Raw genomic sequence first — 72,089 nt, forward strand, 5'->3', positions numbered from 1 at the left:
ATAATTACCAACTATAGAATATGTAAATAATTATCGACGACTACCATTGCTTATTTGTAAATTACTCATTAACCTGTAATGAAAAATGATGTATTATTATTTATAAAATCTATTGTAAATTAACCTCTCTTAATAAATTGTTATTGATATTAGAAAATGTTGTTTCATATACATATACATCTGCTATTATGTTATACTTAGAAAACAGAGCCATTTACCTGCGGTTTTGATTTTAGAGGGTAGAATTGGCTTTATCAGCTTATGACAATAAATATTGTTGAAGCCGTCTTACATGAAGTCGTAATTTTAAAAAGGTTAAATATGCATATTAAAGTTATACGCGAAATAAAACTAATTCAATCAGTCATTCTTGGCCATCACAATGAGCCCATCTCATTCATGATTGCTGAACTACATACGATTCTAAATATAGATAACAATCCTTTAATAACAATAATATAGCTATATATATCGAAGACCATATAAGTGCCAGGGATATGTAACGATTTGTCCGTGAAATACATAACATAATTCAACTACATAAATGAAGTTTATGAAGTTTTTGGATGATTGGGTGTTTATTACTATTTAACTCACGATCCGTTCAAATGTTTTGGATTAAATTTTACACACATTTCATCTAAACTCAGATCACCTTTCACAAAACCGCATTACATCAGACCGCCCAGTTTCAATGCATATTCATAATTCTAATTTATATCCGCAATTTTTCTATGAACTGTCCAAAATAAAGCACAAAATTTCAGAACAAAACATCTCCCGAAGCTGTAAGTATGTTATAGCAGCTCCATTTTATACCCTGTAATTCGTTTACGTCAATTCCCAAACTGATATGATACATTACACATCACAAAATATGTGGGCATATTTCAGATGATCAAAAAATACGCAAAATTTATCGCGCCTTTTCAATTAATCGTCATATTTATTAGACGTATGATCTTTCGTACGATATTTGCCAAAGTTATCAGCGGCGATAACCTCTGGACATACATCACAATTATCCATTGCCTTTAAAGATGATGAGCGGAGGCGAGTCCAGCAGTTGATGCTGAGACGTTGCACGAACAAAACATGAAGATCAAACGCGTAAGTTTTCGTGTATTTTGGCAATATTTTGCAATCTAAAATTGATTAAGAGCGCAGACTTAAAAACAAAACTTTAAAATCGGTTTTATTGCGATTGTTTCGTCGCGACGTATTTTTTTCTACTGTATATATTCAAATTAAAATGGGTAATATTTATGTCTATCGTACAAATATCAAAAAATCTGCTGTCGAATTCAAATTTTAAAAATTAGGCATCCCAAAATATACGATTTGGTTTGATTTTTTAGTGTAACGTATACGCAATATCATTACTTTATTTTAAATATAACCATGCATAACATCCATTTTAGTAATCTAAATATTAGCAGGTCTAATGTCAGCATTTAGATTTTTAATCGGCAAGTTTACAATACTTTAGGTCCCGAATTATTTCGTAAACCTTACTACATAGAATTCGCTCGATGTCACAATGTGAGACTAGTATTTAAAAATAACTTCAAGTTTTAGTGCAATTTATAAAAAGCCTTCGTCTAATATATTTTTGTAGTGTTTTTGTTAAATAGTCTCTTAACAGTGACAGGAAAACTTCAATATCATCGATCTTGTCTATCTTCAAAGGGACACATTAAAAAAATTGTATCTTGTATCTATTGTATTGTTATGTGTATCCTCGTATTTTCCCCTGAAAACACCCTTTACGCCTGGCTTTTTACTGACGTATCTACTAGTAGACGAGTCAATTTCCATTTTACTAGTTTTTAAAATCCTGTCAAGTAAAACTGCTGAATTATATGTTTTATATATTCATGTCTATGCCTACCAGCTTGTAAGTTTTCACTGCACTTATTGTATTTCAGTATTTATGTTTTTCTCTAATTGTTTTGGTCACGTTTCGGTATTTGTGATCACTGTCCTCTTAATGTTTCTATAAAACGTGACCTAGCCATCTATCAACATTCCTAGATTATCTGCTACGTCATATCACAATAACTACAATCTTAATCATTAACCTTTACTCCTGAAAGTGTTTGCAAAAGTACTAGGGGCGCACAAATGTGATACTTAGTTGTTTAAATTCATCAATGAAAGATGGTATCTTAGATCCTAATATAGCTCTATAAACTGTTTCTTTTGGGCCCAAATGTACCTATTATGATATTCCCTTGTGGTAGACGATTGTTTGTGGTTCGCTTGAAGTGTCTCATGCTATATCAATATCACACTTGAATTAACTAACTTTTGGCATAGTTTTTACGATGTTATTCTATCATGAAAAAATATTTAAAAATAGGTTTCTATTGAAATATTAAATATTACATAATTATATAATAGTAGCTGTTTATTACAATATGATAATTTTTGACATACTTATCTACCTTAATTGAGATGTTTAATTTTTGTAGTTTTTCTTTAGACTATTTCGTATGATTTATTATTATGAAAGTTAATAAATTTTAAGATTTTTGGGGTTTTAAAAGAAGATATAGCGAGTTCAGAATCCATTCCGAGACAATTTAAGTATGTTTGTTTGTCTAACGATATTTTCCTGGAAGTTCCTGATATTCAATTTTCGACTGTTGCACTAATCTGCCCACAGGCAGAGTCGTGAACAAAAGCTAGGTTGTTATACATAGGTATACTAAACTCTCACCGGATGCGAATTCTAATTTCCAGCATACTATGGTTATGATTGTTTAATATTTTTCGAAATGTAGGGAGCCCTGGACGAGTCGCGAAAGTATAATCTACCTAAGATATAAAATTCACGCAGTATCTGTTTGTTTTAATTTTATGTCGAACTGCAATTTTTGAGACGTAAATAGTGTAGGTAGTACGGGTTGGGGATTCCACATTTGTTTACATACAAGGGTATTAGTTTCCAAAAATCTGAAAAAGTACTGGTTTACAGGGACTCCCCCCGTGTTCATGATGGGACCCGTCCCTCCTGTTGCGGCCGGAGGAGAAGTACGGGGACAAGCCATTAGAGGCGTTCCGCGACTACTCTGTAGACGAGACCGACCCGATCAAACAGCGCGTGAGGAAGACCTACTACGACATGCATTCTAATATGACTGTCGACTTTGTTAAAGGTGAGTAATATTGCGATATATTTTGGGGAGAAGGAGGCGAGGGGGAGTTAAGTTTTAAGATAGTTTTGGTGTAGTTAGTTTGCTTAATACGTAGCAGAGTAAAATTAAAACTGTAAAAAATTTTAAATACTAGCTTATGCTCGCTACTACGCATGAAAGAGGTGTCCGGGATAAAAATCTCGCTCTATATTTTCCCGGGATAGAAAGTAATATTAAATCCGCCTATATACTTCTCAGAACATAAAGTCTATAAATAAATAATTAATAATATATTAATGACTATATACGTAATTTGAGAGGTTCCTGTCACGAAATAAGTTTTTCCGTTTACATATAAATAAATAAACATGAAATAAAACTAGTCGGATTTTATCGCAACTTATTTTTTATTTTTCTTCGTACGTTCAAGGTAAAATGGACAAATGGTTAAAATTCAACCATTTTAAATCGACCGTGAAGGACGCCCTGATCAGACTCAACGACCTGGTGGACGAGTCCGACCCCGACATAGACCTTCCGAACATCGTGCACGCGTTCCAGACTGCCGAGAGGATCCGCGAAGACCATCCTGACGATGACTGGTTCCATCTCATTGGACTCATTCACGATCTTGGAAAGGTAACGTGATTTTTATAGTATAACTAGCTGACCCGACAGACGTTGTCCTGTCTTAACTATGTATGCACGTGCGCATTCTGTCAATCGCTGACAGTAATTTCAAACAATTGACAGTTAAGTATATAAAATTAATATTTTCTTAAATTTTATAATTTACCGCGCAATTTTTTGAATTTTTCTTTAATAAGAATCTTCTACAGACAATAATAAACACAACAACAACAACAAAATAGTGAATCGGTCCAGCCGTTCACGCGTGATGGCGTGACCAAGGGAAATAGGGATTCATTTTTATATATATAAATTTGCTTGTTTATTAAAAAAGTTTCAGTATCTAGACTGTTATGTTATTGAGTGGCAATTGAATTTTAAGATTGTTTATGTTTTAACAAAATTATCAGTATAGCAATTAATGTTGTGTAACGCAAAATAATTTATCATTGTGGTTTTTATATAATTGTTTTTGTAGGTATTTTTATGTCGATTGCGTTACGTATATTTTTATAGTACACTCACATTCACGCCATTCATGCCCCAAGGGGTAGGCAGAGGCCCAACTGGTGTACCCATATTCTACCGGGCCATGTATATTCCTTTCCATGATGTGATAGGGAAAAGCAGGGGAGCCTATTGTTATATTGGGCACAAATTCCAGAATCCGGGCTCATACTGACTAGAAAACCCAATATCACTTTTCCCGACCCGGGGATCGAACCCGAGACCTCAGTACTGTAGTCGAACCTTAATACAACTACGGCACCGTGATTTCTATAGTAGAGATAATAAATTGAAATATTTCTATCTACTTTCCCATTCTTTTCCGAATTAATATTTAACTTAAAAATATTATAATTTTTCCAGTAATGTCATTTACGTGTTTTTCCTCAGGTGATGGCGTTCTACGACGAGCCGCAATGGTGCGTGGTGGGTGACACCTTCCCGGTGGGCTGCAAGTGGGGCAAGTCCATTGTCTATGGCGATGACAGTTTCAAAACCAACCCGGATACTTACAACCCTAAATACAAGTAAGTAGACTTCGAAATGTACTAAGTACGTAATTAATAAAAAAAATTGACTATCTTCAATATTTTGTTAGCGTTTACTGACACAAAGGTAAAGAAATTAAAATAAAATATTTCATTTATCATGACATATCTACTTGCTTCTTATTAGTGAAAGGTTTTCAAAAATCGTTTAATAGTTACGGAAATAATACAAACCAATTTTGAATCTTTGTCATGTCAGTAGAACAGTATTATCACCGATTTTATAGGGTAATGATTTGCCTTAATATTTACTGTGTTTGTTTTAATTTCAGCACTGATTGCGGAATGTACAAGCCGAAATGCGGTCTTGAGAACTTGATGATGTCTTGGGGACACGACGAGTATCTCTACAGAGTATTGATGCATAATAAATCCAAATTTCCACAAAAGGGACTTTATATGATTAGGTGAGAGACAACGGCAATATTTTTTTTGTAGTTCAAGATAGGGTAAGGTAGTTAAGGTGGATAATATTTCATACATCGTTCATAAAATATATCTGTAAATTAATTAATCGAATAATGATAAACTAGATCTATAGGTTTCCGATTATGCTGTTAACTCAAGCGTGGGTAATTTATGTGTGCAATGTTTTCTTATGCTTACGCGAATATTACGACATTGAATTAAAACTATTTTCCGGATTTTATCGCGATTTTTATATTTTTTCTCCCGATAATTCACGGACGGACAGACTTGGTCTTCGGACGACCAACACCTCAGTCCCCCGTGACCATGAAGGCTGCAAAGTCTGACCATGAAGGGTGTAATATAAAAACCGCGATAAAATCCGAAAAATAGTTTTATTTCAATTATTAATATGTAATTCGTATTTGCTGTTTCTTAGAAGATTAACATAAATTAACTGTAGACATTTATGCGACTAAATGTGAAACAAAACGAAGTTTATATATTCTCTATGTTTATTTGCAGATATCATTCATTCTACCCGTGGCACGCCGGCGGCGACTACAAACACCTCCTGGTCGATGGAGACAACGAGATCATGAAACATGTCCTTGAGTTCAAGTGAGTAGAATCTTGGAGACATTTACCAATGAAAATGTATGCCTAACGACATGCGCCCTCACAAAATTGCAATGTCTATTCAGGAAGTTTAGATTACTAAAAACATATTTATATTATTTTTCCAATTGGATACAGTTTCTAGACACGAGTTAAGAGCATTTTTTAATGTTGGACGTGTATTTTGATGTGAACACCGCTTTTATGTCCCGGATCGGTCAAAATTATATTAGGTTTTTCTGCTCAATATCAGCCCTAATAAACGACCTATGTGTGAGTACAATCCTTATTAAAATCGCCCTTATTTTTCAGCAAATATGATCTATACACGAAGAGCGCGGCCATCCCCGACATCGAGACGCTTTGGCCGTACTATGAATCTCTTATAGACAAATATATTCCTGGAGAACTGGAATGGTAGAAGGCGTTCAACTAAATTTATTAATATGTGTAATTTATTAAATTAAAAAGGATTTATATTTAGAATGATATGAAGATATTTGTATATATACTGAGATTACTAAGATAAAAATAAACTAAATATAGGTAGGCCTTTTTACGAAATTCTCGCAGTTCAATATTTTGTCTCGTCGAATAGTATAATGTACCGGATAGCTCATTAGATACCCAGTATTTATATGAAATGTGCAAGCTAATATTTGAATACTGACGAACTAAGTGTATATACTTTTTTATCAAAAAGAGTACTCAGGAGTCAGAAATATAATGTAACAGGAAATATTTCAGTAAATGTTCACTTGTATTTCACAGCTTTTATTCTTTTGGAATAATTTCTATAAACATTTTAAGATCTTACACTTCTTTTACATCACTACTTGTCTTCAAAAGTTAAGTTCTTTGGAAATGGTGTGTTTACTTCGAAATATTGTAATCTCATTTATAAATAATGTAATAATTATGTTTTAATCTAAAAAACAATTTACTTAAGTTTAATAAATAATGTAAGAAAAATTTTGTGTTTTTGGTCAAGACCTTTATTCATTCCGTATATTAATTATACAATTATATTTATATCAACACCTCCTAAGTAGATAAGAGTATAAAAAATAAGTTCTTTCGATGCTCTCTCTAACAGCCGTTTTCAATAATGGATCACAATCTCAATTTTCAATCTGATACCGAGAATGAACCAATCAAAATAACTCATTTGTAAACATGTCAAAAATCTAGGTTCTGATTGATCCATTTTTGAAATAGATTGAAAATAAGGATTGAGATCGTTTATTGAAAATAAAGGTATTAGTAGCTAAGAAATAAAAAACCAAACGCAATTTATAATAAATCAGGAACTTTATTTAAGCTATATTTACAAAAATACAAACATCTCAAAATAGATAATAATTGTAATTAAACTACAATACGATCAACAACCGAGTCAGCAAATTAAAACTACACGCTTCACAAATTATATTTATGTACACACAATATAAGGGAACTTATATAAGTTACATTCTAAAATCGCCACCATAAACTACAAAATATTTTAACCATGAAATAAATAATAAAAACAAAAAGTATATTCAAAACTTCTAGGGAGAAACTCAAAACACTTTGATATTTTTTGCATTACAAGTTGTGTCGTTAATCAGACTCGGATGATTGAGGACCAAAACGAGTAATTAGAATTTCACACTATTGATATATTTTACTTGAAATCGAATCGTGATCAAAATAATTAAATTTTGTAGTCTATGGTCGCGATTTACACAGTCTTTACATTTTTAATAAAAATGCACAATTTGGAAGATAAATTGGTTATTTGTATTAAAGAAGCAATTTATCAGTTAATAATATATTGAAATTAAGATTTTAACACAAGTAAGTAAAAAATGGCATAAGATGATATAAGATTTGTTTTTAGCAATGTTTGAATGTCATTAAGATTTAAATATAAGTGCATTTAAATTACAATTGAAAATCCATCCAATATGTTATTTTAATACGCACGAATACAATTTTTGGTTCAAATAGTTTGTAAAGAAAGATTAATATAATTTATAATTAAATACAATACTTACATAATCATATCAAATAAAAATATTTTCACAGCTAACATACCAAAAAAGTACAAACCATATAAAGTTAAACATACATCATATTATTTTTCAGTAAGTATTTATAAATCACTGCAAAGAAAACTTGGATAGACATAATATACCGGTGATATTTGCTTTTATGTACATACTAACCTAGTAGTAGTTACATGAATTTTAAATTAATAAACACAAAATTATTTATTTATTAATATAATTCTATTGCATTGTTATGATTCGTTAAGTTTAAAAGGATACCGATGTTTTGCTTCCCTACAAACATCATAAAAGAAGTTTCTATCAAACATCAAACAAGAATCAAAGTAAACGAAAAAATTCCGACTCCAAAAAAGTTGAACATAATGAGATATCATTCATTCAGTAACTTCATTCACTCGCTCATCATTACGCAATATGGCGTGGTATTTAAATATTTAGTGTAATGAACAAGCGAATACATTTTACTATGTCAGTTAAGGCGATACCTCAAGGTCCATTTTCATACATTTTGTTTCGGCTTTAATCTGGGTAACTAAACAAGTATTGGCAAGTAAAATTTAAATTCACGTCTAGTTAGTGATTAGTTCTCGCAGTTGAAAGAAAAACGTAAAAATAATTAATAATCATGGATATTTCGGCCTTTAAAATTTAATATGACGAAATTTTAAAGGCAGAAATATCCATGATTATTAATTATTTTTACATTTTTCTTTCAACTGCGAGAACTAATCACTAACTAGACGTGAATTTAAATTCTTTACTTGCCAATACTTGTTTAGTTACCCAGATTAAAGCCGAAACAAAATGTATGAAAATGGACCTTGAGGTATCGCCTTAATAGTTTAGATTTAATAGACAATTATTTTGTTTTATACTCTGACATGACCATAAATATTTTCTTAAGTAATTCGTAATTTAAGCGGACCAATATTATACCTAGTGTGAGTAAACAATGCAAAGTCAGATACTTTCATTGATAAAATATAATTTGCTTATTTTGTTAGTAAGTATCTATGCAATTTCCTCAATATTTTGCTAATAGCAGTTTATGTGCAATTGTAATTCTGAAATTTATGTTATGTACTGAATGTTATATTGAAATGTTAAATATTATCCATTCACTACTAATCAGATTACAGTTATTCAAATTACACTAAATATACAATGTTCTATAAGTCTACGAAAAAGAATATTGGTCATGTCAGATAAATTAATTTTAAGTTAATTGTGTTGTAATTGATTATACGTCCAAATATTTGATGATAATATTAATACCAAAAATATAAAAAGACTACGCAATCTACTACATTGTAAGGTTATAATGGTAAACTTCATTCACAGCCGTTTTCTACAAAAGATCCCAATCGCCTTTTTCGCTTCATCGCGAAAATGAAACTAATCATAGAAGCTTGACATACTTGTAATTTTAAGATGACTTATTTTGATAGATTTATTTTCGAGATCGGATCCAGGGGTGTAGCTACCGCTGTATCAACCAATCAGTGATACGGGCCCCCCGAGCTTTGGGGCCCCTCTTGACCCATAGCATTAAACTAAGCGGCCGTCTAAAAGTTCGCACTGTCCTGAAGAACCCCCAACAAATATAGATATAGGGCTCCTCGATGGCAAGCTACGCTACGGATTGGATCGAGGATTAAAATTGGGATCGTTTATTTAAAACGATCGTTAGAATGAAGCGGACATTGTAAGTTTATTTCAGTCGATATTGTGTTGAGCCTCTGGGTAATAAAGATAATTATTACATAATTAGATACGGCTTTTAAGTTAAAGTGTTGAATTCATAACATATAATTAAAAATATGTTAATTAATTACTGTCTGTAAAACATGGTTTACATATTTAGGTCAACCACATGATATAATAAATATCTTCATAAACATAGTCATTGGACTTTCATTAATAAAGGTTCTATTTTTATGTCGTAAGCCGTTTATAGCACAATATCAACTGTCGATAAACTTTAAATCTCCTCTCTATAATAAATACAAGACACATGCAAATATCAAGGCCGTCTCCATCTTTAAGGCATCTCATCTACCCTTACCTTAATACTATAGTTTCTGTCTTAAATAGTACACAAACAAGTATTACCTTATAATACCAGATTACTAAATATTCGCATCTACGAATACTTATGTCCTTGCACGATAACTTAAAGCATCGGAATGTTTGCCGGCAAATATGACAGCTACATGACATTACGCGTGTCACCTTATTATGTAGTATATAAGGTTATATTGCCGTGACACACGTAAATGTCATGTAGCTATCATGTTTGCCGGCAAACATTCCGATGCCTCATGGATTCAATTCATGTTTTGTTCAATGAGTTGACCAAGCGCCATTTCCAATAAAGGGCCCCATTCGTTTTCAATCATTCGAGAAAATTGACAAATAACAAAGGTTTACTGCTAAGCTTACCAATGACGTTTTGCTTAGTTTATTCTTGGGATTAGATCGAAGATTAGGATTGAGATCGTTTAATAAAAACGGTTTAACGATTAAAACCTATCGACATAATTTATTACACGAAAACGATTGTACTTTAAAACATATAAAAAAGTACGTGTATCGATTATCGATATCCATAATCATTCGAAAACCGTGCGTGGGTCTAAAATATCGACATCATGTATATACACATGTGAACTATTTAAGAGAGAATCACACCAAGATGTTATCACAACTACAAACCTATCGTATCAGTCTTTTATAACAGAAAGACGGTCTTATTAAACGCGTGATAAGGCGATATAAGGCGATTCTAATGTGGATATAAAGCGGCGAACGTTGCGTAAATATCACACTAGTACTTAACTACCTTTAGGAATGTCGATTACAACCTTTGCGTTGTAAACATCGAGACTGACTTATCGAGCTTTAGATTACACATCAATTGCTACTTCTTTATACAAATTTATTTTGTTTTTTCTAGATAGTTCTGGTTGTTTTTATTTCTCCTGTTACGTACAAACATTTATAAAGTCAGTTTACGGACTACCTAGTGTTATTGTTACATATCAGTATTTTCATTGTGTTTATTTAAAATTAAGTGTTGCGTGCGAATTCGCCCGCCCGTGTGCCAAATTTCATACAAACTCGTTTAGCTGTTTGCGCGTTTAGTTTTAGCAAACATCATACAACCATCCAAATGTATTTATAAGAATAGAGATAAGAAGTAACTTGGCATACAGTGATTGAAAATAGTTTATAATTAAAAAGGATAACAAATCAGCTGCCGATAAAGATTTATTTTAGTCAGTCCCTAGTGTCGTAACTTCAAACAGTTAATGTACAAAATACATGTGCATGAGAATTGTACTTTGAATATTAATGTTGAAGTTGTAGAAAGAACTGCATGTGAGTGGTGAAGCGTCCATACAACCCGATTCCTACCGGCTTCCCTTTTAGGTTTATTTATGTTTGTCTTAGTTTTTATTTTCTGTGAAAGTGGCCACGATATATTAACTAAGGCATTTTTATGCATAAGGTTACTTTTTTTAAAAATTTCACACTTCGCCACTAAGTGCATGCCACAGGATTTCATCACTATTGCTTATCTGCCTTGCTTATTCAAGTACTTATAGTAAATAGAAATTCATTATCTTCTTTAGTTTGTTAATAAACTAAAGAAAAAATAAAAGTCAACGAAATTAGATACTTGATAAGCTAGCGTATATAAATAATAAATAATAAATAATAATAATAAAAATTTTCGACACGGTGTGCTAAGTACGAATATTGAACAAGAACAAGTTATTAGAGTAAAGATATTAGCATATATGAAGACTCAAAATGTATTCCTACCGTCGCTATACTATTACGATATTGTTTTTATAATAGCTTGCATTATATGAAAGTAGAACGCTGCTTTATTTGATTATAGCGTTTTTAAATAATCAAAATTAAACATTGCCTTAATTGGGATCGATCGTACGATTCTGATTCGTATAAATAACGCGATTAAAGCTCTTATAACATTTATTAAACCGATCGCCCGAACATTGGCGATAAGTTCTAAATATACGATGATTAAAAAAGGTTCGTGCGTTTAAGTGCGAATTCGTACGATCAATGCGATAGGATTCGTACAAGCGATTGTCATTTAAGACGCCGACTTAGACTACATCAAATTCACAATCATAGTCACAATGCTATGCAATTCATTCAAATATCGATATATTAATAATATCAATACAAATTTTATGAATATCTAAATCCTGAGCAATGTTCCTGGTAATGTACTTATGTTTATCGACTCCATTACATTTTTCAATGACTTTTAATTATTGCAATACCTACATTTTACCATCTCTTCCTTATAATTATATCTTTCAATTCCTTTAGCCATTATTAAATCACATTGGTTTTATAAGACACTATTAAATAAATTACGGATGTGTGCTTACTAAAAACAAAAATACATCAATGATTTGTGTTTGCTGTTAAAGGGCCCTTAGGTTAGGCAAGGGTTTATTAAACCGCACAAAATTACATTATAATAATCATGTATCATGTCATATTTGATTACTAATGTGCCGTCCTTTAATTTTTTCTTCTGTGGACGGATGGCAAATACGAGAAAATAATTGTCAGCTGTCAAATAACAATTACTAATATGTACTATGTAACTCAACCGCCTTGAAGTTACTCGAAGTGGGTCGGATTTATTCTTTACAAAAATTAACGAGAGCGTAAAAGGTGCATAAAATAATGAACTCTAGACTAGTCTGACTGATTTTGAATTGTATAAAGAACTTACAATTTATTTCAATAACTTTAGGTGTCTTCTTTATTTCAGATACTGGGTTATTGATGTTTAAACCTTGCAGTCTCATCTATGTCAACCAGTTTACGTTTCAAAGTGTTTGTATATGCTGGTTACGTAGGCCATCACTTGCTGCCAATCCGGCCTCTCTTGTTGTATCATGTCTTGAATGTTCTGGAAACAATGATTTGTTATATAGGTCTAACATTTAATTCTGTATAAACTGGATTATCATAATCAAAATCTTTAGCAGGAAAAGGAAATTTTCAGACGCATAATTGCTTACTGCAAGTTCTATCTGATGCAAAATCTACTATTCTTGTTTGTATAATTTAAATTTCATACGTTAGCTTACGCGCTTCGCACTAAATACCTGCTGGCATCGATATGAAATCTATTTTAAAACAAAATCATGTAAGCAAGTTTCATTAATTGGAAATATAGATAGTTCCAATTTACAAAAATATACTCAATCATCAACACAGATCAGAGGTATTCACTATTCACTCACCAACGTGGTAGGTATGCCAACAGACTCGGCGGCTGCGAATGCGACAGAGAAGTTGGTGCGTTTGTCGTGCGGTGACAGCGTCGCGTACGGGATGCGACCCTCGCCCAGGTACGAGTGCAGCAACGCGCACAACGCCATGCCGTCGTTCCACGATGAACTGGCAAAGCAAATTAAACTTTATAAATAACAGTTTAGGTTGCATTATGTCTATGATTCTATTGTTACCCATTGCCAGGACAAAAAAATACCAAAGATGGTAGTTCATTTTTGTAACTCAAGAATCTTAAGTATTCAGATTTGGTGATTTTTATAGACTCACCTAAAGTTCGTAATGTCAATATTGTTGTATCCTAAAGTCTTCTGTTGACACCACTTGAGCAAAGCGTTGCGCTTCGACCCGCCGTTCTTCACTTGCAACGCGTTCAAAGGATCTTTCCTTTCACCTAATATCAGCAATGAGATTATGTAAATAAAAAATAATTTATATTGAAAAATTATTATTAAGCTTATACAAGTATGGACATAGACTGGAGTGTGAAAAAGCATCGTTAAATGGGAAACAATTATTTATACAAAACATGCATACACGTAAAAGCTAAGCTAATTTTTATGCTCGACTTGATTATAATTTACAGGAAGATTCATGTATAGCCATATAAGGTGTTTATTGGAGAAAACAATTAGAAAAAGTTTAACTTCTTTTAGTCTATTTTCAACTAGAACGATTAATTGAAATACTGCTATGAAATCAATAATGTTTAATTTACTAACAGCTAACTTAACATTAAACGAAAATGATCTAAATAGTACAATTTTGATTTACTTTAGTATGCGTACGTTCCTATAAAATAACAATATCTTTCTAAAACAGAAAACTTTCTGAATCTATCTAGAAACATCTAGTAATTTCAAGAGCTTTGCTAGACTCGGGTATAATTTATAATAGTTCTTCCAGCATGTATAACCTCGTCAAGCGCGATCGACTCACATATATCGCCGTAAGAGTTGCGTCGCACGAACGACTCGATCGCCTTCTGCTGCAGCGAGGCGAGCGCGCGCTGCTCGTCGGGGATGTTGGCGCCGCCCGCCGCCGCCGCCTCTGCCCCCGCAACCACCGCACGTTACCACTTAGCTTAGCACTCAGCACGAGCCACACGGCACCAAGCACATCGCACATGGGTGACGGTTTTGTGCACGAGTTATTAAAGTATTTATTCGATAAAATAATGGCTTCTGATAAAAATGTTTTTGAATGTTAGTAAGATTAAATTGTGTATAAAATCAAAATGTAGTTTACAGTAACAGTTATTAAACAGAAATATCAATTGCTTCAAATTTTTTACGTTATAATTATATAATAATCTATTATGAAGAAATTAATTTGTACGAAACTTATAAAAAAACTTTAACACATATTATATTGAACAATTTGCAACATTTCAAAGCTATTTTTATTACTCCAATCTCCATAGTTTAAATTTTAAGTCATCCATAGAGCTCGGAAAGAAATGTTTATATTGTATTTAAAATGTGCACAAAACCGTCGACGAATAGAAACATAGAGTGAAATATTTCCATTACCCATTATAATAATGAAAATATTTTTGAACACAACTATAATTAGACCAATCGCAATTTTGAATAGATTTTCGTACGAAATTGAGTCGTACGAATTCGTAAGCTAACGCACGATACTCAGCTACATTAAATTAATTAGTAGTGTGTTTGTGAAGGTCTCGTTCGACATGGATACTTTTTATTGATGTAATTAATAACAGAAATAGTAATTTCAACATTAAAACTTTTGTTCAATTTGCAATTCTTACGTTAAGAATCATACGTCTCAAATTCGTATGTAAAGTGCGATTGGCTTTACCTTTCCAGTATTTGCAACAGGTACCCAAGTCAGAGTGTACATGATGGAAGGTACATAAGAAACAAATATATATTTCGACCATACCTTATTTAAAGTAGGTAAACAAGTTAATTTTCAAACAAGTTAATAGTTTTCGTCCACCTTTGCAAGGCAAACATTGGTAAAGGAATCCATATTAAATATGTTATAGGAAATGGTATTTAGAACCTATTTTTATCAAGACACATCACAAATTGTTAAATTAAATCGAGAAATGTTAATAAATAAGCAACTTAAGAAATATATTTCCATTAATTTGATTTATTAGAAAAATTATATCAAAATTATCAGTTATATATTTCTTTTAAAGTAATTTTCAATTTAGAGTCGTCAATTTACAAATTTGTAGCAACCAACGAAGATTAAGTTATGAAAAAGTTTGATGCATCACCATACTATTACATTTAAAACATCCTTTAATAGAAACAGGTAAGGGATAAATAAGGAAATCTACATTTACACTACGGGATATATATAAAAAAAAACAACTAATTCCCACACGCATGCGTGTAATAACTAATAACGTTTGTGTGTACATACAATAATACGTGTATATAGTAATAAATTAGTGACGTCGCACGCAACACAAAGTTAGAACAAGGCAAGTGATCGGCTCAAGCGTTCGTCTCATGCCGCCATGCTGCAATAGAAACAAGCAAACTTACATGCAATCAAAGCCGGTGCTGCGGGACAGTTTGTATTAATGTCACGTGACTTTGGAGACCATAGATAATATTATAAATGTTTGTGTCTGAAGATTGGGACGAAGGTATAGATTGTGATAAATGTTTTCTATAATACTTTATTTAGCATTATATCATGCAAACAGAAAATATTATTCTATAAAAACTATGGGAAATTCGGGAAAACTACGATAAATTGGTACATTTGGGAACTTCATACATAACTAAAACACTACTTAATTGTACAAATTATGGGTCAATGACTAAATAGCCTATGTCATGCAATACTACACTCTGAAAGACTATTACTATCTTCTCGTGCTAAACTTTGCACCTTAAAGTAACAAGACTTTTGTTCCTCAGAATGCACAGATCTACATACTGTTACACTACTGTTACGACACTCGCAACGCTGGTGCAAATTGCACAATAGTGCTTTTCATGTTAATAGTCTTAGGATAAAATGACCTAAATATCATTTATCATTCCTTATTGCATAGGAGAAAACTTTATTTTTACAATACTTGGCCGATTTGTCTAGCAGGGCCTTACAAACAGTCGAAAAGTATGAAATCGATTGAGTTATATATCGATATGTATTCGATGTACCAACAACCCCCTAATATAATTGTATACATTATTTTCAGCGGTAATCGAGTAAGACTCATCTGTACCTTGTATAGTGTATAGTAACTCACCGGCAGTGATCGGCGAGGGCCTGGCGGCGCGCGCGGCCGGCGGCTTGGCGGCGAACGCGGCGCCGCCGAGACCGTTGGCCGGCGCCGCCGCGCTCTCCGTCATGCCGTTCTTTATAGAGCTGGTGGACGTCGACACGCTCACTGCAGCTTGCACCTGCTATGGACAAGATATTTTTTTATACAAAACAGCCGATTTTCCAGTATCAGCCCGTAGTCTGGAATTTGTGTCCTTTAAAGCGACAGGCTCGCCCCCTATAACATTATGGGACGGAGTTGCGCCTCTGTCTACCCTTCGGGTATTTGCGCCAGCTCATTCTTTTTATAGACAGAAGTAGCAATATGTATAACGTGAATTAATATCTATAAATCCTAATGTAAAACTGTTTATTCATTGAATAATGTACTTGCATGCGGTATATTTTACAAAATGAGAGTGAGATAGATGCTAATGAAATGTATTTTTAGGTATTTTACCATTATTATTAAAAAGAAACAACTGGAATATCTTACCGGCGGCCACTCGTTGACAGGTGTTGTCGCTGGCGACTGCTGCTTAGCAGCTTTAGCTGCGTTCTCTATGCTTTCGATCAAACTCTTCACCGATAAGCGGGAATCTTGCCGACTCACGCCTGTCAAAATAATAATTATAGCATCACTAATAGGGGACCGGCCTATGCTTGATTTTGTACATTATTCTATATGTAATGGTTAATAATACGAAAAAGAAGCACTCCTGCGAAAACTGCATAACAATTGGTTAAAAAATGAGCGAGTAATTCATATTTAAAATATTGTAATGTGCAGAAGTGGGCGTGATGTGGGGATATCGCTTCATCTCTTTTTTTCGCACGCGTCGTAATTCCCGATGACGTCACATGTGGATATTTCGTCTCTTTTTTGTTTCTTGTTAAAAACCCCTTCCACCGAAATTCAAAGACTTATAACTTGTTGATTTTTTACCGGATTTTAATAATTCCTTCTGTGTTATAATTTATATTATGTAAATATTTGATAATAGTAAAGAACAAAAATGAGTCCGGTACCCTATTTGACTTAATCAAATCTCGACTTTATTTATAACTAAATACATATCTCGACTTTATTTATAACTATATACACTTCATCGCAAAGTATAGACTTCGTTCAGATCATAGGCATTTAAAAAGTATGACAAACAAAATAAATATTTACAAAATTAAATAAAAAAGAATTTAGCAACCTAAATTTGTGAAGGAAATTTTGAAACGCGCGTTTAATGTCTATGAGTAGGATTATAATTATTTGTTAGACTTTGGGGCCACGGTATTTTTGTCGGAACCCTTATCTGAATCCGCTATAGTTAATATTTAATTTCATTACTAATTTAGGATAAGAAGATAATGTTCAGGGTATTGTGGACTTGCATTATGGAAATGTCCAAAGCCTCTAAATCTAAAAATACAAAAAGAAAATAAAAAAAGGATTATTATTCACATTGACCGTGACCATATTGACGAGATGACTACCTTTGTTCCTCCTGTGCGAAGCTGCGGTGGCCATGATGTCCTGCAGCGAGGCGCTCGTCAACAGCGGCGGAGGCGGCGGCGTCTCCTCCGACCGCGGCGGTATCGCTACACAAAACACACGCGCCATTTATATTTACTGCAAATTATTATCTATATTTTGAAATTAATTTGGATTTTATTTATATTAATTTAAACTTTTATTTATACTGCTGTTTGAACGTCGTGTATTTTGTGTTTTATTAAAATAGTTTTAATATACTCACGAGTTCCATTACATTTCAAATTATTATAATTAATTGTATTTTAATAGTTATTTCTAAAACGCATATCCAACACCAGATGCTGTAAATCGGAAGCCATGTTCTCAAGCGGCATAGATAACACGACATTCTGAATATTATATTAAATTAAAAATATACCTGCACCTAAAGGTATTTCGTGTGAAATGATAAATATTTGAACGTATTTATAAAAATATAAAATATTTATGATTTGCAATATTCGTACTATATCAAAATTGCAATGATAAATAAATAAATAGATCATAGTAATGAGTCTGATTCGTCGCAAAGAATTTTAATAAGGTATAATAAATCCAAGCTAATATTCCATAAAAACAAATCAATAGTCTGTATAGACGTTGAATAATATCTGAAAATACAAGCAAAATAAATATATGATTAAATATTCTTGTATGATTTCTAAAAATAAATAAATAAACTTAGCCCACATTGACTTTCACGAGGGCTTTTTATATCACTACGATCGTTGGTAAAGCATACTGAAACGTTAAATATAAATATTTTAATGACATTAACCAGTTATGGACATTCTGACAAAGCATATATTAACACGTTGCCAACACCCAACCGTCACCGCACAAAAGACATGACACCGTCCTCACATATACAGTTATTTACATTCATGTTCACACTTGTACGTATATTTCGATTCACAAAAGCCTTCCAACTTACGTAGAGGTCTCGAAGGCGGATGATCGTTCAAAGACCTTATAGGATGCGATAGGCGTTTATGCTCCAATGTCTTCCAGTATGGTTTATCTCTGAAGCCGGTATTGTCGTAATTCGACTGGCTTTGAAGTGAATATTTCCGTAATGGTACATCCGGCTTGCGTAGTTCAATCTGTGGCTTTTTCTCCAAGTTCTGAACCATCTCTCCTATTGAACTGGTTGATTTTTTTGGTGAGTTCGCACTCGGCGTTCGTGACAGAGATATGATTGATTTTGTTATCCCCGACATTTCTTTGACTATCTCGGGTTGTTCATCGGGAGATTTGGAACCTTCTTTTTTGGGTTTCCTTGCTCTTCTGGGCACTTTTAGTATTTCCTCCCTTGTGACTGTAGCCAAAGCTTCGGTGTTTTGATTCTTGTTAGATATCTTTTCGTCGTCAGCTATGTTTTTATCCGCAAATGCAGTTATCGCCGGACCTATCTCTTCGTAGTAATTCTCTTCAGACTGTCTTCGATCATGAGACGCAGGATGGAACGTATTTGTATCATTTAAAATATCATTTGTTACCTTTGTATCTGCTTGCACCGATTTTCTGTACGCTTGTGTTGTGTTTATTACAAAAGGAACATTTTTAATCGGCTGATAATATTTGTTATCGATCAACCAATCTGGTGTTTTTGTTATTTTACCTATAGGCTTCGATGTATCTGCATTGCTGGGAGTTGTGTTGAGAGATGGTGATTTAATATTCGACAAATTATCATTAGAACCGAAACTCTTCAATGCAACGAACGACAGTGGCTTGGCTTTGATATTCTTTTGGTAAAGGCCTTTCTTCGTTTCGTCTTTTTTTGCGTCAGTGACATCTTTAGTTAAAACTTTGATCGGTATCATCATAATACACTGTTTTTTTATCATGCGGCGTTTCAGGTTCTACAGTACTACTTTTTAACAGCACCGGTTGAATTAATATTGGGCTAATTATGATCGGCTTTGTGTTATCTATTTGGCCGTTAACAAAATTGAGAGGTGTCACGAATGTTTTTAGTTTGCGACGAGGTGTCATTGCAGGCGCATTTGTATGGCTCTGTACAGCTACCACTTTGGGCAAGTTCTCGTCGCGACATGGATCGTTGGTGTTTATTTTTAAGTGATAGGTTACATTATGATCTATCTTATTGTCATTTAGTTTTGGAGTTTCAATTGGTTTTGGTTTTTTTATTGGCTTAAGAAATGGATTATTTATGGGTATCACAGGAATGTCTCCTACTGATTTTGACTTTGCAATTACGTTTTTGCCCACTTTATCTTTTTCAAGCTGATTATCAGTTTCGGCGACTTGTTTAGTTGGTTCTTCTATACTTTCTGCTCGAAACGTTTTCAAATGAAGGCCAGATAGTACTTCTTTCGCTATTTTATCTTCCACAATAGCGTCGTATTTAGAGAAGTCGACTATGGAATTGGATTTACTACTCACGCTACTATCACTGGACGAGCGACTTGAATCTGATCTTTTCATTCTATTTTCACCAATAATTCTCTCTATCGCTGCTTTGAATGTCAATTTTAATTCTTCATTTACCCTTTTCAAATCTTTTTCTACCTTGTCATTCGTGGTTTCGTGAACCACTTCCCTTGGAGGAATTTCTAGAGGTTCTAAAAGATCTTTAGGTGGGGTTTTAATATCATCTGGGTATGGGAATGGCAGAATAGACTCTGCTTTTACTACAGGTATGTCTTTTGCAGTATTTAGTTCAGATTCATTGTCGGTCACTTTGCTAACAACATTATTATTTTTCTCTAAAGAAAACACAAACACATCATCCGATCCTTCCGTATATACCGACAATTGGCTGTCAGCCTTAGCGCCATTCAAAAACTCTATACTAGTAGCCTCTTGAAGAGCGTCTTTGTATTTTTGGTTTGAATTTAAATTATCCATACTGAGCGCTTTAGGTTTTCCATTGAAAACACCTGTAAGACTCTTCTTAAACACTAATCCAACATCTTTGGTTTCAAAAGTTTTATTAGATTCCGATTTTGAAACAATTTTAACATTACTCAGATCGATATTATCGTCACTATTCGTCTCATCACCTTTATCCACTGCGTCCTGCCTGATGACCTTTTCATTAAAAAGGTCAATAGCGTCTTGCCTCTTTAGCTCTTTGCCATCAAAGGAGGGTAGGACGTCTTCAGCCAGTACTTTATTTGCATCTTCTTCACTGCTCGTTGAACTTTGTTTTTGGATATCGTCATTCGTTTCGTCTGTCGTTACGTTTTTTATATCGATTTTAAATTGTTCGCCCAAATCTTCACGATTGAGGACAGGTTCGGGTACGCTATTCGATCTAAAGAATGCTTGGTCTACCAAACTTTTCTCTCTGGTGGGGGGATCGGTCACACTATGAACCCTAGAGAGATATCTAGTCCTTATGTCTTTAAAGATTTCCTTGGATGGTCGCTCGCTATCGCTCTGTGAATCTAAGAAATCCGAGTCTTTGGACAACTCTCTATCCTCCTCTGAATCATTAAGAACGCTATCCATTGATTCTGAGCGCTCTACACCTGTTTTGGCACATTAAATTATGATTAGAAATTATAAAGTATGCACAATACATTTGATGACGATTTTTTTACGTAGATTATCTTAACTGGATTGGTCTTAGAGCAAACATAGTGAAAGCTGTGGCATAAAATTAAGCAAACGACCAATCCAATGTAAGCTATTCTACGCATTAAACAGTTAGTTCTATGGACCTTAAGTGTACATTAACGCAAGCATTACACAGAATTAGTGCATGGGAATGCATGTTAATTCTGCTGCGGCAGGTACTAGAAAATCTAAGAATAATTAAAAGAACCCATTTTATGGTTCATGCATTATTTTTTATCGTAAATAGGTTTACCCAGTTTTGATGCAGAAGGCTTTTTAAGAGAATAAAGAATAGTAATAGCGATATACCAGGTTCCGAAAGTATTTTATCATTCACATGCAGTTTCATGGCATACCGATATCGTCATAGTTACTCTCATTCACTCACTCAATAATAACAAACAAAAAATACAAATATTTTTTTGTTCTACATCTAATTAGTGAAAAAAAATACTAACAAACACGATCAAAACACTATCTAATAACACATATTAAGAATTAATGTTATTCAAAAACAAATATAAGTTACAAATGAACTACAACACAGAAACTACAATGCTTATACGAATTGAGGTTATTGCAACACTGAAGACATAAAACTACAAATTTTGTAATGCACATTAATAAAAACCTACGATTTATGAACTCAGAAAACAGGGGAGGACAAGATGTAATAAGAAATAATTATATTTTTATTTTTCAAATCTATCTTAATGTTGCTACATCAAAAGAACCTCATAATCGATAAAGAAAGATCAAACAGAACTACCCACTAACCGTCAATTTCAATAAAAGGTCCTAACCGCTAATTTCAAACTCGAATATCAAATCTTTGTTTTACATGCTTAGAAATGCCTCAATCTGATAGCTTTATTTTCATATTATAATCGATTATAAAAATCGAACTTGATTGAGACGATCCCCGTAATCGATAAAAAAAATATTTTTACGCGAATGCTAACAATGAAATAAAACTGTTTCAGGATTATATTGTTTTTTTATAACTACCCTCATTTCATAAATACTTGCATATGCCATCTCATGCACGCTACACTACTCTCTTGCTTACACAACTGTATATACAATATATATATCGACAGCTATGTACCCTGTCTCATTCCGACTCACCCTTCATGGAGTGTATCTGGTCTTCCAGCAGCCTTATGCGGTCGCGCGCGATCTTGTTCTCGGAGACGAGTCGTTCCAGTTCTCGTTGCGCTTCGGTCTTGAAGTCGTTCGCGACGCGCACAGTCATCAATAGATCGCTTTGGAACTGTTTCCATTCTGTTTCCTGAAATTAGAAAATACAGATTTTGGTATCTTGTAGGTGCTAATTGGTATGAATTTGATAACGGTGGCTAATTTATAAGTCGTTCCTTTAAAATAAAACTGTTTTTTAGATCTATCAGCCATTCCAATTAAGGCGCGGGAAAACGTGGCCAACCTGTGGTCAAGAAACTATTATGAAACGGACAAATGCTTCACCAACTGGCAGATTCATAGTAGTGTAATGTTTTTCTGCCCAATATCAGAGTCTGGAAAAAATCTAAAGATTGGCAATAGCTCTACCTTTACGTGGACCTAACATGTCTGGCAAAGTATTGATATAACCATATCTAGTTTCTCTTGAAAAGAGAAGGGAAATTAAAGGGCGTGAAGCTATGTATGTACTATGTATAGATCATATCATCCACGAAGACGCGACCCACTACTTTTACCAATAGCTTACACTGTGCGTGAGTAACACGCACACTATGTGCGATAGCGTCGAGGCTGAGGACATGGACCAGTCCCCTTACCTCTCAAAACCGGAAGCCCCCACTCAAAAAGTGGTGGGGAGTGTCTTGGTGGATGTAATGCCTGTATGTACGTACGTCCCGCTCGCGGTCGCGCGTGAGCTGCGCGAGTCGCTGTCGCGCGTCGGTGAGTTGTCGCTCGAAGTCGGCGGCGCGCGCGATGGCCTCGCCCGCGCGAGTCATCAGCGACAACTTCTCGTCCGACGCCACTTGCACCTGCGGTATAATGCATAGATCACATGTAGAAACCATTTTTACCGAGTAAACAATCACTTCGATTACGCCAAATTATGAAACTTGCAGCGAGACAGAAATATCAGCGCTAGTATAAACGTATCTGAAAGTTCTTGCGCAATATATTGCTGCGAGAACTTGCTAGTCCAAACTTAGCTTGAGTGTTGACATTATAAATAATGGCTGTTATAATGTCGTATGGCGTTTTGAAATTCTCGACCTACACTTTGACAAATGTCTGAATTGTTTTATTTTTCCAATAGATACTTAATTGGATTGATTTAATTAAAGTTAGCTCTTTAAAAATTAAATTTAAATCGCTCCATAATATTGCCTTGACAAAAAAAGGTCCTCATGAATAAAAACAAAAGAATTCCTCACCTGTACTTGAAGCTCGCCGACATTGTCCTGCAGTGTTTTGATCTCCCCCTGCATCGCTGTCTTCTCCTGCCGCAGCTGTTCCAACTGGAACTCCAGCTCTGATATGGTCGATTTGGCATTGTTTCTAGATACCTGAAGATAGATTTTTTTTATAATTATAATTCATTATTCATAAAAACGAGTCTTGGATTGTTTCCTAGCCAATTGCATCATAAAATTTTGGTTACAATTTTAAATACATTTTTTTTATGCCTTTAATCTCTGAAGGCGTAGATAAAGGCGTAACTGGTGTACCTACTTTCCGCTGTGCGTATTGTGCGTCCCATGACGTGAAAGGGGACGAGGTAATCGGCGCATTGGACCCAAATTCAGACTTCAGGCTTACACTGAGTAGTATTATTACTGTGCCCGACCCGGGGATCGAACCCGAGACCACAGCACTGCAGTCGCGCCGTAACTTATCTATGGCATCGAGGCAATCTCAAAATAATAATAATAAAGAGTTATTGTGCACGTGTGTTGGTACCAGTGCGTCGTCGTGCAGTTTGCGCGCGTCGTGGTGCGCGCGGTCGAGCTGTCGCTGCGCATGCGCGAGGCAGTCCTGCAGCGCGGCGGCGCGCGCGGACGCCGCGTCCGCCTCGCGCCGCGCCGCCGCCGCCGCCGCCTCCGCCTCCGCCGCGCCCTCCGCCGCGCCCGCGCGCTCCGACAACTACACACAATACTGAACCATTAACCATAATAAATAAATATTCTCATTTCATTTTGTATACTTAGATTAATTCATTTCATTACGCTCCACGCCGTATATTACACTTATATTTTTATAGCGAAGTTAGGTAAGGGGCCATTCAAGTATTATGTAACGCAATTTTTGAAAATTTTTGATTTTTTGATTAATAGCTGAAAGACTAACCCAACTATACCTCTATCTATAATTCTATACTATTATATAAAGCTGAAGAGTTTGTTTGTTTGAACCCGCTAATCTCAGAAACTACTAATCCGATATAGAGAGCTACATTATTCCCAAGTACTACTTTTAATCTCGTAAAAACTTTTTGACGCGAGCATAGCCGCGTGCAAAAGCTATGTAAAAGAATTGATGCGGACATAAAAGGCTCAATATAGTGTTATCCCCCGGTACCTTGGCCCTGGCGGCGTCGAGCAGGTCGGAGAGCGTGGCGAGCTGGTGCTGGCGCGCGGCCGCGTCACGCTCCGCCGCGCCGCGCTCCGCCTCCGCCTGCTCCGCCGCGCTCTCCAGCGACCTACACACATGTTACTCAAGTATTACCAACATAACAATAATATACATACTCGACGGCTCTTGAGTAAAATGTCGTATCTGAAAAAAAAACGTTTTTTCTTGCCTCTTCCTCTTTATCTACTAGATACCGTTTACTAAAAAACCCTTATATACTTATGTCTTCATCTACATATAATAAGTAAACTATTGTATCTAAAAAAAAGTTATGCTTTTCCTTATCTAGGTCCCGTTTAATACAAAACCCCTAAAAAATCTCCATCTATAAACTTTTTAAAGGGTTGGGAAGTAAACAGTAAGTAGATAACGAAACTGTACAATTGTGAACATCGCAATTTTTTCACATACGGTAGTTAAGAGCCATCGATTGTTGGGGCTATTGATTGGTATCGTAATATTACTGGATTTCATAATAAAAGTTATTCGTTTTCCTGTACTGAGTATCAAAGCCATAAATTTTGACTTAGATATATCATAGGCATTAGAACCAAACAAATTAGGAAAGAGTTAACTCTTCAAATAGGTTATTTAATTTACATAAAACCCATATGCCAATAATTTAGAATCTCTTCCGCTTTCAGAAATTAGTTAATAGCAACTGAAGCTATATTGATAGGTAGTAAACATAACCATACAAATTCTGCAAAACTTGCACCTTACCTAATTCTCTCTGTAAGCGCTTCATTTTCTTTGGTTTTCTCTTCTAATGCTGTTTTGGTTTCCGTCAATTCGGTTTCGAGTTGTTCTTGTTTCGCTAGAAGATGCCTTTTTTCTTCTTGCGATAACTGAAACAAATCATATTGTTTTAATGTTCAATCTTAAAACATGTGCTTTATGATTTTAATTCTATCAACACTCGATCCATTACAATCACTAACTTGTATTCTAATCACAGAGATATTATTTGAATTAAAGTTTGTTTTTTTTTCACTGTTTACTGAGCTTATAATGGTTTAATAATTACCTTCAAAACAGCCAGTAGCTGTTGGTCGGTGTCGCCGGGCGCTAGCGTCTCTGGCTCTATCCCTTCACGGAGCAGCAGTTCCTGAAGCGTGTCTACCTGGAATACAACAAAAACAATATTATTATTAATTCAACACTATTTTCACACTATATTTTAAGTCATGAGATCTTTTTTGTGGTCAAGTCATTTACTGGCCGTCATAAGTCATCGATTTAAAAGTACATAAAAATTCAAATATGGAAGCAGGGTAAATTTACAATTGTTATGTCTCATTTACACTAGTGGCGAATAACTTTGCGAATAATTCGTGTAAAAATATGACTATGAATTATGCATTACGAAAACATCTGAATAAGTTCTTTACACACTCATATTCGACTGTTCGCCTGTACTCGGCAAGTATCTAAACTAGGGTTAACAAGAAAAACAAAAACAATTGCCTGAACTTGAAACAACATTAAGGTTATAGCTTAAGGCCCATTTTCATACATTTTGTTTCACCTTTAATCTGGGTAACTAAACAAGTATTGACAAGTAAAGAATTTAAAATCACGTCTAGTTAGTGATTAGTTCTCGCAGTTGAAAGAAAAACGTAAAAATAATTAATATGCATGGATATTTCGGCCTTTAAAATTTAATATGACGAAATTTTAAAATATCCATGCATATTTATTATTTTTACGTTTCTCTTTCAACTGCGAGAACTAACAGACTAATTAAATCTTTACTAATTTGAACCAAAAAAAAAAACCTTGAGGTATCGCCTTAAATCGTTAAGTTTCATTATAACCTATTCACGTTGTCCCTTTCCCCTGTTACCTTTTAGTTATTATAAATACCTTAGTCCTGCTGTCCTCTAGTTTCTCAGTCTGTCTGCAAAGCGACTCTAACAGCACTTGTTTCTCGTCCGCGAGCCGTTCGTTGTCCGCGTGCGCGTCCGCCAGTTGGGTTTGCAGGTCGGCCAGTTCGGCCAACGTCGCTTGAAGTTCTTCGCTGGTACTATAAAGTGTTTATGTTTTTGTTATATTTGGAATAAAGTAGTGCTGAATAAAACTTCTTTCGCGAAAAATGCCGTAAAGTAGTCTTATTTCAATGTCTAACATTCGCGTAACATAAGAAATCACTATAACAAAACACTTATCATGGTATCTTAGTATTTTTTTATGGGAATCCCATGCACCAAAATTTAAAAAGAGCCATAATGTCACTGTTATTGCGGATTTATAAAAATGCATTTGTAGTGAATAGAGGGCAAACAACTCTGAGGTGGGCATGGATCCTGGAACGAATGTACAGGATAATTATAATGAACCAAAAGCAAAACGAGCGGACCTTTGAACATAATCGTGAAAAGCAAGGAGAAGATATAAGGTCATGGGGCCCTATTTCATGTAATCGAACGACAGCTTACTTTATGACTGATATTCATATAGGGAAAAAAGTTAAAAAAATACTCTATCTACTTATACCGAATGTCAACTCTTACTTTTTCAATAAAACTTATTATTTATTTAAAGCTCTCCTTCGAAGAGAATGTTCGTAATTGCGAAAACACTGATTCGCCCTCGTAGACGGAATAGGACTCCCTGACCTTAATCTTTTTATAGTTGAAGAACTTTTGTAAATAATTACTGCATCTACAACAGAGATACCCAGCACAGTTCTTCGTAGATCACGTGGCATTACAGGGCGTATTATACCATCACTACCTGTATCTAGAATTTCCATGAATCTCCTTTAGACATTAAAGTTGTCTAGATGATCGATGAAATCAACATAGCCGTTCTATTGAAAACGCCCCCGCGCCCTCACCGCCAATGGTATTAGCGCAAACGTATCTTTTCTCGGCATAAAAAAAGTTTAATACCTGTTTACTAATTCTTTGATACCTCGTCTCATTCCAGTCATAAGTACCCACCCGTGTCATCTTTAAACTTATCATACCGTATGTTTTCTCGGCATAGAAAAAAGTTTAAAAACTATTTTACTAATTCTTTGATACCTCGTCTCATTCCAGTCATAAGTATCATCTTTAAACTTATCATACCATTTATTGTCTCAAGTCATTAAGCTTCTCTATGAGCATCGTAGGTACTAAACTTCAGTGAGGTAGGTCGTTTGCTGATAACAAGTTAGAGACAGACATTCTGTACAGGTGGGGTTATGAACAAAAATAGATAACAGGTAAGAGCGAAAAGGTTTTGATGCATCATAATTTTAATAAATTTATCACGTGATGAAGGGTTACCTTATTTTATGTTTAGCAAACTGAAGCTTCAGCGTAAGATATTTGTCAATTAACACAGTAATAGAGATAAAACAAAACGACATAAACGTAGCGCATTTCCAAGCATAAATAAATTGGTTGTTTCAAAAAAGATTCCTAGTATTAATTTCAATAAATATCTCAAAGTCGTCGACGCATACGCACCGCTCACTCGCACGCAAGCTGGTGTCATTTCTCAGAATGTACAGCTAGAGATTTGTATTAAGCAGAACCATTATAATGTTAATTTCACTACATAATGACATCTCTGATTATATTCATTTATAAAGATACTACTTCCCATGGTAAGAAGTGCTGCTGACGAAGCCTGCTTCAACATTTTTTATACGACATCTCTGATAATATATTAATTTATAAAAAGATACTACTTCCGATGTTAACAAGTGCTGCTGACGAAGCCTGCTTCAACATTTTTAGACTGACTATGATAACTTAAAACCAATTTTCATTTCAGAATATAGTTACAGTTTTTAGCGCTCGCTGCTCCAACCATTAAAGATGATATATTTAAATTGGTTTATTTTAATAAGTGATCGTTTTTTAGACCGACTAAATAGTAACTTAAAAACAATTTTCAATTAAGAAAGTAGATGCAATTTTTAGCGTTGGCTGCTCCGACTATTCGAGATGCTTTTTGATTGGTTCATTCTTATCATTGATCGGTAGTTAACGATAGATATGGCTTATTCATTCTTACCAATGATCGGTAACGGATGGTCAACGATTGGTATGGTTTATTGAATGCCGTCAGTATCACCTGTAATGGTGCTCCTCCATCTGCAAGATGCGGTCTTGTAGACACGCGACCGACACCTCGCTGAGTGATGACGATGAGTGCTTGTCCCACTCCGGGGTCGTCGCCTCGCCGCTGTCGCCTTCACCCTGTGGATCATAACACAAAACTTCATTAATATTATCAGTACGTGTCAAGTATGATTATGGCAAGACATCTTTAAATATGGAAGTTCAATAAGTGAGCCGTTAAATTCGCAGGTTTAAGAAAGGATTCTCGGCATCAAGGAGCAGACAACTAGAAATCATTGATTGGTGTTTGTCCATATAACAGAACACGTTTTGCGACAGGGTTTGTTATATCTCTAGGAAGATCAAAACAAATATTTGAATGAAATGATCTCCATAAAACCTGCATGGTCTTGAGAATAATTTACGTGTAGTACCCATGAAATATGAACCCATATCGTCCCCTCGAATTCCTGTGTGTTCCTGGGCTAATTAAAAGTCAGGTAGCTACTGGCATAAAGTTAGCACGGTTCTTCCTGCGATTTTCTCTGACAATGTGTATATTAGAGATACAAAGAAGACATAACGATAAATTAAAGTAATGTAAATATTGCGTACATTATGCGCGAGTGCGATGGACGCGGGTGCGGAGGAGTGCATGCGGCGCGGCGCCGGCGCGAGCAGCAGCTGCCGCTTCTCGCTGTCGGAGAGCGGCGAGTGCGCGACGCCGCGCAGCCGCGCGCGCAACGCGCCGTTCTCGTCCGCCAGCCGCTCCAGCGCCGCCTCGCGCTCCACTTCTTGGTTCTGTATACCAAACAAACATAAATTTATTGTAGCACTTTATCGTGCTTATAATGTCATAATACTTCTGCCCCTGACGTTACGTACAATATGACGTTAAATAATACGGTAAGAAAAAATGAAAATTAAAAGCAATTGGACAATATTATACTTACACGCTCAGCAAGTAGAAGGAGCGCGCTCATTCATGCGATTCCAATTTAGTCAATTTAAAATGTTAGTCTATATTGACATCTACAATTACGCATCTATCCATAATAGTCAGGATAAATTGTTCATGTCTTACCTTCAACCTCTCAAGTTCGGTTCGTAACTTGTCCGCCTCGGTAGCCTTCTCCATTAGCTCGTCGACCCTGGCCTGCAGCTGGGCGCGCTCCATCGCGGTCGCTTCCAGTTCCCTTCTCAACGACTCAATCTCCCGGGCTTCGGATGCCAATGACGCCTAAAATGCGATCAAAAATTACAAAACAAGTCGACCTACTACTACTTTAGACATAGAAATATACAATAGCTCAATTTAGCATACTGACCTCAGATGGTACTCTAGGCCTGAGCTCCACCTCTTGAAAGCCCGGCATGTGGTCTGCATTTAGCGTGACGGGCAGACTGACGCACTCCTGGGAGCCACGCTCGTCTACCGACACGCCCAGTTCCTCAGCACTACCATAATCGTGCCTGACCCGTCCATCTTCGTATTCCAAAACATCTGGCAACTCAGGATCCTCTAACACCGCATTGTTGTTGCCGAGGTCCTTCTTCTTGTGCGCTTTGTGAAGTTTCTCCTTCGATCCGAAGATCTTAAGGGTCTTTTCTCTTGCGGGCGCGACTTTGTGGTGTTTGGAATCTAAACTTGAGACTGACGGAGCGCCCTTCAACGTGGCCTCCTGTTTCCCCTGACTGGGCCCTCTACGGAACAACGATTTGAACTTCATCATCTTGACGTTTTATATCATGTTCGTTTTCGTATCACTGATCGAATTTGTTCGAGTTGTTCATTTTTCGACGTTCACTGAGAGGAGACGCGTGATCGGAATTAATAATGAATAAGGCGGTTTGTGTGCGCAGAAAACTATCACATTAAACAATCTGATAGCGTAGCCGTGTTTACAACTTTCCTTGTTATCTTTACGACGTGATATAATATGCTAATTGATCAATGATAAAATTAGTACCTACTGTGTAATTAGGATGAGGCTCCTTAAAGAGCAAATGATTATACGTAAGGTAGATTTTAATTCCGAGTTAGAATTTATACATCTCACATAGAATATACATGCGATAGGGCATGAAGACACTATGATTCGTCGATCCAAGCTATTGTTATGCGATAACAATCACGCAACCACCTTCATACTATAATTAGACGTAAAAATTCTCATGGCAGCCTACAAAACGAAATAAATGAATAAATTATAGAAACGATGGCCACGGAGCATGTTGTACGCACATGTAACTTAGAATGCTGACTCAACTGACGTTAATTGAATGGCATTCCAACACCACACTTAATTACGACCATTGCAACAAACAGATACGTATGTGGAATGCATGAAACACTTCTAAGATATTTAATATTCTACAAATCCAACAACGCATGTTTACAATTAGAAACGCTTACGATAACTGCGACAAACGTGCATTTCAATGAATTTGAAAATAAGCTTTATTACACAACGTAGAGTGAACTGTATCATGGTTTTGTTTGTATTTATCTAAGACTTTTTCACGCAAATCAATTTATAACCATCCCCGTCAAACATTGAGATTTGCAATTTCTGCAAAACAATAAGTTTTCTGCGTAGTTCACACACTTTAATTGCACAAAAAACTCTCAAACTCTCCATTCAAACGTGCAAACTAGAACATTATGAAATGTTTAAAACTCAGCCACAACACGTGACGGTCAATCGCTATAAACTGCATATAAAATACGACACAATTGCCCGGCCACTGTCCGTCAATTTATCTCATAATCCCCCTCATTCAATGGCCGAGTACTTGCAGTAGGTTTCCCCTCGTATGCAAATAAGGGGTCCCGGATAGGGTTGGCATCCGTACCGGTATTCCTTGGACATGTTAACGGCTTAAAATTACTTTCCCTGTCGTCCGGGTTAAGCTAAATACTTGGATACCACATTTCAATTTGCAATATATACCAATGCAGTTAGAAGAGCTCCCAGATTTCTTTCATAGATTATTGAGGTTTAAAATATCTCGATTTGGCTTCAGGAAGTTAGGGCAGCCCTAGATCCATGACACCTCGCTGCCAACCTTTATCCATTTAACTACGAGTCTATCGAATATAATGCAACTCGTCACCTTCGGTGTCCCTATTGTGTTTTATGACGTCATACGCATGGGTTATGAATAACTTCGTTTACTAAGGTTATGTATGGGTGAAGTCGCATTAATTGTAGAATGGAATTGGCTGAATAATAACAAATGATGTATCGGAGGGTGACTATTTAAATTGATATTTATTGTTGAAGATCCACTGTTGTTATTAATAAGACAAAATATGGCCCAGTAGAACATATCTAGAGAGTGGAGACAAAAATGGTCTTTATTGCAAAGAGTTATGTCAATTATATTTCGTACCTAAATTCATGTTAGAAGGTCAGTGGTCAGACATGTTTCACATAACCTTAGTCTATCGCATTCACGAAGGAATGACTAATGCACTCATAGCTCTAGATACATCGGGTGATTTATGCATTTATCAGCAACGATTGCATTTTAGAGGAAATAATTACTTTAATTGTCAAAGAGTTGATAAGTTTTATAGTAAGTATTTCATTAATATTCGAAAAGCTTAAATACAAATCCGTAGATAGATTAAACTAGGCTTGAATGTGGTCAGAGTTGCCTTAACCCATCACTTGACTGTCAGGTAAGCGGCTGCAGGTAACCCATTGAAGAAGACTTTAATGGGCATAAAATAAAGTCCATATTGGGTAAGCAAATTTGACAGCTCGGACAATCCATGGGTTAATCGATATCTGTCCATAGATATGGGGATATTACCATCACACCCTCTTTTATGCGTCTATAACCTAATATTGAGTTTGCAGATTAAACCTATACCCATAAAAGAAGTCAATAAACTTCGCTTTATCCATCCCTTTCATTCCGAAACTTCACTGTATAAGGCTATCCTTGTTTAACAGCCTTTTCAGACACGACTAATCTTTTACAAGTTAATTAAATACTTCGTGGGAAACGTGATGCAATAATTCAGTTATTTTTATATTACGAAACAGCATTTACGAATCGAATTACGGCGAGTTAGTGAAATTGGCTTTTATATATTCATTAATAATTTGGAACTTTTTCGTCCTTTTTGCATGCATTATACAATTATTATATTGCCACGTAAATGTAAACTTCAATTATAATTCCACAATATTACCAGCTAATTTGGCTCGGCTAATTCAATTAAGTATGAAACGCTACGGCTGCGTCCAAATCGCATGATAGTAATGGGACAATTGGTTTAAATTAGAGTGGATTTATGGCGGAAAATGGAATTTATGTGAAGCATATAAACACTATGATAAATGACGTTCGTTATTTATTGATCTGACACGGGGTTTTAAATGATAATCCAATAAAAATAATTGCACTCATAGTCAAAATTTAATTCGTGGATATTACGTACCTACAGGATTTCAATTCCCCTTTTTTTTATGAGAAAACCTCTTTTAGATCCCCGCCTACAACAGAGAGCAGAGTATGCCGCATATTGTTACAGCCTAAAAGCCCTATATTGGTTTCCATTTGCACCTTGGTGGAGCTCTGAAGACCTCAATATGAACACTAAAACATCATTTAGTCACGAGAATCGAACTCGTTTCACAAACTCATCAACCGCTGTACTAAGGAGGCTGCAGTACATTCCAGCTATTAAAGCCTAAGAGTTTCACGTTCTTTAATTACTAACCAACTCGAAACAATGTGCTATTTGCACACTGCCTTCCTAAAACTTGCCCTATCATTAATTCAGCTCGAAGGCGCTGCCTGTTGCCACTGTCTGGCATTTTACATACTAGCTCTAGCCAACCGGTCATTAAATTTAGTACGCTTGTTATATCTCCGTTTATTTTTGATGACAAACCATAGAAAATACGTGTAATTTGGACTTCAGCTAATCTCACTCATTATGTTAACTGTTGTATTATGGTATTGCATTATCCTATATAATCGAAAAAAACATTGTATAACTGTGAGAACAAATTAGCCAAACTAAAACGTGACATTTCAAATATATCAATCGCTTGTACCATCAACTCCATTTATGATCTATCAAAATATAAAAAATATTGACCAAATTAACGCAGTGTAGCGTAGCGTGAACTCAGTTTATTCATGTAACTTAATAATCCCCTATTATATACATTATGGGACGAATAAATGCTTGAGTAATTAAATTTTAGCTTCATTTCATCCCTTCACCCCATTACACAAAGCTAGCCGTCAAATCAGGCGGGAATGTCAGACGTATCTGACGCGTCACATCACGGTATGCTAACGTGAGGTTCATTTGTATGCGCGCGCGTCGCGGACAACGGACATGAGCCATCCTAGTTAGGAAACGCTTTGGAGCCCAACTACGTAACTCGACGGCAAAGGTAACGGCGCGGCGGAAGAAACAAACGTAATTCACAGTATTGGGGTCACGGTGTATGCGGCTTGTAATTTTAATAAGTTGTGAGGAAAAATATTTTAGTTCCGATGTTATAAATATGCATTTCTAAATGGTATTTTTCTGACAATACGCAATAATTCGTAAATAAGTGTAACGTTCCAAAACCTATTTATTAAAAATAATATTAAATATGTTTTTTTGTTATGGAATAATATGGTTACAATTACATATACACATATAAAAGATCTATATTTATCACTACCCCGAAACAAATAAAACATGGAAACAAAAAATCAATAAAATTTCCCGGCATAAAATCAAATCTATATCGCGTAATTCAGAATTCAAAATTCCCTTGGCGCGTTATCCATATCAAGAGAGTTATTCCGCGCCAAGCCGATAAAGCTCGTCTGGCTTAGACGTGGCTATTACTGTAATACTTTTTCGACCTACCCTACTTTATCGCAGAACAGTTAATAACCTATAAATCGTATTGCTTTCACCGAACTTGTCCGCGAGGTCGCTACAAATCAAATGCCTAAATGTGCTGTCGCTTGTTGCAGTTTGCCTGACCACACATTCCACTAAACGACTATGAAGGTTTCTATTTTATTCATAAACGAAAAAGATGGCGATAAAATATCGCATATGTTTACAATATCAATGCTTAAACAATATATGCGATATTTTATCAAATTTTGAAAATTTTGTTTGTTTAATTATTTATTCCTAAGGGATTCTCTACCTCCTTATTAAGTAAAAGAACTTTCAGTAGTAGATCAGTATTTTTAAGATTCCATCCTACGTTTACCCTCTCAAACTTTACTTCCTAATATAGATGATAGACAGTTATTATTCATGCTATAAAATTAACTAATTATTTAGCCATTTATGTCTGGCCTTTAAGTAAATACCTAAGCAATAAGAAGATAAAAAGTCTGCAAATAAATCACGTCTCATTAATAATTTTCCATTCACGGAAACGATTTTTTTTCTTTTCCTAAATCGGAACTTGCTTAACCAAATACATACCAAGTCAAACAAAAATATGAAATTTGGTATTTGATAAGATGTCGTGTTGAGTATAGGATAAATAGCAATTAGCTGTCGCTAAAATTTTCTTACAGTAAAGGCATTCAACGATACTGTTAATAAGTTAAGAATATTAATAAGTAGACAATTTAGTGCCTAATTTACTAAACCAATAAGATGACATAAACAAATAAATTTAAGGTGAAGCATTCTTATAAATGTCAAATATGGTCAATAAGCTTTAATGGTCATTAAAGCACACAAAGTCGCCTCAAGGCTGGCTAAAAATAACCCCGTCTCTCACTCTGCATTTGGACATGAAACATCCCAACATTATAGACCACATTGTAGGAATAAAAGTGTAATTCAAGAATAATTACGATGCTATCTTTAGTTTATTATTTGTATTTAATCGCTATGAATGAGAAATAGAAAAAATAATATCACTCCATCCATGTGATAAATATGATTTATTAGCATACATTTATCTTTGTTGATAATTATATTTCTTCATGTATATTTCTATGACTGTTAACTATGGAAATATAATACTTACATTCTTTAAATTAGTAATTTTTTTATATGTATGAAATTTAACTCATTTAATTTCATCGAAATATTTATTGTCAAAATAGACTAAAAATATTAAGCAACGCTGCAATCTACATAGAAATATTAAAACACATCTATAATAAAACATAGCAGATTAACGAAATCAAAAATATATAACCCATTGCCCAGAAGAAAACCAATGGAGCAGCAGACGTTCCAGGGGACTTATCAACACTTTATCTAGTAGCACATAGCATTCCAACGAGCAGAGCAACTAGGATACCGGTGTGCCAGGGTGAACGACCAGCCATGGCCGCGGCGGACTAGGGAGGTCGCCTGGGGCTGACAATACGCCTCGATAGCGACTGTATGAGACCATGTTGCTGATGACAAACTGCAGTGTTTAGATCATTCAATCACTATCACTAAATTTATATCACTATCAATACAAGCTTCATAGAGCATAAAGATTGAGAAATTTAAAATGAGCGTGATCGATACATTGTTATTCAACAAGTTTATAGTTTGCGTTGAAATAAAATCCTCGCTCTCGGGATAATTGGCAACTATGTAGTTTGAGAAAGTTATTATTATAGTAATAAAGTTAAAATTATTTAATCTTAGTCAGCTTGTAATAGAAATCATTGATTATTTCAAGTAGTCCTTCAAACTATGTTAAACAATCAAGCTTTATTATTTTCAACACAATCTTTCCATAAACCATACACCATCAGTATAATATTATAATCAGGTGTTATTTGGTAAGTCCTTTTATGAGTCAATTCTATACGGGAACAAAAAAATCTTTTGAAATCACCATTGGATATTAAAATTGAAAAAGGATTTTTAAATTACGAATTATAATTAGTCCAACGATGTTTTACCATTACTTTTAATAGAGCAACGCATAGAATGAACTCAGTCCGGTGACCCAGAAAGGTCGGATTCAAGCTAGCAAGCGTGTTTAGAGACGGACGCGCCAATAATGCCCGCTAACGGTCCATACAAATACAAACTGCATTTGAAGCACGTACAAATCAATATTGCCACTACTGTTTGAATATAATCGCATGTCAGTGGACATTTCACAATATTTTGTACAAGTTTAACGATCTAATTGAAATGGACAGCACCATTTTTATATTTCACAAAGCCACACAACAAAATATAACAGACTAGCAATTAGGTATTTAATAAATAGAAAGAACAATCAACAAATTGGCTTGGAAGTAGAATTTTATTAAAATTTGGAAAAACTAACTAATACCCCAAGAGTGTGGTAACACACATGAATTAAGGTTAGAGTTAAATCAGTATACATATTCAAACCTAACATGATTCTCTTCATGATAAATCCTAGAGCACTGTTTATAGATCACCAGCTCATTAAAAATGAAGGAAACCCCCGTTCGGAAGTCGTGCAAGCGTGATATACAGCACAACTCCGTGAGATACTTTCTCTGCGTTAACTTTAAACAAACCAGTTTGCGTTACCGCCAAGTGTATTGGCGAATGGCAAAAGTGATATATCCATTTCGTATTTTAAATTCCGTTCAGGACTCATCCCACGCGTAAGGATTATGTCAAGAACAATTATAAAATGTTATCATTAAAATTTATATTCATTTCGTTTTATCATAACAGTGCTATTATATCGATGTCAAATCCGTAAATCGTTTTAAAATAATTGGTACCACCGCTAATACCACCGCTGCTTCGAGTTACAAGATTCCGGAGAATTCAATTATTCTCAATGTCAAAATCAAAATTATTTTTTTTATATACCTACGTATAATTACCATAATTATCTCCAATTTTGGATGACTTATGAGTAAGTTGAGGTGTGTTATTAGGTAAATTGTGACTATTGATATAGATGACTGCCTCAAGTATTTCAATAAACAGGAAAATAGCTACCACCCAAACGACCAATATCGTTCGTATGACACAAACCTCATTGGAAACGTGATAAGACACGTTACGGATGAATGAAAATATTGCAGTGTGGACGTAAATCAATGTAGAATACTTTACCATTGAGACAGAGGACGATGTAAACAAACTGATAATTATTTTATGAACTAAAAAAAAATTGGAAAGACAAATTAAACCTACAAGGAATAGACGCATAGTTTATGTTCAAGAAGGCATCGCACTGACGCTGTCAATAACTACTACTATAAAACTAACTGCTTCAACAAATACACCAGCTAACGTTCATTTAGTGCAAAACTTTGGTAATTTTTAAAATATGTTACATTCCGTTTCCCCTTGAAAATATACTTTACTTAGCAAAAGATCGCACGGCGCACCGGCTGGCGGTAGGTGCGTCGCCGGCACCGCGGCGCCGACGCGTATTCTACATGAATTATCCTACTATGCAACTCATAACTGAGAATTAATCGCGTATAGTGATGCGCTTTGATATTTGTGTTGTTTCTACGATTCCTGTTTAATTTAGCACGCGGCTGGTGTTTCTGTAGGAGTAAACGATTCTCTCATATATAATTTCGTTGAAGATGATTGTAATTTATTTTGTTACACAGGACTTTACCTTGTCAGGAAACAGAATCCCCTGTCCTGGGAAGAAACTGAGGAAGCGGGTCACAATGACTCCAGACCGGATATCGATAGTGCCATCGACCATTGTAATGCCTTATGGAGAGGAAATGGCGGTAAAGTTTACTATGAATCCCTTTATTATTACAAAGACGATAGCGTTTCAAACAGCGCACCTCATAAGGAAGACCATACAATAAACTAACCGCAAGGTATGTGACGATATTACAGGAATATATTTTAATTATACCACGAAATACTATCGCTCCTAATAATAATCATATAAGGAAATCGGGGTCCTTAATTCAAAATGTATTCTCAATTACTGTAAATTCTATTGCTTTATAAGCTGAAAAAATTACAATCCTTTGAGGTGTAATAAATAATTTAGTTTCTATAGTATGGATGAAATAGCTACATTAAAAAATCGCATTAATTACGAATGATAGTAACATCACTACAGGTGCAATCTGTCCGTTGCGAAAACTGATGGTAACTGTGTGTTATCTTAATGAGTTTCTGTAATGCTTTTGAAATTAACTGAAACGAGGGTAATATAAAAAACATACAATAGTTTATAAATAGCACATTGAAAAAATGCTATAGAGGAAAATAGCGTTTTAGCATAAATGCATTCAGACTTCTCTTGAGTTTTGCCAAGTTTTATTTTTGTAGTAGTATACCGTTTCGTACAAATTGGAGGATGTTTTCTTTGAATCGAATTATTTGCAACATCTAGATGCCTCAAATGTCTACTGCATTAACAGTAAAATACTGGCAAATTATTAAGTTTTTAATGGTGAAAGATCGTCGCTACAGAAATCGAGGATGCATTGTGGACATAACCAAGGAATTACTCAAAATATGCAATGTTCTTTAGAACTAATCTAATCTAAAACATCGGAAGAAACAAAAGTTCTACTGTAACGAAGTGACCACCTACAAAACAAAAGAATAGTCTACGAGTTAGACTCTGTTGCAATATAAAAATATAGACTATCCGATTTATAATGAACATAGTTACAGTTCGTATATAATTTAGCTGTTGACCTTCAGTGCAAGACCCTTCGCGGCTACGGCTCACCGAATACATTAAGGCATCCGCAGTTTATCTTTTAAGAGTAGTAATTTCGTCTTTATCAAACCTCAACTAGACTATATTCCAGTAATACAACTACGCCACTGAGGCAGGAGGAAATAAAATGTACTTATAAATATATCCAACCCCTTCCATGTTCTCCATTCTATTTGATTATTTGGAAAACTAGATAATATAATTTTATTTTCCTTCCTTAAACACGGTATCTACACCTAGACTCAGTGACGCGACAATGGGAATTACCCTGACTAGTAATGAAACTTATTCATTGATTCTATCAAAAATGTACCGTAAAAACATTGATGATTACATCAAAGCTGTGTCCAACTGAACGATTGAATGAATTAGGTCATCAGACAACGACTTAAATGACGTCACTCAAACTTTGTACAGGAAAGTACCCGACAAACGACTATTATACCAAAGTGAGTGTGGAGAAAAACCATTTGATATCGAAGCGTAGTAAACATATGCGCGCCACATGCACAGTCGTGACTAAAGCCAACGGGCAACGCGGCCGAATTGAATACTTTCGACTCATGAGTTATTGATGTGGTGTAATTAGCATCGTGAAAATTGTCGCGTAACCTTGTGACGCAGCGGGGCACAATACGCAACATCCTTGGAACACACTTGGTCAAATAGCCGTTAACCAATCTATGTTGCTAGTTTCGAACGACAATATATCGTTTAGTGTGATAGCACGTCCTAAATTAATGATGATAAATTGCTTAATTAAACTCGTGTATGTGCTGTCACTATGCCACAAAGTCGTGTATTAAGTAGTTACGAAGCAAGAGTAATTGACGCGCAACAAATGACGTTCAACATTTGATTTGATTGTTAACTTATGCCATTTGCGTCTAGGGTAAGGGACCTAAAGCACATTTTGCTTTATCTATTATGCAAATGAAGTTAATTTCACAACATTTTGATAAGAGTCATAGAACATTGTTGTGAGAAAACCAATTTTCTTTCACTATTTGAACACTTCGCATGCAAGTAAAAGCAGTTATTTCAAAACAAAGAATTCAAAGCGACCACTTTGAATATAAACAAGGAACTTTTACTTATTTCACACATAAAATCTTTAGAAAGTTTATGTATGTAATTCAGTTTGTCATTTTGAAATAGTTTGCGTATTGTGCAATAGGAAATTACGTGTTTTGAAAATTTCCTGTCGAAGAGGTCGGGTATAAGTTACGAATAAAAAACGAATTAATGATATTAATTATAAACTACAAAATACAGGTGTGAAAACATCTGAAGATTAATGTAAATTTGTGAGTCTCTAAATTTGGGCATATCTTTTAAGTTTATAACGGACTCCTTATCATCTATGGCATAGTTTAGCATAGTAACATCGAACATGTATAAAATATCAATGAGAAATGTCACAAGACAGCAAAATTCGCAAATTCGATTAGTTGGACGACATACTTATTCCAGTTATTTTAGTTTAAAAACCAAAGTACTGAACATTCTGAAAAAGTCTGGAAATAAATTAAAAAAAGCAAACAAAGACTTCTGATAATAAACGACTGAGTTCTAAACTAACAAACACAAAAAATAAACTTCCAATTGATCTTAATATCATCCTTTTTTTTTAAAACGCTTAAAAAGAAAAGAAAACCTCTTAAAAGTAAACGAAATATCTCCTTGGCCATAAAAATCTGTATAGTCCGATACGATTCAAATAAACCACTTGTATTAAAATTAAACTCTTTATCGTATTTTATCGCGATTTGAAAACTAAAATATTAAAACCGCGACAAAATCCGAAAAATAGTTAAATTTTAATGTCTAACATTCGCGTAAACATAAAAAAATCATTACGTAAACCATTACTAATTTTCATTCCTATTATGAATCTACTCTCGTAACCCAACTGCGTTTAATACTGCTCTTGGGAATACCACATGACATTTGAAACTAATCTCAATGATATTGTACTGGTTTACTGTAAAGACACTTCTGCATAATAGTTATAAGTTACATATTCCAGCACAATGTTAATTAATAAGAAAAAAATCAACATTCTCGTATATTAAAACAATAACAAAAGTTTAAAATATACCTAGTTAAATTAAAAAAGACTAATATTTAATCATATTTATATTAGTGACAATGTTCCTATTACTGGGCAAGTTATGTTTCCTAATTAATTGAATATGAAATTTCGAGAAGATGTCAAAAGTTTAGGAAATGGAAATTTTCTGAAGTAACACTAATAAAAAAAAAACCGTTACCTCCAAAAAAAAAAATTTTGTGTACAATTTGGGTTCAATTAGCAATAAAACATACAGAAGTTTTGTTGTTACTTGCTATTATATATACATATAAATCTATCGATATAGACCTATATATTGTATTTATGAAATGTGCCCTTTCCAATATTGTATATTCAATTTCAAACCCGTGCCAAATAAGTTCAATTAGGAGGGTACTCGTTCTGTACACTATTCCGCCCCTAATTGCCATATTTTATGCATTGCCGTCGTAGTCTAGTGGCCACTTTTAATAAACGATCCCAATCTTAACCTTCAATCCGATCCCGAGAATAAACCAATCAAAATAAATCTTTAAAAGCATGTCAAAAACATTTAATTGTGATTGGTCCATTTTAGCGATCGAAAAAAGGGATTGGAATCGTTTATTAAACTTAGTAGGACACTGGATTCGCAGGGCTCTTGAATTCGACATTTTTGATATTACATCTACCATTATATTCTACAGAATATCAGTGCATATTAACGCACAAACTGCTTATTACGAAAAGTATTTTAATTTCCCGATAATTTCTGTTCATTTCACCAGCATAGGGGCATAACTGGTTATTTTTAAAGTGTAATCGCACATTCTCTTTCACCGAGAACGTCTTTTACAAATATGATAATTTTTATGTAATAAGCAAATCCCGTATTACAAATACTACTATATATATCGTGGCTTCTTAATAGGGTAACAATGAAACCCGACCTGTGAAAGGTCTAGAAGAAAAGTAGAAAAAAGAAATCACCTAAATCAGCTCTATAAGTAAAACTGTGAGTCTTATCGGAACAAAGTATGAAACTCATATAATAAATATAAAATAAAATGATTTTGAGGCAGTGGGGAAGCGTAGAAAGGGCGCATATTTTTTCCTGACATCTGTTATTTAGTTAATTACAGTCCTCATAATATCAGATTGACCCTATTAGAATTATTTGTCATTCCAGACTGCCTTATTTTCGAACTCTACTCGACTCGATAAAAAAAATATCAGTGGATACCTACACAGTTTAGGAATCCAATAACAAGTTTATAGACCTTTTTATTTCCGAACTTTTTTGATGAATCATTGAATCGGTGGATGAATGGTATTTCGATTCACTCTATAGAAAATGAGAAACAGAGTTAGAACAATTGAAACTCAAAATGTCTAAAAAGATAAAATGCCGAATATAGTGTTATGTATTCAGTGTGTTATCCAATAGTCTCATTGCATAACTAAAGTGTAAGTAATAAAAAAATATATAATTTTTATTGGTTTAATTTTTATGTTCACGGTAGTCAATAAAGCCGACAATAAGAGAAGTAATATTGGATTTTAACTGAACAAAGAGGAACTAAAATCCAATAAAGCCGGCACTGTTCTATCCAATAGCCTGCGGTAACGTACCACAGAACATACGTATGTTCCAATTTGTTACTCGTGAACAAGCATCAAAGCAAGTTCCTGTTATATAATAAAAAATAAATTCACTCTTAAAAAAACTCATCCGTTCGGAAATATTGGAACTGACAGAAAAAAAATTACAGGACTAAGAAAACTATGAGAAGATAGTTATCAAGTTCGATCTGTAGCTCTCTAACAAATAAAAAATACCTAAGAAGCCGTTAAGTATTACATAAGCTGAATTTTAGTATTTTAACCATCGAAAAAAGAAACCATAGACCCCCACCGTCCTTTGGCGCTTACGTAATACTCGAATCGCCCCTAACATCGTTCTGCTATTCGAAATTTAAATTAAAATATCTGTTTTATTTTCTGCAAATCGAATTTGCTTTTTAATCTCGATGTTCAATCATCATGCATCTCGTCTTTTATGTACATTCCTACTCAGATATAGTCTGTATAGTTGCTTTAATATACGCTTTTGACTAAACGTTCATGTTTTATACAATTTATAAAAACTTGCATAAATAATTATAAACAGCGTAAACGTTTTTATGTAATGAGTTTTTTTTTACGTTTCACATACTTCTATTAAATGAATTGTAAAATGGATCTCACGGCATAGATTAATTCTCTAGCTATATAAAATATCTACCTATTACCATTAATAAAGTTATAGGTATAAATGCCAATATTGTACCTTTTTAGAATATTGTTAATAGTCATATGGACTTAGTAGACAGTATCCATTCAAGCGGAGTTTTCTGGTTTATTCCAAAACAACTTAATAATAATGGCATTCCTTGAAGCCATGGCTCAATTTTGCACAGCGCCGAGGCACATGTACAGCTGACTAAAGTTTATTGTGCAACGGCCTGTACAAACAAGTCATACGAGCCACCTACGTCGCGTCGCTACTGTTTTACAATATATCATTATATTTATTGAAAATATAGGCATATTATAAACTAGAAGTCATATTTACTTCCTTTTTGAGTAAAGAAATAAGCTGACTCATTTCATCAAATATTCCACATATTTTTCTGCCTTTTAATTCTTCAAAATTACACGTATAATCTAAACGAGGCGTGTTCAAAAACCAAATGTAAAGTGCATCGTGATTTAGATGAGTAATTCTTAATTTACACAAGTCATTATTAATAATCTAAAAATAAACTATTTATACATGTATCAACTAATCGATATTTTTGGTCCTCATTGAGTCTTACGCATAGATCTGCGGTAAACATCGTTATGAAGTCGAGTTCTACATGAATCATTTCTTCGCAGAAACCAGATCAATCTCGGAGCGGGTCAAATTGTGTTATAGGTAATTACCTTCCAAGTATCCGGTAATTTGTAACATATGAGGTCAGATTACGCAGCGGTTAAGCTGCATAATATAAACAATAGAAAGGAAAAGGAAGGAAGTCAAAGTCAAGTATTTTGAAAGAGCCCTGTTATCAGAATAAAGTCTTAAGTGTCCTATCCTACTAAAATTATAAATGCGAAAGTTTGTGAGGATGGATGTATGGATGTACGTACATGTAGTTTTTTCGTGAAAGAGAAACAAACATACATATGTTTGTTCCTCTTTCACGAAAAAACTACTGAACGGATTTGGATAAAACTTTACTGTAATATTGGTTATACATCAGAATAACACATAGGCTACAATCTATAATGATTTTTTGTACTTTGGTCACAATATAACGATACATACATATCATGTAAGTCGGAAAAAAAATATCCCGGAAAACTCCTTCACGTGGGTGAAGCCGCGACCAAAAGCTAGTAGTACACTTATAATGGAATGAAAATGGTTATAAATGTTTTTCTGATTCAGAATTAAATGGCCCTGCAAACAACTATTACAAACGACGAGACGATCCGGGTAATGACATCTGGTAATGAGTATTGACTGAAGAGATCTGTCGAAGTGTGATTCAAGTCTCATGGCGCGGCTTATGTCTGGCACTAGAAGTATTTTTTATACTGACACGAAAAAATGGCTCCATAGCATTTCGTAAATGAAATGGCGACCAAAGTCTCGATAGACGAGAGACAATGATCTCTCGCCTGACAAATAATGCTGGTCTGTTAGAAAATATTATGTATTTTAAGTCTTGCCTTGAATTACCATTCAGCATATGTACTGATATTACTATTCTTTCTTAACAGAAACGATATACATGGCACCTTTATCCTCGAAGGTGTAGACAGAGGTGCAACCAGGGCACCCGATTTTCGGCAAAAGTGTTCCGTCCTATGATGTTATAGGGGGCGAGCCTGTCGCCGTATTAGGTACGAATTCCAGACTCCGGGCTGATACTGGGAGGAAAGACACTATAACTATGCCCGACCCGGGATTCGAATCCAGGATCTCAAAGCACTGTCGTACCGCGCATGCAATAAAAGTGCGCCACCGAGGCCGTCTATAACTTGTCTGAACAATGGACTACGTACTGGTAAAACGCGACGTAGGAATATAGTTACATACCTACATAAATTATATCTTAATAAAACGTTATCTATTAATAGTAATAGACGTCTCAGATAACAAAATAGCACCACATTGCGAAGGAAATTATTGCTATGATTTTAATTAGATATAATATTATAATGTACACAGGGTGTTCGTTTCCGCAGACGGCACAAGAAGCATTGGTTTCACGTTCCCCGGGAAGATATAAATATGGTCTCACCGAGCAGAACGCAAAAGATCTGGGGAAGTGGAAGGATCCCAGTAGGAAGGCGGACCCTGGAACCTAGGCCGGGATAATCGCCAAGTAGATATAGATATTTTTAATAATAATTCTATTAAAACATCTATCAATTTATAGAGAACGATATTTCTTAAATGAAACAACATTTAATTACGCTTTTTTCATAAAATATATTAATATTTTTACTATTAAACTCTCGTCAAAAGTTCAATAACACTTAAAATATGTAACTGACAACTGACGAGCGCAGACAGACATCGATAGCTATTAAAAGATTCCGTATTCATTTAATAATCTCAACGTATAAATTTCTCAGAGGTTTACCTTCACAGTAATATAAAAGATTTCATTTGTTATTGTAATTGCACACATGCGTATATATCGACGTTTCATCGTGTTGCTGCAGGTAAAACTGCATTGTATTGAAATAATAGGTAAAAGACCCAATCAATAAACAATGACACCAAGAGACTCGGTATGTTTATTTGTCATAGAAACATATGCGGTGTGCACCAACATAACTCAGCGAAGCGTGTAATTAATTGAAACAAGAAATATGTAAACGAAGTTATAATGCACTTATTTTTAAATTTAGAATTTTTTTTTATGGTTGCAATTTTGTTTTTGGTGTTTGCCCACAGAAAAAAATCAAACAAAAAAATTGCTGTTTTTTTAAACACCAACGTTTCTATTTACATTCTTTGCAGCATCCGCAAGGGAACTAAGTTCTACCAGGCAAATAATTATTATTACATAAAAGCAGCCGGAACTCTATAAGAATGTACTACATGTAAGAAATTGTATAATTATTCACTCCTACAAATAGAAATGTAACTAGTATTTTACGTAACATTTATGTTAATGATAGAAATCATAAATAAACCAGATCAATGATTATAATTTATGATGCATGATCTATCACTTCGTCTAAGACTTAATAAAGTAGATTTAGGTTTTTAATTTGGCAGTTGCTGATAGGAGTTTTAGGTGACTTGCAATGACTTAAGGGTATACACTTTACAGGGCTACAGACGGACGAGTGAAACCATTCATAAAAAACTAGACATTTGGCAAACAAGAATTACTGACTGAACCGAACCAAAAAAACTTGAAAATAAAGGCGGTAACTTCAATTAATTCTTATCGTAAAAAAGAATTTCCTGTAGTAATTGGATTTAATTGGATTGGATTTAAGTAAATTTACATCTAAAATTTGTTTATAATATTTTAAAGTGAACCTAATACTAAGTTTAAATTAAAGATCGATAGAGATTTTACAATTTGAGAGTTCGTATGAGGAAATCAACATCCAATCAGTTAAACAACAATAACACTTAATTTTTACCGGCACACTAGTAAAAGGCGATTACAATTCTTTCGCATCTTCATTTTATAGAAAGTGATTGTTGTCTTTGGACATTGGGAATGCGAGCTCTTTCGCATCAGCCCGAGGATACAAACTACCACGAATAAACACCACCCACTAAGTCACAGGAAAGCAAAATTCGCAATTTCGACTACTTGAACAAGATACCTTTCCAGTTATTTTAATTTAAAAACCAAACTACTTAACAAATGATTTCTTATGTTTACGCGAATGTTAGATATAAAAATTAAACAATTTTTCGGATTTTATAGCGGTTTTAATATTTTATTTTTCTCTGGACGTTTCGAAGACTGCAGCCTTCATCGTCACGGGGGGGACTGACTTAACAGATTTTGTAAAAAAAAAATCTATGGGACCAATGTGGAAGTATATTCTATCAAATGAAACAAAATTTTCGAGATCAAAAAGAATCGCGTCTAATTTTATTGATAACCTTCTCCTTTTGTTGAGGTCGATTAAAAAAGTAACTGTTCAGTCGAGCTTTATCTTAACTGCCTACTTTTCTTTGAAACAAGAGATACCAATCCAGGGCTCAGACGAGATAGACCATTCAACTGATATCTTCTATCATAAATGTGAAAGTTCGGGAAAAAATTTGAATCTCGTTGAGAGAAGCGCATCAACCGATGATTGGATTTAAATGAAATTTATTGCACTCAAAGACTAAATACGAGACAAAAAAAGTCACAAACAAACAATGCCACGAGCAATAGCTAGTATAAAGTATAAATCTATCATAATGACCAAACATCCCAGACAGTAAAAAAGGAAAAAAGTAAACCAAATAGACATCAGCTATTCTAAGAATCCACGGTAATTTATCAACACTGCGGTTCCCTTTCTTACTTAGGTAAGTTTATATAGGAATAGCTATTATCAGCAGTATGGCTACCTTCAAGGAGCAAGGTCAGTACAACGACTGCTTTACCTGATAAGCGATTTTGGGAATGTTTAATACTGGATAGCTCTTTGGATACTGTTGAATACTTAGGTAGTTTTATGTAGCCTATGTAGCCCGTGGTGTAGTAACTAGACAAGGTTTAACGCAACACAATGATGAGACGCTGTACATAGGTACAGGCACGCTGTAACTTTGTATAGCGTCTTTGCGAGCTATTAGATGGAACCTATGAAAGTTAAAAACATAATATTAGTGGCCTAGGCGAACTCAAACAGGTCCACATAATTACATGATAATAATAATGATTCTTAATTATATTAAGATGGTATTAATATATAAAGTTAGCTTACATTGCTGAGCTGGATAGATTTATATTATTACTATACCTAGATACTAAATATTGTAAAGTTTTATCCACTTATAATGATGGTACACATAAGGTACCACATTCTATATTTTGTTTTATCATAATATTACTGTGAACTATCGCTGATGGATCTAATTGAATAGATAATAAGGTAGTATTTGCGCTAAAATCGGCTTCAACGAGTCGTTTTAGAAATTCAGCGGGCTATGAAATAAAAAAAATGTCTCTCGTTGACATAATAGTATAAGATAGGTAATGAATAACACAGGGAGGTCATAAAAACAAACAAAAAATTGCTATTTCAAGTTTCATTATTGATGTTGAACTGGTTTTAGATTCCTATGAAACCGATTTTTAAATATGGAAAAAAACTTTTATATGTATTGGTTTGAAAATCTCATTCCTAGTAATAATAGAATAAAACTATTGTTGACTTTTAACATTATCAAAGCCTGTATTTAGGAAAAAAGAACCAAAAATATTTTAAGAATTTATGGTTACGTGAATGTTAGAAATTAAAATTAAACTATGTTTCGGATTTTATCTCGGTCTTTTATATTTTAATTTTTTCCCAATGTTACAAAGACTGCAGCCTTCGTGGTCACGGCGGGGAATGACGAGTTGGTCATCCGCATTCAAAGTTACAAAGTTCTTCGAAACATCGGGAGAAAATTAAAATATAAAAAACCGCAGTAATATACGAAAAATAGTTTAATTTTAATATACTTACATATTTTAAGAATATTAAACAATAGCATATTTAAATGACCATTTCGTTTATAGGCAGGTAGGAGCAAGAAACGTTTCATTCAACGAAGACCGTTGTTTCCGTTCAAAAAGATTAACTCCAGGGACCAATAAAAACAAAATTGAAACATAACTTTCGTTATAGCGCGGATTCTCAGCATTCAATCTATATGCCGATACGTCACATTTTTTTAATTTATTGGTAGGCAAGTACCAACACAACAAACTTTGCAGAGTGACTCCTTTCTATACCAAGTTAAACAAATATACCGATAACAGATGGTAGGTAGTACATCGAGAAAGCGTATGAGCAATAAGACACCAAGTTAATAAGTTCAATTTTTGTTACACGTCTTGTAACACGGACGCTACGGCTACGATCATAATCAATCCTTTTCGCTACTAATTCCGATCAAAAACAAGCACAGTTTATAAACAACGCACACAAACACACACCATTATCGGCTTTATGTGAAAAAAATCGTTTCGTTTGTCACTAATTTAAAAAAGTACGAAAAACAAAAACCGCCGCCGATCGGACGACGTTCGCGACCCGCCGAGCCAAACAAACTTGCCTGTTGCCGTGTACAGGCCATTGGCCAACGGTCTAACCATCGAAAAGGTACGTCTACTCTTTCATTTTATAATACTACTAAATTAAAAGACATTCCACTCTATAATAAGAGCAGTGCACGGCGCTGTCTTTAAAATCCATTCGGATAATATAGCGAGAACAAATATTCCGCTTGTGCGAAAGAGATAGCAATACCTTAGTTCTGTGGTGTAAATGAAATAGAGTTGCGGTTGGAACAAGACAGATATATGAGCAAAAAACTTCTTCGGATCACGTGTGTTAACTGTAAAATGGTTCTTATTCCATTGTTTTGTATATTAAAATTGAATATCATTCAGTGTTAGTTTATTGTTTTGGCGCGTATTTTAAAGTTTTAAGTAACATTTCAATCAGTGATACTGTACTTGTAATGGAATATTTTGCCAGACAAACATGAAAAAAATATATTATAGGTACTAAATCTCCAAAATATTTTTTTCAGCGACTTTTGGCCTCAATGTCGGTGGCAGTATACTATCGACTTTTGGCGACGGAGGCTTTACGGGAGCATGAGACTTTTTGACAATTTGTAAAACAACATTGGCACTTTTCAAGTCATGTTTTTTCGGTTCTTTCGAGGCCTTTGGCCCGCCAGTATCTGTCGGTGTAGTAGGCTTATTTCTGGCCGGTCTTTCTGGATCAGAAGGTTTCTCTATTCGCTTGACTGTTGGTTTAAGCCGGTCAATACTTCGTTTAACTTTAACCTTAGCTGCAGTTTCTTGTGGAGGAGCTACAAACGTGAATATGAATAATATTTTTAGAAGGCAACATGACATCCAAAAGTATTACAAATAATCGACTTATAACTTAATTACCTGTCCTAGGCCTATTTCTGGTCACAGGCTTGGTCTCCGCGCTACCTATTTTGGTAGTTTCTTCAACTGCAGTCGTAGAATAAGCGGGTTGTACCGCTTTGCTGCGTGAACTAAAAGTCGCTTTAAAAAAATTCGCCGAAAATCCTTTACTTTTTGTAGTTGGAGATTGCGGGCTGTTCGAGGGTTGTCTAAAAAAAAACAAAAAGACACTTATATAGTCAGGGGACACCCGGGTTTGAACCGGGGACCTCTCGATCTGCAGTCGAATGCTCTACCACTGAGCTATATCCCCATGTACATTTGTGTTGTAAATTGTCATAGGTTTGTAACACTTGAAGCGACCTCTATAAAAAAGCGTAGTCAAGTTGTTATTTCAAGTACTACCACTAGGTGTCGCTAAAGCGATATTTTCAAAACAATATTATTACTTCTATTTAAAAATACTTACTGGAGTTTAATATTATTAGGCACCCCTGGCGCCCTTTGCTGCATAACCTCCTCGATCTGGAACAAAAAAATATATAAAATTAAAACTATGACTAAAATTTGCCTACGTGCTAAATGGTAGTTTATTCTACGTCCTTAGTAGTAACCCATTATTATTATTCCCATAATAAGTATCTAAAATGTGTTGAAGTTGTGGGAAATTTGTAGATAATGTCCTTAGTACATTGGTTTCATAAATTACTTACAAGACGACTAAACATGGTCCCGATCACGAATTCAAGAACACGTGCATTGTGCAACCACTTGAAACTAACAATGCCGTGCAATTAATTTCTTATCGCTAAAAAAATCGTACGTCATATACAAACAAGATAGGTGATTGATTTGATTTACCACGATAAATTGGTACTGACGAGTCCTTCGCACGCCTGTCCACATAGTTAAGCTTTTACAATCAACGACACTTTTATCCTTTGCTATGATCTTTCCAATAGGGGCAAATATTTCCGTTTACATTTCTCGTCAGCCTTCTGGTGAAAATATTACAATCCAATCTAATTTATTTTGTTTGGCTGTATTATGAGAGTGAGTTTTCCATATATATTATAATTCTCTTTGATCAGAGTGAAAATATTGAAATATTATATTCGATGACAATTTATTGTCACTTTATGTCGATGTATTTTTTTTTGTTACCGCCCTGTAATTTGTACCATAAATTAAATAACGACATAAAGATTACTTATTGTTTTTCTGTTTCGTGAACTCTATGGTAAAAAAAAACTTGGTGATAAGTTGGTTTTTTAGGTCTTTTTTGTATACACAAATTTATTCTAATTTTAACTCTGTTTTATCTGATGCTTCCTTTTAGATGGGCATACCACTTTTGTTGACAATGTTTAGAGAAATCTAGTCGAACTTTATCTTACCTCGGTTTCGTGCATATTGCAATATCACTTCCGTTCTTTGGGCACCCACTCGGTTTCTGTTTTTATAGATCATCAGATATGTGGCAGACGCGGCCCGCCCAATGCCATTTTATTATTTTAATACTTAAACATTTGGCTACACGATCATATTAATTGATATTCTCTTGAATTGATTTCATATATTAGCTTTAATTATTGACAAAATTTTAAGTTTCATATTGAACAATGCATGATAAATCTAATATTAGTGCATAAGTATTTTTTAAAGACTTGAATTTATAAGTATCTTGAGTTTGGACACCTACTTATTCAAGAAGAATGAGTGGGAAAAACGAAAGAATCTTTTGTATCATATTAATAAAAAATTGGTAAATATTATGAAATATATTTGCAAACTTTAATTGTGTACAATATACGTTAAATAGATCCTTTAAGCTAGCTAGCTACATCCTAAAATCTATATTTAAATACTTCATTTAACAAAAAAACACACTATTTTGTATTGACCTTAAGTCTGACAAATATTTGACTCAATGAAATCAGCAATTGATAGTCCTTCTGTGCTGGAAATGACAAGTTCGTAAGCAGTTTAAGGCGTGGTAGAAATAACAGCGTGATATATTGTCTAATATGAATCAATCGGAATTATTTATAACGAGGTTACTATAGGATAAGAAATATCTTATATGCAGAAAATTAAGTTTCACATTGAAGGACGCTCTGAGATTTTCGGTGGCTGACGGCATTGACAAGATATTGGGTAAATGATGCACAAGAGGCTTGCCTGCTATATTAAATACACGCTTATGATTTTACCAAGGTCTCATTCCTTGGATGGTGTGAGGCTCTTCCCAAGAGCCGAATCCTGCGAGAGTTGCGGTTGCATGCACTTGCGCACCTTCGATCTTAGAGAGTGAGATTCGAATGGTCGTTGTAGTAGAGGGCCATGTCCATTGTTTAGTAATTGGACAGTATATAATACAGGCTTAGTATATTTATATTGTATACTTGACGCATGTACCTCGCGCTTTAATTTCGATGGAAGTAAGCAATTATCAAAAAAATAATCAAAGTAAAATTTACTTTTTCAAGTTTTACATACCATAATTTATTTTATTTTTAATAATTAATTATAGCCTCAATTAAACTACAAAGCTATATGTATCTATCATAAGTTGTATTAGACTTGTCTTGATTATTCATAAATCGCACTTTGCTTGTCTTAAATTCCTATCCACCTACATGCTACCATTTTTGTGAGAGGAAATATTATAATTGCATTACTTAATGCAGCCATTGAACCCTTTCTTAACGTATAACAATAACATAGTAGAGAATAAATCATTGTTGAATGACAATATAAAATTCAAAATATAACTTTTTTATCGTTAGGAAATGGATCATTGATAAGAATAATAGCAACTTTATCTGCAATCTGCATGAAGGAATGAGACTACAGCTAACCTAAAAGACTGACTTCAAACACTGATCTCTTTCTGCGTAGATCGGACCGTCAACAGCTAAAAAAAAGTTGTACAATTGTAAAAAGATATTGTAATTTTGGATTTTCGAAAGACAAACACCACAGTCTTCCCTTAACCATGTAAGCTGCAAAGTCTTCGAAATGTCGGGAAACAGTAATAATATAAAAAAACGTGATAAAATCCGCAAAATACCTATAGTTTTATTTCAATAGACCTCAGCTAATCCAAAGTAGCCTCTTATTTTATTATGACTATTGATTTATATCCATCACACTAACAGTGCATTTTAATTTCTTTCTGTCTCTCTACACCTCGTAGGTCGGTAGAGTCGTTTCAACAGGTCTTTGTTATTACGCCAAGTTATTAGCTGGTAATAGGTTGTTTGTATCTCCCCGAATAGCCTATAAACAGGTGTGAAACTCGCCGTAATAGCCCATGTAACTGCAACATTCTGGAATCAGCCTCTGTATATCCAGTTTCTAACAGGCCGGCGTAATTGGCGAAGGGTTAATCATCACTCGTTAGCACACACTCTATCTGAACTCTACCATTTACCATCAGGTATAGTGGGGTCAATTTTGACAAGCACGTATAAAAAACTAAGAAAGATATGCACTCGCACACATGCACCCACTTTCCGCTGTGTGTTTTCGTCCCTTGATTTAATAGGGGCGAGCCTTTCATCATATCTGACATAATTTCCAGACTCAAGGCTGATATTGAGCAAAAACACCCAATATCACTGCCTGTTCCGAGGATGGAACTGAAGACCTCAGCTCTGCGTATTGTAATACAACTACGCCACTAAGGTGGGTACTAAGATAAATGTAGACCACAAATCACTACCTAATATTTGATACGCCTTATTCTGCCGTGCTAAGCGCAAAAGTTAGGGAACCCTTATTTGGAGATAATCGAAGTTTTGTATAGTTTAACGTTTTTTATCTGTTTATCTGAGTAAAGCTGTGATAATAAGCTCTGTTTCTCAGTGCTCAACGGCACTGAGAATAGATATAGGACCGTTGTGATTGGTTATTATTGTTGTATTTCAATATTAGCCAATCACAACGGCCCTACGTCTACGCACTGCGAAGACTGCCATGCCGTCAGCACTGAGAAACAGACTTGTTATCACAGTCTTACTCGGTCGTTCGATAAAAAACGTCTATGAATAAGGGGGTTATAGTTTTGTATGTAAAACTGAGATAGAGAAAACTCTTTTAAGGTTTTTTAACAGTTCTAAACAAGATACCTTTATTTAGGTAAGTTCATTGGATAGGTATTCCTTAAAACTATCCGACGCAATAAAAATCAAGATTTTGTTTTTTTTTTTTGTGATACCGCTTTTGAACTTAGCACGTCAGTATTTATATCTTGATAACCTGCGATATTTTGTTACAGTTTATAGTCACCATAAAGCGATTTTGAAGATTTATTTTTACACAGATGTTTACAATCCACATCTCATGGTTACCGTACGTAACCTTGCTCTGAAACGTTATCTTATCACGATACAAGATTACGCTGATTTCGCATATCTTTTTTCGTAAGGCATGAATATCTATTTCTATTGTCAATTCGTATTGGTAAGTTTACAGATTTTTGATATTATATTGAATTAATCTCACATGCTAGCTTTACGTATGGACAATTTATTTATGTATATGTTGGATAATGGTTTAATACATGTTAAAACTTTTATTAATACATAAGTAAAAAGTATATTAATATATTTTGTGAAGATTTCCTGCGTTATGTCTGACAAGAATCCATAATGATTTTATTTCCAGTATACATAATCAGCGACTACTATAATCTCTATAGTCCATGATGACAAATACTTAGAATTTGTGATGATTAGAGATATGGAATAATTAATTATTAAAATAATCAATGACATGTTTTTTTTTTCGTGAGAGGATATTTAAGGAAATAGATATTTATTCTCTAATTTGTATTTGTCTGTGATAACACATTTTTAAAATACGAAGAAGCGAGATTGTGTAATTAAAAACTACGCGATACAAAAGTACATAGAGCTAAAGTAATCTTTCTAATGTGTACTTAACAGTTATCTAAAAGAACATTATGATTGTGGTATTATTACACGCGCAACCTTTCTTCTTTTTCTACTATTTGTAGTTTATAATGTATATTATATTGAAAAATGAGGACGAAGGTAAAGTAACAAAGTTTAGAGGAATTTCCACCATAAATAAATGTTAGATTCGACTCTGCGTAAATAATTAGCGTCAATTGAAAAAGTCCATATAAGACTTTGTTTTTTTTTTTTAAATATAATTTATGCAATAAACATTAATTTAAAAGTCCATATGAGTTTTAGTTAAGTATCTATTTCAAATAGAATTTATACAATTAAAATGTGTGCAGTAATAAAAAAGTGTGCAGATTGTACAATGAGAACACTTGGACGGAAATAGATAAAAGGTAGACGGTTCAGTTTAATACCGTCCAAGTCCTGCGAAATCCCGCGAATTGAAGATCTAGTCTCGATGCGATACGGGCCAGCCATGAAGAACACTATAAACTCCTGCAGGGAGTTTTTCGAACGATCTAGATTGCACTGCATTATCTGTATATAGTTGTTCATATAATAACATATTCCTTTTTCTTTGGATCCTAGTTAAAGTTACCACATTTGCCACATCCTGATACCCATAAAATGTTGAATGAAAATCTTGTTTCTGCGATTTTTATTGCTCATGACGTAATAGCTAACAGTGCACTAAGCATGATTTCATACGACCATAAAACTCGCTTGTATACGAGGCTCAAAAATAATTTGAATTCGCACAAAATGACGTAAACCGAGCCTTATCCGGAGGCACAATAAAAGTGTAATGAATTGAACAATTTGTTGTATCTCTGTATGGTACGTTGGGGGACAATGTAATTTTAACATGTATGTATTGGGCAATATCAATATTGACTTCTTTCTGGACAAACGACTATTTAAATGTGTGCATATAGATGAAGTTCATAGATCAAACTTTTGCGAAATTTATCGAAAAAAATATATAGAATATAATATTATAATATTGTTTTGTATAAAATGTTAAGTATAATATGTAAAAACAAAAGAGTAATTTAAAAATTGAACAAGTCGAATTATTAGAAGGCTAAGCATGCTAACATTTTTGATAACGCATGAAGAGCCTTGAGAATAGTTTTGTCAAAATGCAGTCATATTAAAACTCGATACTGTGTGGCAGTATTATAAGGAGATTGTGGAAATTAGAATCTAACCATCTTTGTTCTCAGAAGGCGGTACCTACCGTAAGTAATATGGAAGCCAGACCATTAATGATAGATATATAATTTTATTTTAGAATTAAAAAAGCTATCCGACGAAGACGAAGAAAAGGTAGCAACTTTTTGTCTTTTACGCAACATTTAAAAAAAACTAAGTATAGCGTTTATTTAACTTGCTGGCAGTCAATAAATTCTCGTTGCGTATTGCACCGGCCCGATATGATCGTAGCAAATTGAGAAACTGCACTTGTTTTACTGATGAGTTGTTCTCACAGTCGGCTACAAATACAAATTACTTATTATAATATTGTCGTGGGAAAAGGACGTGGGTGTACAAACAAGTATTATAATTAACGAGATAAACAAAGGTGTTAAAAAATTAAGCACTTAATTAAATCAATTATTCGTTAACAGATTTTCAATTTAATTACGTAAAGTGTAATAAATGCAGCGGTTTTTATAATAATGTTATAATTTAATTTGTTAATGTTTAAAATTATTGTTACGTTGTTTAATTTTAGAATCTCTTAAACACATTCGGTATTAACTGCTAGTACTGCTAGGTACCTACTCGTAATTTTACAAAGGGCATTGCCCTTTATCCCTTCACTGTTCAGCATCATCAGACAATACAAAACGCGACACTACAATAGGTTTTATGTATATGTGATTATCAAACTCAACATGGACTAAGTATTTAAACATATCTATAAATATAACAAAACTAGAGTGTTTTTCTTAGAATAGTAGACGGCTTTCGGCACATTGTTTTATGTATAAAATTAACGCATACGCGTGCGTAAAGTGCATTTATTTAGGGCTAACCGTACATTTACGTGACTGAATTAAAGTTATTGAATCTTGTTTATGAATGTGGCCACACGAGACGGGGGCCGGGGTTCAATACCAAACAACTACGGCTAATGATTTATACATTTTCAATTAGTTCCATACATGCGGCACTAGCATGACGCGAGACAAGATTTAGAACAAGTCGCTTGCAACAGATGACGCCTACGCAACGGACCCGTGTAAATTGCGCCTAGCTTTTGATTCATTGGCCCCACGACACGGATGGTTTGCGGAAAAGATCTGCAGTCGTGTCGCAAGAGGTTAACGAAACTTTTTAAAAACAATGGCGGCTCTGTACTGATTGCCGGATTAATGAAATTGTGAAATGAATATAAGATCTTTTTAAAGTTTGTTCTTTTTTCAAAATTGATATTTGGTGCCATCGTAATTCATGGTGATATGTAATTATGGTAATATTGCGTAGCGGCTTCTAGTTTCTGGATATCTATTTTTGCGTTTTATTGACTATTCGTAATTGTACATTTTGTAGATAAGCATACATGAAGATAGTTATCAGATATGTTCAATATAAACGTAATACATATTAATAAATTTTACGAAACGCAATCCCCAAAACCCCACGCAGACCCCCTAGTATAAGAAGTTAGTATCTATACATATAGAAGTGGTTGTAAATTTTGATTGTTTTTGTTTGTTGCGAATATGAATGAAGTCTTTGTTATGATTTAAATATATCTCATTCTACTATTAACTTTATTCCACAGACCTTAAACACAAACTTGATTGATGACGTTAAGTTTATTCACAAAATGAGTTCGCGTAGGTTGGCGGAACAAGCTATAGGTAAAACCACAATATTTGAGTAACTCATTCACAAATCCTATATGGTTTAGGACTACCTACAGGTAACCGACTGATGAGGATTTCTAAAAATAATTTTAACATTAGAAGTTAGGTGTGTTACAAAAAAATGCCATCTTTGAAGTATCTTGTACAGGTGGAATAAGATCTATATGAAAATGTCATCATTCTCAAAATCAAAACATATGTCAATGTTAACTCTGAAAAATGCTGTCTAAATTAAAATCCATTGTTTCATTGACATTGGGCCGTAAGACTGATTAAACCAACATAATCGTTCCACCCACCCCCAGTGGTGGAGCTATAACGCGTATTTTCAGCACGAAGAAAAGGTACAACAAACTTAGATTATTGAGCTGATGAGATGATGGATAATTTTTATTTTGCGTTGAGTATTAATTCGAAAACTTTGAACTGGTTGGTGCACGTTATGACAACATTTACTTCTACAAAAACAATGCTGGATTTCTAAATTTCAAAACAATGAACTAAGCGGTGTTCTTTATAAGTACTTTTAGTGTATCGCCTAGGCCAACGAACTTTGGACAAGATGTGAACAAGATAACAATCGAACAATCAAAACCATGAAAGAAATAACAAACACCAACGAAATATCGAAATACAAAATGTGTTCTACCTACCTACATAATTAATAACGGAATACCTACCTATCTACATAATTAATAAGCTAATAAAAACATAAATAAAAATGTCTAATCGTTTGAGGGGCCATTGTGATCACGAAAATATTGAGCCCACTTTATATAAAGGTAGGTAAAAGAGGTATTACTCGTGTTATTGAAACTTGGACAATTTTGTTTCCTTAATAAACCACAACAATGCTGCATGTCGATTTTCGGGTAAAACCGCAGCAGTGCTATCAGTAGTACCTTTCTTGGCTAGCCAGGGATTCCCAAAGTTTTGCCGATGGTAGTATATAATATTTTATGTCCGCCTGGATAGCGACCACCGTACATAAGGTATTAAAACCTGCCAAGAGTGTCGCGTCTGGGATCAGCCTGTGTATATCCAGTTCCAACAAGCCGGCATAATTGCGTTGACTTCCGTGGGGTAATCATCTCTCGTCAGTCGACATTATATTAAACCCCACTCGACTTACCATCAGGTGCAGTGGCGTTGCTTAGCCATGCTCGTAAAAAAGAAAAAAAAGGATTTATTACTTACCACAGCACAATGGTATGTAAAATAAAAATGCGCATACTACCCCTTCTCTTTCATGCAAGAAAGTCCTCTTCCTTGCATGAAAGAGAACGGGTAGTGTGCGCATGCCGCTTGGCTTCCTAGCCAAGGGGGTCACCGAATATACTAACTAATGTTATAAATGTGGCCGTGTTTGTACTTAACAATACTCGGAAGAAATAGGTCACCTAAAATAATATACCCTCCTTGAAATAATCTCGATTCTTATATATGAACATCAAACAAGAATCTCAAGGGTATAAAGTACCTACATTTTTATCGCTGCTATCGTGATAGGTGTGGTAACTATCACACATTCATCAATTATTGTCGTTGTTTACAAGCCGCGGTCGGTTTCACTTGTGTATTACAATATTGATAATATCGGGACGTTTTTAAAAATTTTGATTGAATGTTGACTGTTGCTTGTTATTTAAAACAAGTTTATTGTTAATTAATATTGAATTTATTTTTAAATATTAATAAAATTTTATATTAGTGTCGATGTGAGAAATTGGTAGTACTATGTACAAAAAACAATATTAAAGGAATTTTGTTCGAGGCCAAATCATAGCTTCACTAAATAGATATCTATACAAAACATTAATAAATATTTCCTATTTAAAAGTTATGCACATACATTGAATTCGTATTATCCAATCCTACTACTTAACGTTATAAAAACTACGCCAATTCAATTACAATTATAATTATTGTGTTCCTGGTAAAATATTTTTATAAACAACTGGACGTGTTTGTTTTATTTATAAGTTATGTGCATTTAAGTGTATCAAAGTAGTTCCTGAGGTTAGCGTGTTCAAATAAACAAAAACGCTTCAGCATTAAATATTAGCATATATTATAATCCTCTTAGCACTGAATATATTGAGTTTTCTTCATGCATGAAAAGATTAATGAAGGTGGAGGAAGCGCGGGAAGTATGCCAGAATCGTGTAAAGTGGTAATCCATAGTCTCTGCCTACCCCTATGGAATAGAGGCACGATACTATGTATGTATGTATGTATGTTGATCATATTTTTTTTATCTTAATAAATTCCCTTTATATTAATAGTTAAATAAGAACACATTCAATAAGCAAATATGTCCTTAAGTACTTACGACTTATCAGTAAAAATATAAGAATTTGCTGTGACGCTTCCATTGAAATGGTAAAGCGTAAATTGAGTTTGTATTGCTAAATGGATACATTCAATTACTATCTAAGGATAAAATTACCGTAAACTAATTAAAACTTCAAAGAAATAATTAGAAACGAATTCATTAATGAAACTCCGTCTTTGCAACGTTAATCTTTTAATTCGTTTTGGTTAATTTTTTAAAAACATTCAGAAAAAGTAGATTAAAAAATATGTGGAAACACAAGATATTACGTAAAAATGCTAACATTAAGAATAAACAACTTCAATTATGTTAATAATAATGCTAAACGATACACAAAATGTCGGATTTAGTTTTTGCTTCCTTACAAAGCTCATTAATTATAATCAGCCACGTTTGTCTGCAAATATGACGCATACAAATATATGTTTAACACCATATAAGAATATGGAAGAAAAATAACAAACATCGTGCTAATAAAGTAGTTAGTTAATGGCGGAATGGTGTTAGACCATTAGTTCATTTGCAATTTTATAATAACTTAATAATAAAACGAACGAGAAAAATATAACTAATTAAATGTATATATTGCTTACGTCTCCGGTTTTGCATTTGACAGTTAATAAAGACTGTATTTATATACTAAGTGTTGCTCGCGGCTTAGCCTGCATGGAAAGCCTTTCTTGCTATAAACTTCCTAAAACACTGAAGCGAATTAAAGCACCCTCTGTTCGACGGTAGCGCCATTTATTTTAAAAATCCCATTATTTCTCATAGGAGCAAATTACCGAGATAAAAAGTAGTCTATGTGTTAATCCAGGACATGGCCTATCCGTGTACGAAATTTTACCCGAATCCGTTCAACTGTTTCTGCGTGTACTTCTAACAAACATCTAAACATTTTCACAACCTTTCATATTAATAAAGCAAGTAATAAGACTCCATTGTCCCCGCGACACCAACCGCTTTAATATAAATACATAATAGTTTCACTGTACACTTCTCTAATAAAAAAAATAATCTACATTTTAATCAAGGCCTTCCTCTATCTGAGCTAAGTGACATGTAGCCAGCAGTTTGTGCGTTTTGTTTTTTAAACATCTTCAGAAACTTTTGTATAAAGTGTAAGTAATATAGGGAAAGTACGATTGCACCGTTGTTTTAATCCCTATACATTAAGGATGGCATGCGGCATACTGTTTAAATGGCACTATGTCATAAACTGCCGATATTAACGAATTACTCATTGAAACGATCCTACTAAATTATGAAGAGGCAAAGGTTAGAGTGGATGAAATATGTATTCGCGGAAACTTTCAATGCAATTCTAAAATTTTTTCACTAATAGAAAGGACAATAGGTGTGAGTGTTAGGTAGAGATTTCTTTTTATCAAAATTTTACGTGAGATTATATTTTTGTTTTCTTAAACTAAAATAAAATGATGAACCACCAGTTCGGTAAGCAGTACTTACCAGAGAAGAACAAGCAAGAAACTCTGGTGTTGCTCTTTTCAAAATCAGTTTAAGGAATAGACTACAGTACATGATAAAGAAAATAATACAATTGGTTTTTATTGTTGTTTAGAGCCGTTCATTTATATGCTCGTTAAATAAGGAATAAATTAATTTTAAATTTCCATACGAGTGCACATCATCGAACTTTTATTTAAGAGGAGCCGCATGTAAAAGCTAGGTTAATGTATAGCGTTCATCTTATTTTACCACTATGATTCCCGTTTCATTGCAATCACAGTTTCAGCGGTTCATAAAACAGTTAATTTCTAAAATTGCAGTTGCTTAACTAGTTTATCTCTCTACTGCCAAAATCTCTTTACGAATAAGCGGAAACCATTAAGAATTTATTTTAGAAAAAAATACAATAAAATGTTATAGATATGGTATTTGAAGGCGAACGAAAACTAGCTATACGTATCTAGATCTTTATTTTTAGTTATACTTCTGTAGTATTATTGTGATTTGACACTCGATGAAACAAAAATGCGTCACGATAAAGAATCAAAGACATAAATGTATTTGTCAATTTATTACAAAGCGAATGCACTGCACCATTACATTGCGCTCGTCAGAGACTTTAAGTCTCATAGTGCTCAGTAACTAATTTATTTAAAAATCTGCACCATACCAGTTTGAGTTACGTAAAACTGAATAATTATTATTTACAAAAGAATTAAATTTTATATGTTTACGAGGAATTTTGTAGGTAAATTGCAGATGGTACATTTCTGATTTCAAGTAAAGGAAAATGTGGGTATTAGGGAATTCCATATTACAAAGTATTGCATATCACCACGCTTTGCAAACCGCAACGTAGCAATTATACCTATATTTTCATTGGACTAAGACTATTTTGGAGACTGATGTGTTCTTAAGGAGGAAGATAGCATCGTCAGAGTTATTATTTATCTAACAAAATGACCTAACTTATGTAGTGATCTAAAACTGCAATTTATTTTGAGCTTTACGTGGGATAGAGCAGGATTTCAGAAGATCTAAGTAAAAAAATAATTAATGTAAATAATGTTTTCTAACAACATCAAATATCCCTCTCCTTAATTCACATTCTTTCTTAAAGATCTGCAATCCTAGTAACAACTTGCCTGCTAATTTGTAATAGCCAAAAATATATACAGGAATTTGTATAAACGATCGTTCTACATAGTATATTATGGAATAAAACACTGCATACCAATAAACATGTACAGACATGTTGATACTAGAATTTACATACTTAGGTACTCAGCTTCAACTTAATACCCCTTTCTATTTGAACGAATATCTCGATTACTATTTTTTATAACATAAGTAACCGCCAAATAATGTGCAGTTAGATTATGTAATTAGCGTATTACGTGTCATACAAAAAGTAAATTAGTTAAAACGAATGTAGTTATGCGAGCAGGCTTCCTTGAAATTCTGCTGTGTTTTCCGGCAAAAGGTAAATTCTTAAGCTTTACTTAATGACGTCTTTTATTTAACCATGAATACATTCATTAAAAATTCAAGAGTTGCTTTGCGCTTATGTTTTTACTAATGAGACGTCAAATCTACAAAAAAAAACGGTCAAGCGCGCGTCTAACTCCTGCCCGAAGAGTTTCGTACGGCTATACTTTATTATAATTTCAAATTTTGCCTTAATGACCAGGGCCTAATAGCAGTGTATAAAGACTGTGAGTAACTGGGTTAATTTCCAAATCGGACAATACCATTTGTATTTTTTTAACAAACTTTACCAGAATACCTAGATATACTTGAAATTAAGCAAGTGGATGATCAATAAAAAGAAGCCTAGTTATTGTAACAGTCTGTTATACTATATGTTAGCATGGGATAAGAAGGAAAAGAGCCGCCATAATAATAGATTTTGTTCTATCAACCCGCTACTTGTTACTTTTTAAAGATAGAGCCCTAGAGAACAGACGGACTTTCAAGCGCTCGAGTCTTTATAATAAGGTTCTATGGTAAATTTTGGATACCCATGTAATGGTAGATAGAGGGAATTTAATGCTATTATGAGTATTTTTATAAAAGACCATGTCATTCAGCGCGCAGACATTATTTGTAACTAAATGAGTCAGTATGACAGACACAACATATTTATCTTAGTGAAAATTAAAACCCCTACTGATTTAATCATACAAAACGAATGCTATATCCATTCTTACTATACAAAGACAGGTAAGATATAAAGGATTCATTAAATATGAAAATGTGGACCTGTATTGGTATTTGGTACGAACCACATTAAGAGAACTGTGAAATTGTTCCCTTAAAATGCGTTATGCAAAGATTTTTGAAATTGGAAAATAGATTTTGTTTAATTTCTAGCCAACTAAAGTTATGCAAGTTATGCATATGCAACATAAATATTAAGTATGCTAATAAAAAATATATAAATCTTAACCAACCTGTGAGTGCCGTTTTATGGCACCGAATATTAAATTTACGAAAACAGTAATTCACAACACAACCACAACAACCAACAACAAATCACATGCAAAAAACCGTTAACACTGAAAAAACGACTGCAACTTATCAACACGGGAACTCGACTGATAACGCGACGTAAAAATACTGATAAAGATAACGTTAACACTGCGCTAAACTTGCGTTAGTGTGCCAAACGATCATTTGCGCGTTCGCCTTCTAGTATACTGAAGTAGTCACTGACGACCGCGAGATCCTCGACGCTGCGTTGCGTCAGCGCAGTGGGTGTGATATGATAAGCTTTGAATTTCGAATGCGACGTTGTTGGTTTTTGCATGTTTCTAATTCACATTAGCAACGGTAAACACTGCATAATGCATTTAACGCGCGTCTAGACTGTACGTCCTCGAAACATCACTGTTTTGAGTTACGCGACCGTTGGTTAGACAAATTAAAAATAGAATCACTTTCACTTATTTACTCATTTCGCAATTGCGCTCGTTTGGCGGTGAAAAATTTTTTTACTGATACAGGTATAGTTAGATCTATCCTTGATAGACAAACTTTAGATATATATTTAGTAGAGCAAATTATATTAAAACAATTTCCAACAAAAAATTAAAGAGTGTCGCTCTTATAGCAAATTATCGATCTAGACTAGCTTTGTTCAGACCACAGGCCTTTCGAATCTCATCTATTCCAATCAGTCTTTTTATGTGTGAAGAAATACTTGAGACGGTTTATGTAACATCACCTTTACTGCATCGGCGGAGCTAGTTATATTTGTATTCAGGCTGCAGAGCTCTAAAGTCGTCCAGTGAACCAGTAAAGGACATAATAACGGGGAATATAGGATAGCAGACACACATGCATATTCACAATTGCCCGCGGCTCCGCCCGCGTTATAAAGTTTTTCGGACTAAAGTTTTCCGTTATAAAAGTCACGCTATATATTTTCCCGTGAGCCTATGTTCTTCCCAGGGTCTCAAACCGTCTCCATACCAAATTTTATCCTAATACGTTGGGTAGTCTTTGAGTTTAACACGTTCGGGCAGACCGATGCAGCGGGGAGTTTGTTTTATGATATATTTTTTAGAACTTTTTAAGAGGAACAATCCGGTCATACATTATTGTTGCATAACTTTAACCGTTTACGCAGCGCACGCAACAGAAGCTCTCAAAACTAATAAATTGTCCCCGTTTTTGCATCATGTTTCATTATTGCTCCGCTCCTATTGGTCATAGCGTGACGATATATAACCTATAGCACCTAACCTAGCACTCCAGGAACAAAGGGCTATCCAACACAAAAATATTTTTTCAGTTCGAACCGGTAGTTCCTGAGATTAGCGATTACTGCTCCGCTCCTATTGGGCATAGCGTGATGATATATATATAGCCTATAGCATTCCAGGAACAAAGGGCTATCCAACACAAAAAGAATAATTCAGTTCAAACTCCTAGTTTCTGAGATTAGCCATTACTGCTCTGCTCCTATTGGTCATAGCGTGATGATATATAGCCTATAGCACTTCACGAACAAAGGGCTACCTTATACAAAATGATTTTTTTAGTTCGAACCGGTAGTTCCTGAGATTAGCCATTACTGCTCTGCTCCTATTGGGTATAGCGTGATGATATATGGCCTATAGCACTTCACGAACAAAAGGCTATCCAACGCAAAAAGAATTTTTCAGTTTGGACCGGTAGTTCATGAGATTAGCCATTACTGCTCCGCTCCTATTGGGTATAGCGTGATGATATATAGTCTATAGCACTCCACGAACATAGGGCTATCCAACGCAAAAAGAATTTTTCAGTTTCGACCGGTAGTTCCTGAGATTAGCGCGTTCAAACAAACAAACAAACAAACTCTTCAGCTTTATATAATAGTATAGATAATCGATTAATTACTAATTACTTGTTTTGAATGTAGTTGGTTTGACTCGAAGGCCATATTTATTTCTCTAACATGTTTCAGTATTTATTAATTTTGTGGTTATACAAAATTCTACAAGCGGCGATAGCCTAGTTGGATATGGAACGGACTGCCAAGACGAATGTCCGCAGGTTCAAATCCCAAGGGCACACACCTCTGACTTTTCTAAAATCATGTGTGTATTCTTTGTGAATTTATCGTTCGCTTTAACGGTGAAGGAAAACATCGTGAGGAAACTTGCATATCTGAAAAGTCGTATATAGGAATTTCGAAGGTGTGTGAAGTCTACCAATCCGCACTAGGCCAGCGTGGTGGACTAAGGCCTCATCCCTCTCAGTTGTAGAGGAGGTCCGTGTTTAGCATTGGGCAAGTAAATAATACTGGGCCCTTATTCTGTATGGTAGTGTAAACGCGTAACGCGGCCGTGTCATGTTATCTTCGAGAAATGTGCGTGGAATGGTATTCTGTAAGCCAAATTTCTATAGTCCTAAACATGATGCGTTGTGTTACGTGCTTGTTACGCACTGTTAAAATAACGTGCGGGATAGAGAATAAGGCCCCAGGGCTGATATTATTATTATTTTTTATTATTACAAAATTCTAAGTCTACTAGTATTGCAATTTAATATTATAAAATGTGGGTATAAAATAATTGAAAAAGTTTGCTTTTAACATTGACCTAACAAAAACTTCACACACTGCAGTTCTACATAATATATGATTAAATATACTTGTCAACCTCCTAAGCATAACAAGGATATCCACTAGATTTTGTCATACAATTAGTCATAATGTAAATTGAATTTTTATTAAAATTTGATGCTTGCTAGCTGACCTAATCCAGAAGAATACGTATAGTGGTAACTGAATTAAAACTATTTTTCGGATTTTATTGCGGTTTTTCTTATATACTTCAGTAGTATCAGTCCGAAGTCTGGAATTGTGTCCGTAAGTGCTAATAGGCTCGCCCTCCTATTACAAGTATGGCAACATTTTAATGTGGTAACACCTCTATCCCCTAAAAAGGTAGTTCAAAGTAGTCATTACTTTGTCTCCCGCTTTGATATGGAGACAAACTAGTGTTCCTTGAGTCTCGGCGAGCTCACCGCTCGGTGTCATAAAATACCACTGTTATAAAGTGGCACTGCTAATCCTAAATTAGAAGAATTTTAATGGTGGGTATAAGGTCGTCAAAGTCTCTATATCCCTGAGAAAGGAAAAACGAGGTACTTTGTATATTCCTACCAACTCCCAGTTATATAGAAATTATAGAGAATCTAATTATCGTTAGAACGATTTGAAGACCGCTTTTATGCATATTAGTACCTACATGTTATATCGGGTCCTCTTTTGGAAAATTTCATCTTTAGCCACTACTATATATGTAGAGAAGGGTGAAGATAGCTCCCTATTTTCCAACATCAACCCACATAGAAGCATCTATTGATTTACGTAACCAGGATAACAATGCATGTTGTAACGTCGCCTACTCGATTTAACGTACACCTTGAAAGGTAATGGTGAATAGTGAATTGTATGAATTATATTGGACGAGTATACGCACGAGAAGTGTGAGTATTCTTAGTGTAACTGCAATAATTACTCATTGTTTGTTTTATTTTATTTTATTGCACTTCATACATATCAATTATTATCATTTAAAGGCGGACTTAATGCCAGAGGTTTCTCTACAAGTCAACGTAAAGTTTTATCTATTTATTTTATTATTATTATTTCTGTTTTGGTTATTATTTTAACTGAAATATTTATGAGTACATTAATCTTTGTAATTAAGTCTTGTGATAGACCTAATAACTGTGACACAGTTTATATTTTATACTAATGGAGTTATTAAGATTACTTTGTGTAATATTGTAAATCTTTTACTGTACTAAATTTATTTTTCATTTAATTAAACGAGGTACATATACAATATGTCTACGTATTGTTAAATATGCCTTTAATATGCCCTAGTTTTCATAAAGAAGTGACTAAGTACGCAAAGTTAGCCTAGACGTATTTTTTCTTTTACATTAATTTGAGAATAAATTTTAAGTATACCGTCAACAAAAATTTCGTCTTTACTTAAAACAAAAAAAATATTTGAAAAGTTGAATATTGCTACACTCAGGTTGCCACACCAGTTCCTATGAGATTGGGGGGAGAGGTTAAGTACCCTAGAGAAATATGTATTGAGTAACGATCACCTCTATAAATAGGTTAATGTTTATTTATCAGACGTGTCAAACAAAAAACTGGTGGATAACCAAAATAAAAATTATTTTAACCATAACTGCCCATAAAAAACAACACAAGTGTTTTAAACAATAAAGATTAGTGGATAAGTATTAAGTATGCGCGCCATTATAGACGTCCAAGAACATAAACAATACGTGAACACTTTGAATTAACACGTACACTGAAAAAATCTCACGCCCTATCTAATACGAAAGTCGGTCAATGTCGTCAAATTCGCAGGTTGGGACCATTAACGCACTTTGTTTGTATTTTGAGTTTTATCATCGCACATTACGGTTGGTATTGCATTAATTCGCGATGTTTGCATAATGAAAGAGTAAATCAATTAATCATATCATTAGAATAATGTCGTGATTGAATGTAAGGCACACCGCGTGGGAAGCGACAAGCGGGCGCGACACCGAGCCGTGGGGCTTCTGTGAAATCGCATTTGCTAGGACATTCGCGCTTTTTTTATAGGGCTTCGGTACTTTATAGTTCACAGACCTATAAAGTACATTTTACCAATCGAATCGTGTTTGTTGATTTGTCATGTGATAGAAAGGCCCGTATAAAAAACCCATCATATTTCAATCAAAATCAGTCACTGAAACCTTTAATATAGGTTCGGTGAGTCTTTATTTATATTTCGTTTGTGACTACATACTATCGTACACACCTACCATCACGCATTTATCCCCGAAGGGGTATGCAGAGGTGCAACCAGAGCACCCACTTTTCGCCAAGTGTGTTCCGTCCCATAATGTGATAGGGGGCGAGCCTATCGCCATATCGGGCACAAATTCCAGACTCCGGGCTGATATTGAGTAGAAAAACCTAAATATCACTTTGCTCGACCCGGGATTCAAACCCAGGACCTCAGAGCGCTGCCGTACCGCGCATGCAGTACAACTACGCCACCGAGGCAGTCATACATACCATCGTATTTTAATTTATTGTTTTACTAATATTACAAATGCGAAAGTTTGTGAAAATATTTGTATGTTTGTTAGAAGTAGAGCTAAACCGATTTGGATTAAATTTGGCACACGGATACTACGCCCTGGCTTAACAAACAGGCTACTTTGCTCTCATGGGAAATAATTGATTGTTATTATCTAATGTTATTTTTAAATAAATGACGCTGGCATCGCACAAATAGAGCAATGGATCACTACACTTTAATCACCGATTGAACCGACATCGAACATTGAAAGGCTGATCACGCAGAGGAAGCTACGACCAATACCTAGTTCAAACCTTAAAAAAATTGTAGCAGCTTAATTTTACTAGTCTGCATTACCTAGCAGTAAGTTGTGTTTAATTGCAGCCATATTATTCTGGATAAAACACTAACTAGACGTGACTGAAAACTCCAAATGAAAGCCAACAAACTCCACAATGAAGACTCATTAAAAAACTTATGACTATTATTAAAGACGATTAAGGGCTTAAATAATATTATTATGAAAACACTAAAATACTCAGTTTGTAGAATTACAATGTCTTATGACGGAAAAATAATTTATACATATATTTATCAAAAATTGCTCTGAATGACGAGACGAGCTTGCCATTCGCCTGATTGTAAGCTATACGACCGCCCATAAACAGTAGAAACACAAAGTATTGTTGAATTACAAAGTATTGTTTGGTATTCCACTGCGCTCGCCATCCTGAGACATGAGGTGTAAATTGTAATATCTAATTACGTCAAGTATTTACGCTGGCTACAAATATTGTAAGTTTATCCTAAAAAATAGTTTGCGAGGCATTCTACTCAATTGAATCCTCATGAATGAACTGCCCGAGGCAGTATGCCTGAAATAATCCGAATAACTCAGTCTTAAAAGACACCCGATATTAACCAAACATGAATTTAAAACAATAAACAAAAAGCAAAATAAAAAGCGCTATACATTACCTATGTTATTAATTATAATGATAGTCTGAGTAATGGACATGTGATGTTTAAAACATTTTTGTCATCATTTCCGTCAGGTGCGGATTAGTGTAGGTGTCGAATGACATAATTATTTCATATTTGCATAATTTGTTTTAGCTATGACGTGTTATTATGATGGTATAATGACTCTACACGTTCGAATTGATCTTATTTATATCTGTATTTAGTTTGGAGTGAACTGAATTGAAAGATGCCTAACAATTACAATTGCCTGACAATTATGGTTATAACACATTCGGTCAAAATTATCTTTATAATTTAATTAACGTCGTTATGAAAACGCTTTTAAATAAAACTTTTTGATACAGTCGAATGTGGTAATAAACATTGAATAAAAAAAACTCTTCATAGCACTGCACTGCGTTCATCATCCTCTTAATATTAGATGCGTAAAGATGTAAGTATAAGCCGACAAAATACTAGTCATATTGACCTATGTTTCCAAATAAATGGTATTGTTTTTTTTTTATAAACATAAAACAAAACACAATCAATTGTTTAATACGACAACTGTCAAATAAAAGTTACCTACTTGAAACTTTTGTCTCATTACTCCTACCCTAGCCCTAACTCGCGATAGACAGAACAGTTTCTTACATAACATACTCTTGTAGCATACAAAACACAACCACCTAGTGCCTAATCTATGTTTAAATTTTACATACCTATCATCA

At 34.4% G+C, this 72,089-nt stretch overlaps 2 protein-coding genes and 1 non-coding gene across 10 annotated transcripts; 1 reads left to right on the top strand and 2 right to left on the bottom strand.

Moving 5' to 3' along the window:
- Positions 1-3,001: 3,001 nt before the first annotated feature.
- LOC119188850 (inositol oxygenase-like) lies at positions 3,002-6,824 on the top strand (the record flags this gene model as incomplete). The annotated part of the gene is made up of 6 exons (XM_037436893.1): positions 3,002-3,161; positions 3,571-3,779; positions 4,668-4,804; positions 5,098-5,232; positions 5,759-5,854; positions 6,164-6,824. Coding segments are annotated over 6 exons (846 nt in total), but the record flags the coding sequence as incomplete, so codon positions are not given.
- Positions 6,825-8,892: 2,068 nt separating this feature from the next.
- LOC115449153 (cytospin-A) lies at positions 8,893-50,350 on the bottom strand. Of its 8 annotated transcripts, none has more exons than XM_037436974.1 (20): positions 50,229-50,349; positions 30,630-31,108; positions 30,386-30,541; positions 29,917-30,102; positions 29,315-29,439; positions 27,110-27,269; positions 26,271-26,366; positions 25,967-26,091; positions 25,190-25,310; positions 24,572-24,754; positions 24,046-24,177; positions 23,509-23,646; positions 22,763-22,925; positions 18,007-18,111; positions 17,012-17,130; positions 16,502-16,655; positions 14,194-14,304; positions 13,525-13,648; positions 13,206-13,362; positions 8,893-12,868 (listed from the first exon to the last, which is right to left on the bottom strand). In XM_037436974.1, the coding sequence occupies exons 2-20, from the start codon at positions 31,032-31,034 to the stop codon at positions 12,779-12,781; spliced, it is 2,850 nt and encodes a 949-aa protein (XP_037292871.1). In that variant the 5' UTR covers positions 31,035-31,108; positions 50,229-50,349; the 3' UTR covers positions 8,893-12,778. The 8 variants fall into 8 exon arrangements, with proteins under 8 accessions (XP_037292871.1, XP_037292870.1, XP_037292872.1 ...); XM_037436973.1 differs by having other exon boundaries at positions 16,502-16,658; XM_037436975.1 differs by lacking the exon at positions 14,194-14,304 and having other exon boundaries at positions 16,502-16,658.
- Positions 50,351-51,420: 1,070 nt separating this feature from the next.
- On the bottom strand, positions 51,421-51,492 carry Trnac-gca. Its single transcript has one exon. It is a non-coding gene; the product is annotated as a tRNA-Cys (tRNA).
- Positions 51,493-72,089: the final 20,597 nt, after the last annotated feature.

Source organism: Manduca sexta, chromosome 9, assembly GCF_014839805.1.
Source record: "Manduca sexta isolate Smith_Timp_Sample1 chromosome 9, JHU_Msex_v1.0, whole genome shotgun sequence".
Taxonomy (NCBI): domain Eukaryota; kingdom Metazoa; phylum Arthropoda; class Insecta; order Lepidoptera; family Sphingidae; genus Manduca; species Manduca sexta.

What these genes read in the sequence shown, in the direction of transcription:
- LOC115449153 (XM_037436969.1), bottom strand. Translation starts at nt 31,034, where the DNA reads ATGATGAAGTTCAAATCGTTGTTCCGTAGAGGGCCCAGTCAGGGGAAA. An exon ending in CCATCGCACTCGCGCATAAT is followed by an intron (nt 29,440 to 29,916) that starts GTACGCAATATT and finishes TATGATCCACAG; the next exon opens with GGTGAAGGCGACAGCGGCGA. An exon ending in AACTGCACGACGACGCACTG is followed by an intron (nt 24,178 to 24,571) that starts GTACCAACACAC and finishes ATCTATCTTCAG; the next exon opens with GTATCTAGAAACAATGCCAA.